Raw genomic sequence first — 72,089 nt, forward strand, 5'->3', positions numbered from 1 at the left:
ACGCCAGTATCCCGAATTCGTGTCCGGGGACGCGAGTTTGAAGTAGGTTTATCCGGATTTGCCACTAGAGCAATTAACTGGTACCTGATCCGTCAGATAAATCAGCCGCATTTACCAATACCCCTGTACAATAAATTTGACGAAAAAATATACCATCTCCTTGGACTCGAAGAATTTGAAAAAAAAAGCACGGAGATTTCATTCGAATAAATATAGCAAAGTTGTTTACCCAAAGCTTCGGGTCTATAAAGAAATATAGTCAAGTTATTCGTCGAGTAGTACAACTTGAGTCTATGCCCAGGTGCACGCACCTGCCCATAGGCTCGGGGGCTACTCTTATCGAGAGCATTGTTCACCCTCCCGATAAGATACAAGATAGAGGACAAATTGTGGAGTCGACTAAAAGCAAGTTGAGCCTACACCCAAGTGCAAACACTTGGTTGTAGCCTCGGGGGCTAATCCCATCGGGAGCGCTGGTCGCGCACCCGACAGAAAAATAACTTCGAAAATCGTCGATAGCATCTACAATATACATGATCTACGACATTGACCTGATATATTTCCGGATAAGTAAATCAAGGTTTATAGACTCAACTCGAGTCTACGACTCAAGTGGAGCCTACTCCCATCGGGAGCACATGGATTTCATCAAGTTATCCAACAGGAGTCGATAAAAAGAGGAGCTGCGCCCAGAAATAGTCAAGTTCTTCATCGAGTAGTAAAACTTGAGTCTATGTCCAAGTGCAAGCACTTGCCCATAGACTCGGGGGCTACTCCCATCGGGAGCGCTGCCGCGCACCCGATAGAAAAATAATTTCGAGAATCGTCGACATCATCTACGCTACACATGATTTACGATATGGACCTGATGTATTTTCCGGATCAATGGCCTCGCCTTGTAGTTCTTCGACTTTGGAGATGATTATGCTTGGAGTCTCTACGCAAGTCTTCGACTTCCGTAGACACTCGGGGGCTACTGACATGGGCATACCCTTCGGGTACCCATTATTAGTATACCTGGCTCGGCTCGGCCCAATATGGAGAAGGCCCAACAAGGCAACCCGAAGTAGTAGTCGACTAGGACTCTTGTAAAACCCTAGGCTGGTTGCATATATAAAGCTAGCCAGGGCACCCGATAGAAGGGGGACAACAGATAGACAACATAGCTCCGTATATGGCGGAACCCTGTAAACATACTTATGATCATATAGTAGATTGCTAGCAGCACGTAGGGATCCTCCACCGAGGGGACCCGAAGCTGGGTACGTCGTGTGCCTAATCTCGCTCCCGGAATCTCCGTCGTCGCTCTCTCCCGAAACCCAAGTCTACAATACGTATGCATTAACGAGGTGATCCCTTGTCAGAAGGAGAAAATCTGAAGGCTGATCAGGATAGTTCATGTAGGGCATGTTTTTACGAAAAGTGGGACCGTAGGTATTGTAAATGAAGAAATTGGGATTGCGGGTTGATTTCATAAAACTAAGGGAGGAAAATGCAAAACTTTGTTGCTTGCTGCTTCCTAATGTTGGATGGCGATCCGACAGTGCTGACAACAACCGATTTTTGAGGATCCACCTACACTTCTCATTCTGATCATGAATGTCTTGTACATGATCATTGCTCAGCTCATTTGAGGACGAGGACCGTTTTGCTTGAGTCCAACGGTTTTCTGAAGGTTTTGTACATGTCAGATAAAAAAAACGAGTTTGTACATGTGGCCTTCTCTACTTTCCAAGTCCGACTTCTCTAGCGGAAAACCCACACCTGGCAGGAATGTGACACATGGTGTCACATGTTATAATTCCAGCAATACGTTTGTAATTCCCAGTGCCTTCTATGCCTAGAGCCTTCAAACTCAAATCTCTAGCGCACATAAAAAATAATACAAAATAGGAATGGATGACTCTTTAGAAATAAATTATTGGCGAGTAAGTTTTCCATCTTTTGCTTCGTGAAGCATTCCTCTTTATAAGATACACAATAGTATGTAGTGATATCAACTCAACGGTCCTTGGGTAGGCCAACAACGTACAACTCCTTTGGGTACAAGCTTAATCCTCGAGCATGTCCGATGTTATGATAGTTTTGAACAAGATTTTCATTTAGTTTTTGAAAAGGCCAAACTTAATTGATCTCTCGAACTCTCCATCAAGATTGGGCAGAGTTTTGTACCAACAAAGATCATCCAAAAACCATATATACTATTCACAATTTTCATATATATGTCACCTACTCCCACTTCCGCCCATAAACTCGCTCTCATCATTTCCGAAGATGTACCCAAACATAGCATTCAAACATGCTAGCGGCTGATATCAAGGTCATCCATGCTCGTAAACACGATCTTCTGCTCCTCTCATGACTTCTTGCTCATCGCCCACTTCTCTCAGCTCAGTGATGCTCAACTTCTCCTCCACTATGGCAACCTTTGTTGCTCGATGGCCTTCGGCTCATTTCACATTTATTCCTTTTCTCTATTTTCCCCTTGGTGTACACTTGTTTCCTTGCTTGAGATCATTTCTAGCAATCTAGCACCATCTTCTTCTTTCTTCAACTTCCATGCATTATCTTGCTTCCTCCCTAGAGACATGTTCAGGGGCGGAGGTAGCATGTAGTGATTGGTGTGAAATGGATCCAACGGATTTTGACTATTCCTCTTTTCAAATGAAGCAGTGCTCTTAGAGACCGGTAGATTTCGATGAATGGCACCAATAATGATCTACCTTCTGTCTTTCCTCGTTGGAGCTGTCTGGTTTTGCATGGAGAGTGAATTTGTTCTAGTGTAAACATTACTATTGCCATGAACAAAAGAAAATGCGGATGATTTTCTTTGTTAGACTCGCCTTTTTCAGCGCAGTGGCAACCCATTTCACACTTGGTTCTATTTAGCATCTGATCTAATAAATAATAAATAATAAAATTTTCCTACAGTAGTAAAATTCACATCTAACCGAATGATCATCGTCCTGCTCATGCACCCAAAAATTCATCTGGATGGAAATAAATGAAACAAGTTTCTGCTGTCTATACGGTTTGGCCCAACCAAGTAGATTCCTGCGCGGGCTACATGGGTGAAGCCCAGCCCATCCCCACACCGTCGCGCCGCTGACTCCGCACTAGTCGCCGTCGCTCGCCTCTCCTTCCAACCTTCCAAAGGAAGGAACCCCACGCCGGCATAAACCCTCGTCGTCCCCTCCGCCGGCGCCATGGCTCGCAACAAGGTACGCCTCCCCCCACCCAATCTCCGCGCGCGGGGGCTCGAATCCTAGTCTACTAGTGGTGCCAGCGGCCATTTCGCTTGCGACGCTTCTGAGCATCGATTGGCCCCCTGCCCTTACCGTTCTAGGGTTTGGCTAGGGTTCGCCGTTCTCCTGGATGCCTCTAGGCCCTGGTGCCGCGCGATTGATGGAAACCACTTTTAGCTCTGCTTGAAGAAGAGAGGGGGAACCTCATTTTCGATTGCTCATGTGTAGATAGATAGACACAGTATTTTACAGATGCACGCGCCCAGCACATTCTTCTTTGCATATAGTGATGTCCTTTGTTTACTGACGATTCAGGAAGGGCTGGTTCTGCTGCTGGACGTGGGGCCGTCGATGCACCGGGCGCTTCAGGAGGTCGAGAACGTCTGCTCCACCCTCGTGCGCAAGAAGGTAAGTGACATGGGCATACCCTTCGGGTACCCATTATTAGTATACCTGGATTGGCTCGGCCCAATATGGAGAAGGCCCAACAAGGCAACCCGAAGGAGTAGTCGACTAGGACTCTTGTAAAACCCTAGGCTGGTTGCATATATAAAGCTAGGCAGGGCACCCGAAAAGGGAGAGGTAATACGCAAGATAGAACAAGTAGACAACATAGCCCCGCTTATGGCGGCACCCTGTAAACAGACTTATGATCATATAGTAGATTGCTAGCAGCACGTAGGGATCCTCCACCGAGGGGACCCGAAGCTGGGTACGTCGTGTGCCTAATCTCGCTCCCGGAATCTCCATCGTCGCTATCTCCCGAAACCCAAGTCTACAATATGTAGGCATTGCCGAGGTATTCTCTCGTCAATTGGCGCCGTCCGTGGGAAATCGCGGCGGCTGGATTTTGTTATTCGGGCGGGATCCTTCGTCATCTACGTCAACAGCCAGACCGAATCATCCAGAGCTCGACATCAACGCTGCCTACGCACGCGCCTTGAAGATCGATCGGGAAAAAGACTTGTGGCAGTGGCCGGTTTGCGATCCACGGACATGAATCGCACCACCGTTTCTCTCAAAGAAAAATTCTTTTCTCGTGCATACACATGCTCGGTTTCACGTGGGCAACCGTGGAGTACAGATTCCATCTAATCCGTGGAGTAAAGGCTGTGCAGGAGTAAAGGCTGTGCAGTTTCCGCGACAGATTCCATCTAGTCTCATCTATTCTTTTTCCCTTGGTGGTTATTGATTATTTTATTTGAATCTAACTTCCTACACGACATGTGTTTTTTGATATCATTGATACAAGATTGGATGGGAGGACAACTTCAGCGACCGGAGCCGATGAAACGCCATACGTAGCAGGGTCGTACAAGGAGGAAACCACCATATTAGCGCTTCTCGGCAACTTGTACCGATTCATGGAGTCGACAAGGCGTCCGTTCTACTCGATCGTCTTCAACGTGGTCAACTTCGTCGGCTACGTCAAGGTGGCAGCGTGGCCGCTAAACTCCATGACCAACTTCAGCGCGGCAATGTGCAGCTGCTCGTAAAAGAGAGTTATCGGGTACTATCTATCTTATTCTTTCGTCTTGTTTATTTACTCTTGAGACGATTACTTCTAGTGTGTGCTATTCTATGCCTGCGTAGATGCATCTACTTCAATAAGTACGTGAAGATCGGAAAAATAGGATTCAATCGATGAGTACGTGAAGGCTAGACGGGCGTCAGCTGCCATGAATACACAGATTGGTTTCCGTATCAGTTATATGTTCCGTGGTGATGGATGGATCAAGTCCAGATATCATGTTTTTCCCATTGACTATCTATGCAATTTATTAGATCTAACCCGTACATGTATATTACTTCCGCCCACGATTGCAAGATCATGTCAAGTTTCAGAAATAAGAAAAAGGCAACTAGCTGGCTGACGCAAGTACCAGGAAGAACGAACAGTTTTGGCATGAGTTGATCGCCACAACCGCGGATTCGAGTCTGAAGTACCATCAGAACCATCAGGTGCTATTTTTCCAATCGGAATAAAACTTCGACTACTCGGCTGTCGCGGACTCGCCGCTACGCAATCACCACGTTTGGGGCTCACCCATCGAGGATCCACCACGTCGACTGCGTCTTCTTCATCGACTACTCTGTCACATCGACTACTCACCCGACCGTGTCCGCCACACGACCTGCTTCCACATCGGCTCCAAAAAAAGCTAAGTGTTCCTCTTCCGAGAGTTAATTGTTATTTACTTTCGCCACACCAGAAATACCCGGGGGCTGTGCCATTACAATATTACAGCAAATACATCCGACACTCGGGGCTGCGCCATTACATCGTTACCGCAAATACACTTGGCTACTCGGTGAATTTATTTTCTCCGGATCAGTGGATTTATCTTCTTCGTTTCTGGATACATCTTCCTCGGCTCAGTGGATTTATTTTCTTCGGCTTAGTGGATTTATCTTCTTCGGCTTAATGGATTTATCTTCTTCGGCTTACTGGATTTGTATTCTTTGGATTCCTCTTATAAGGTTGTCATTGTTTTCCTTTAATACAATACTACCCGACGCATTTCCGGGTCAGTGGATTTATCATCTATGATTATTACTGGATTTATTTTCTTCGGGTCAATGGATTCATCCTCTATGATATCGGCGGATTCATCTTCAATATATGCTTCATATTTACTGGCATAATCTTCAATGTGGATTCATCTCAAATACTTCATCTCGGATTCATCTCCAAGTATTTCATCTCTAATGGCGTAAATTTTCGGTGGATTCATATTATATTATTGTCGACGGCTTCATCCTAAATGGCTTCACTTTATATGATGCCGCGACTCCGTCAACTTATTTTGACGTCACGGCTAACGCTCGGGGGCTCGACAACAACTTCGCCTCGGGTCACGACTACGACATAGCAATCATGACATCACCTCAGCGGCGCTCGGGGGCTTGGCTGTTTCTCCATCAACAATTTGGCGGCATCCACTTTTGCTATTTGGTGGTTTCTACTTCGGCTAGATTTCTTTTCTGCACTCGAAGACTTCATCGCGCATCAATTTCGTCGTGCCCAATAAGCTAAGTGTTTCTTTAATTTACACAAAGTTGGTTATCATTTACTTTCGCCGCACCCGACATTCGGGGGCTGCGTTGTACAAATTCACTCTGCATCTCAGGATGACAACAGAAGAACTGTGCCAAGGAAAAACTACATCAACGAAGAACTCGATAAAAAAATTCTGCGAGGAACCGGAAGAAATTTTTTCCAAAGAGAACCCGAAGAAAGTTTCTCCAAAAGGGACCCGACAAAATTGTTTTCAAGGAGGAACACGACGAAATATTTTTTCAGGGAGGAACCCGACGAAATCTTCTTCAGGGAGGAACCCGACGAAATCTTCTTCGGGAGGAACCCGACGAAATCTTTTTCAGGAAGGAACCCGACGAAATTGTCTTCAAGAGAGAACCCGACGAAATTGTCTTCAGGAGAGAACCCGACGAAATTGTCTTCAAGAGAGAACTCGACAAAATTTCTTCAAAAGAGAACCCGAAGAATTGTCCTCAAGAAGGACCCGAAGAATTGTCCTCAGGGAGGACCCGAAGAATTGTCCTCAAGAAGGACCCGAAGAATTGTCCTCAGGGAGGACCCGAAGAATTGTCCTCAAGAAGGACCCAAAGAAATTTTCTTCAAGGAGGAACTCGACGAAATTTTCATCAAGGAGGAACCAAAAAAAAAAAGAGGTGGACAAATCTCCGGGTCCATTGACTCGTCATTTGTTCCGATTAAGAGCATCGACGATGTGCCTGGCGACAATATAGAAGAATCCAATATATTCGACTATCCCATCACGCCGCGGAAAATATAGAAGAGCCCGAATAATGGGTCATTACATCAGCCGAACAAGGCACTAGACAAATATATTCTCGGAGCGCATCCGTCGCGAATTAATCTCTGAATGCCGCAAAACTTTGCGAAGGTAAGTCCCCATGATCTGTCCTGCGTGGCGTGGCACCGCCTCTGACGGCGCTTTGCTACTTTTTCCACATCAACAGATGTGAAGAAAAATCCCAACGGACGCGCTGTGGACCCGATACTTTTGCTGGGGTTCGGCATATGGTAAGACCTTAAGCGGCACATGTCGAACTTACACCAGTATCCCGAATTCGTGTCCAGGGACGCGAGTTTGAAATAGGTTTATACGGATTGCCACAAGTGCATTAACTGGTACCCGAGCTTTCGGATGAACCAGCCCTATTTGCTAATATCCCTGCACAATATAGATATGGATGTCAAATAAAAATAGCAACGGCCTGGAGTCGATAAAAAGAGGGGCTGCGCCCAGAAATATAGTCAAGTTCTTTATTGAGTAGTACAACTTGAGTCTATGCCCAAGTGCAGGCATTTGCCCATAGGCTCGGGGGCTACTCTTATCGAGAGTATTGTTCACCCTCCCGATAAGATACAAGAAAGAGGAAAAATTGTGGAGTCGATTAAAAGCAAGTTGAGCCTACACCCAAGTGCAAACACTTGGCTGTAGCCTCGGGGGCTACTCCCATCGGGAGCGCTGGTCGCGCACCCGATAGAAGAATAACTTCGATAGCATCTACGACAATTAAGGTTTATAGACTCAACTCGAGTCTGCGGCTCAAGTGGAGTCTACTCCCATCGGGAGCACTGGATTTTATCAAGTCCTCTAACAGGAGTCGATAAAAAGAGGGGCTGCGCCCAGAAATATAGCCAAGTTCTTCATCGAGTAGTACAACTTGAGTTTATTCCTAAGTGCAAGCACTTACCCATAGACTCGGGGGCTACTCCCATCGGGAGCGCTGCCGTGCACCCGATAGGAAAATAATTTCAAGAATCGTCGACATCATCTACGCTACACATGATCTACGACATGGACCTCGCCTTGTATTTTCTTCGACTTCAGAGATGGTTATGCTTGGAGTCTCTACGCAAGTCTTCGACTTCCCTAGACACTCGGGGGCTACTGACATGGGCATACCCTTCGGGTACCCATTATTAGTATACCTGGATCGGCTCGGCCCAATATGGAGAAGGCCCAACAAGGCAACCCGAAGGAGTAGTCGACTAGGACTCTTGTAACACCTTAGGCTGGTTGCATATATAAAGCTAGCCAGGGCACCCGAAAAGGGAGAGGTAATACGGAAGATAGAACAAGTAGACAACATAGCTCCGCTTATGGCGGCACCCTGTAAACAGACTTATGATCATATAGTAGATTGCTAGCAGCACGTAGGGATCCTCCACCGAGGGGACCCGAAGCTGGGTACGTCGTGTGCCTAATCTAGCTCCCGGAATCTCCATCGTCGCTATCTCCCGAAACCCAAGTCTACAATATGTAGGCATTGCCGAGGTATTCCCTCGTCAGTAAGTATATACAAACGCTATTCCCATTCAAAACTACCCAATTCAAATGCTATTGATTCTGCTGTGCACCATGGTTTGGGGGCTATTAGCATGTGGTGGTTAAGCATGATATCAAAGTTGTTGACGAACGAAACAAAAGATGCTCTTCAAAATCTTCCAAGAGGAACTGCCCCTGGTGAATGTAATGTACATGATCGTTGCTTGGCCTATTTGAGGATGAGGATTCGTGTGCTCGCGGGAAAAGGTTTTCTGAAGGGTTTGTTCATGTGGCCTTCCGTAGTTTGCAAAATCCTCCTTCTCTACTGGAAGACGGCCACTTAGCAGGAATGTGACTAATGGTGGCACATGTTACAATTCCAAGAATCCATTTGTAATTCCCGGTCTCTTGTATGCCTACGGCCTTAAAATCCAAATCTCTAGTAGGCATAACAAATGAGACAACATATGAATGGATGATCTTTAGAAATAAATAAATGGTGAGTAAGTTGTCCATGTTTTTCTTAGTGAAGCATTGCTCATTATAAAGAGACACGATGGTATGTGGCGATATCAACTCACCGATCCTTCCCTAGGCCAACAACCGAGAATCCCTTGGTTATGTAATGAGCTTGATCCTCGAGCAGGACAGACCTTATGATAGTTTTGAACAAGATTTTCACTTAATTTTGGACAGGGCAGATTTTTATTGATCTTTCACCCTCTCCATCAAGATTGCGAAGAGTATTGTACCAACACGTACAGATCATCCAAAAAACATATATAGTAGTATTCACATTTTTATGATATATGCCACCTACTCCCACTTCCGCCCATAAACCCACTCTCATCCTTGCTAAAGATGTGCCCAAACATAGCACTCAAACATTCTAGCGCTTGATATCTAGGTCATCCATGCTTGTAAACACGATCTTCTGATCCTCTTCTAAATTGTTAGCCATCGCCCTCTGCTCCCAATAGTACTTAATTTCTCCTCCACTATGGTAGCTTTCGTTGCTCGATGGCCTTCAGCTCGTTTCACATTGCTTTCCCTTTCTCTCTTTTCCCCTTAGTGTCCATTTGTTTCCTTGTTAGATCGTTTCTATAAAACTAGCACCATCAACTCCTTTCTTCAATTTACATTATCTTGCTTCCTCTCTAGAGACATGTTCTTCGTTGGTGCCGCCAAGCTTCGATAGTGATGGAGTCTGATCTCATAACTACTTAAGATTTCCTAGTAAATTTCACATCTGACCAAATGACGATCATCCCACTCACTAGTAGAGAAAAGCCTTGTAGTGGCATGATAAAACCACCCTTAGTAGCGTGGATTTGGCATGCCACTAATGTCGCATCAGTGGTATGTGATACATGTGGCGTGTTTCCGGCGTGCCACGGATATTTGACATACTTGTGGCATGCCGGAAACATGCAACATGTGCCAAATGGTCTAGTGGCGTGTGTGTTAGTAAGCCACGCGAATACTAGTTTTTTTAATTAGAACAAAATTCTTGCTTTTATTCAAGATGACAACAAAGAGAAATATAGGAAGCGTAGCCGAAATACATTATTAACACAGTTAACAAGCTTTCATATTGGTTAACCAAATCCATTACTAAATAACATACGAATTTGGTTCAAACAACAACAATAAGCAATTGTACTCTTGGTTCATGAACAAACAATGAAGCACCACAATTGGGCACACCGCCCAACTACACTAGATGCTATCAGTGACAAAGAGAATGTCCAAAATCGGGTGTGTGATGGTCTTAGTGGAGATGAGCATGACTTTTCCAACTTGTAGATCGTCTTCTCATATATGGAACGTCCTCCACGTTGATTTTCTAAATATTAGGCTGTCATGCTCATCGTTGGTGTACGAAATGGTGCTTATCAAACCTGTTGAAGAAGAGTGTTTTTGAACACACAATCCAACCAAGCCATCGTTGGGAATGGGATGCTTCAATACCACCTTCTTACGTAATTTATGGGATGCCAAAAGAGTAATAAGGAAAACGAGACCAATACAAGTACAATGTATGAAGATAAGAAACTAGGAAAGGGTAGAAGAAGTAACTTGAAATAACATACCATGTTGTGTTTGGCAAGATTTGATTTTTTCAAATGGATCACAAATGGTACCCAATGAAGAAATTGGGGGCCAGTAAGATCTCTAAGAGGCGGATATGCTCATAGTCGCTCGGGTTGCATCTTGAAGAAATAATGGCAACATCATATGGGTCTTCATCCCCTCTAGTGAGAAAGAAAATAGTAATGGTCGCAACTTATCCCCTCAAAGAAAAACATACCATTTCTCCTCCGATGAGATGATTCCGCTTGATGAATTGCTTCCAACCTTCGTCTCTCATGCGTGTCAATATCTCTTCTTTCTCCACGACAATGTCATATGTACCACCTAGGCACCTGAAAGTGCACTCTCTCCGGCTACTTTATCGAACAGTAACTTAACATTGCATGGAACAATCTATGCATTCGTAAACAAAAGAATAGTGAGAAAAGGGAATATACTTCAAATAATGGATATAAAGTAGTATGGAAAAGAATATTACCAGATAATCTTCAAAATCGTCACACATATAAAGCTAAATAATGAGCTTTATGACAAGCAAGAGATGCACTCACCTTTGCATGTTCGGCATGTCGCCATGTCTCCTAAAACAGCATAAATAATCATCGAAATCAACTAACAACAATACACATGAATGAATCATAGTAAGCTTAAACTACTTTGCACATGTTAATTAAACATAGAACATAGATAAACTACATAATGAAAAGTTACATATTAAAGATAGAGCATTCTAAAAACACATCCAAAGATAGAACATAAAGTCTAGCATGGTAACTTAAAGCTAATCCTAAAAATCCTAGTCAATCCGAGTACCACCTCGAGCACCTTCTAGTCAACGCCTCCATAGAAATAGGTGTCCTCAGAGTCGAAGTCGCTATCCTCAAAGTCGAACTTGTTGTCACTAAACAAGTCAGTATCTTGGCCCATGCTGGGGGGACCTTCCTCCTAGTCGTGCTGGCCCGCCTCAGAGCCCACAAAGAACTAGCGGTTGTACGTCATCACTGCAGGATCCTCGCGGTAATGCTGCACCAAGGGGTCCTCACGGCGCTCCAACGCTAACTGCCTCTCGTCCAGGTGGTGCTGCTTCTCTTTCTCCTTGGTAGCGAATCTAATATCCGTGGGCGCTAGGAGGTGCGCGATCTCTCGGTCACCAGGCCAATTGAGCTTCGCCTGTTCCCTTAAGTGATGAATCGTCACCTAGTCGTACGCATGTGCCGCCTTCTCTGGGTCTTTCCTCGTGCCAAGATACCGCTTCCTCTCACCTTGAAGAGTGATCGAGGCTCCCCGTGTGGGCACCTTGGTCTTCTTCTTGTGGATAACACGATAATGCCTCTGATCTCCCATATGTTACGATCGAGAGCTAACCAATAACAAATATAAATTAATTTTGTCTAGATTATGCAGTCCCCAAATAACATATGTTCTGATCTGCCATATGGAAATGACGTGACTAGGAGACGATCCAACCAGGTTACTCCCTCCGGTTCATATTAATGAACTCTATTTTGTCTAGATTCATATGAATCTAGTTAATTTTTAGACCAGATGCATGCGTATCTATACAAAGTTGAGTCATTTGCCCCGCAAAAAAAGTTAAGTCATTTAATATGAATCCGATGGGTACTTTTTTCAATGATATATAAACCAGGTTACCTAAAGAAGAAAAAAAACTGGAACCAGAGGCCGTTTGGCCCAACCAGTTAGATTCCTACGCGGTCATCATGGCCACATGGGTGAAGCCCATCACCTCGCCGTGTCCCCGTGTCGCGCCGCTGCCTAACTCTGCACTGGTCGCTCCCTCCAAATGAAGGAACCCCATGCCGCCATAAACCCTCGCCGTCCCCCTCCGCCCCACCATAGGCTCCTCCCTCCGCTCCTTTAATGGCAGAATTACATGCATCAGCTTCAACCTGGAGTGCATTGCTGATTTGCCGCTGCGTTCCCGTAAGCCCTGTGATGAACTCTCCAGTCTAAACTCATCATGGAGCCCCTACTTGTGTTGTCGGGCTCGGCAAAGAATGATTTGTTGAAACTCGTACCAACATAACCCTCCTTATGTTTTTTCTGGTTCTCCATCAGTGATTCCTGTTGTCTCCTATGCCTAGACCTATCAAACCGAAATTCATAGTGTGTTGAGGCATCGCAAACAATTGAGGACATTGGATTGGAAAATGAAAGGGTGAGTAAGCTGTCCATGTTTTGCTTAGAGAGCCGCTGCTCTTTATAAGAGGCTCGATTGTATGCACTGACATCAACTCATTGGTCCTCTAGTAGGTAAGTAGCCAATGTTAGGTTGATCTCCACCACGTACGAGCCCAACGGCTCGACGTGCCCTTTGACCGCGCCCTGATCGGGGGCGCCCAACCGTTCACTGGTTGGTGGGCCCCTGTCGCCTGTGCTATATATAGAGTGGTGGGGGCGGTGGCACTGGTTACGAGGTTGACTGGAGCTGCCACTCGCCCCACCTACAGACCCACCGATTAGGGTTAGCACAGTGCCGACGGGAAGCTCCGCCGCCACCACTCCCTCACCGATCCGTCGACGTCCTCCGGTACCTCTTCAAAGGGTGAAGGTAACCCTCGATCTCTCTCTCCCTCTCACAGTACATGAACATATCTTTTACAGAGATACTACCGACGTTGATCTACTTCTAGTTAATCTTAGAGATTCAACACTGGTATCAGAGCATAGTTGTAGATTTAAATCGGTAGAAAAGATTATAGAAACATTAGATCGTTTCGAGATCCCGACAGAAATTCAAACCCTAGATCGCTGCAAAATAATTTTTCACCGGCTGCTGCTGTTTTTGGCCGTGGCGCCAGCAAAGTAAACCGCGCCGCCACTGACCTGCCTCGGGCTGCTGCTACTCGAGGTCGTGGCGCCGGCAAAGTAAACCGCACCACCACTGACCCACCTCGGGCTGCTGCTGCTCGAGATCATGGCGCCGGCAAAGAAAAGGGCGCCGCCACTTGAGCCGCTTGCCAGCGGTGCGCCCACGCTCGGGTGCACGCACGCGCCAGCAAGAGGGCCAGGGGGGCGCCGCCAGTCTTCCTCCGGCCGGTGGCTGCTGCCGTCCGCCGCCAGTGAGCGCGCGCATCGTGCCGGCAAGGTGGTGTGGAGAGAAAGGTAAAGGAAAAGAGGCGGGCACGCCGTCGCCGGCGAGCTACCGGGCCGCGCGCGCGGGCGGGAGGAGAAGCCTCTCCGCCGCCGCCGCCGCCACAGAGAGCTACAGAAAGGGGGCCGGGGGAAATGAAGTTTAGGGTTAGGGTTTTTCGGCCAAGCAGCCTCTTATATGAGGCGATAAGGGCGCGTGACCGTCTGATCTAGATCGGACGGCCAACGCGGGCTGCCACTCGCGAGCCGGCTGTGGGCCGCCAAGCGACGCGCCCGAGCGGCGCACAGAGTTTCTTCGCCAGTGTGGGCTGTGGGCCGCGCGTCGAAGTTTTGGGGCTGCACAGTTTATAGTTTTTTTTGTACAGTTTTCTGTTTAATTATTTCCAGAGGCATTTTTGGCAGTTTTGGGCAGTTTTAGGCCTAATTTTGTCTAGATTTTTTCTGAATAAATAGGACCAACGAAATATTTGTTCAGGAATTGAAAAGTGAAAGATATGCCTCTGAAAAAGTTTAAGAGTTAACAGTTTAAAGTCAAAGTTTCCGTTGCAAATAGTAAAAGAAGCATTTTTGTCAAGTTTTTTTCCTGAGCAAATTGAACCAACGAGATATTTGTTTTAGGAAACTAAAAAGTAACAGAGATGCTTCTGAAAGTTTTAAAGTTTAATAAATTCAAAGTTTCCGCTTCAAATAGTTAAAGATGCATTTTAATTTTGAAAAAAATGCAAAAGTGATAATCAGAATTTTAAAGAAATGATTAAAGTGATTATTATGACAAATATGGTTATGTTATTTTTGGACCAACGTTATTAATGACATGATCATGTTTTGTTGCAATAAGGTGTGCATTTATCTCTATTTTCTGCCCAACGGTGATATAGTTTTAATTGCACAAACAGTTGTATGTTCTAATTTTGACCAACGTTGGATTATTGCATGCAATTGTTGTTATGATCTCATTTCATTGTGGTTTAAAGGAGGGTACTACTTGATGAGCTGCATTAAGGATGTTCCAACCCTTAGAGATGACAACTACACTGAATGTAGAAAGAAGGTCGATTTGTGCTGAGGTGAACTGGGTTCCCACAGCCGATCAGACCAAAAGATCCAGTCAGAAATGACAAGAAAGATGATGTTGCATGGCAGAATAAAAAGTGGCTAAGTGCCATTTATAAAGAATACAATTGAGAACGCTATTGTGGGCTCAATTGCAAAGTGTGCTTCTGTTTTGGGAGTACTTAAAAAGGATATATGATACCCAGCTGCTGAAGCAACTGGTGACAGAAAAGTACACATGGACAGGAAGAACATGGCAAGTGTGCCATATGATGCTTATGTGTGTGTTGCTTTTACTTCACAATGAGCTTCAATATTATCCTTCGTGAAAAAGTATTGTCTGTGTGAAATGTGAATGAGAAAGTATCCACGTTGGAAAAAGAATAAAATAATAGAAAAAGAACTGATTAATCATCGAAATTATGGCACTGTCGTTTAGGCCATATTTCGAGGGGGAGAATAGAAAGACTTGTTAAAAATGATATTCTTCCTCCATTAGAATTCTCAGACATAGAACAGTGCATCGATTGCATTAAAGGAAAATTTGTAAAGCAAATTAAAAAGGGTGCAAATCGAAGCACAGCAACGCTAGAAATAATTCACACCGATATATGTGGATCATTTTCTGTAAAAAGTGTGGATGGCTATGATTCGTTCATAACATTCACGGATGATTACTCCCGATATGGTTATATTTATCCAATCAAAGAAAGAACAAAAGCGTTGGATAAATTTAAAATATTCAAAGCTGAAGTTGAAAATCAGCATGATAAAAGAATAAAGATAGTCAGATCTAATCGTGGAGGGGAGTACTATGGTCGACATACTCCATATGGCCAAGTCCCTGGACCTTTTGCAAGGTTCTTACAGGAGACTGGAATAGTTACCCAGTACTCGATGCCGGGCGAACCTCAGCAGAATGGGGTAGCTGAAAGGCGCAACCGTATCCTTATGGATATGGTGCGCAATATGATGAGCTATTCCACCATACCATTGGGATTGTGGATTGAGGCGTTAAAAACCGCTATTCACATTCTAAACAGAGTACCAAGCAAATCGGTGCCCAAAACACCGTATGAGCTATGGACAGGGAGGGTGCCTTCTCTAAACCACCTGAAAGTGTGGGGGAGCCCTGCTGAGGCCAAAGTATTTAATCCAAATATCGCAAAGTTAGATACCAAAACAATCAGCTGCCATTTTATTGGCTATCCTGAAAAGTCAAAATGTTATCGTTTCTACTGTCCAGATAAATACACAAAGTTTGTGGAAACGAGACATGCTGTCTTCTTAGAGGACGAAGTGATGAGGGGGAGCATGGTAGCTCGGAAAATTGATCTTGAGGAGAAGATGGTGCATGCACCTAATCCGATGACTCAGGAGCCATTTTTTGCGCTACCATGTGCACCTGCACAGATAATCCATGCGATTGTGGTGCAAGCGCCTGTTGTGACTCCAACCATGACAACGATGAGTGAAAATTCAGAACCTGTCCGTCAGGAGCCGAATGAACCATTCGTTGAGCATGAAAGGGAGCAACAACAGCCATCTCAAGAAGCTGAGCCACAAGTTGAGGAACAGAATGCTCCAGAGAATGAGGCCCCTAGAAGGTCTACAAGAGCTAGAAAATCAGCCATTTCGACTGATTACAAATTTTACAACACAGAAACAGTTCATATGGAAGGTGATCCCACTTCATATGAAGAAGCCATGAGAAGCCCAGATTCATCAAAGTGGGTGGAGGCCATGGAAGACAAAATGAGATCGATGAGTGCCAATAATGTTTGGGACTTAGAGAATATTCCTAAAGGAGCCAAAACAGTGGGCTGCAAATGGGTCTACAAAATAAAATATGACTCCAATGAAAATATCGAAAAGTATAAAGCACGACTTGTGGCAAAAGGATTTACACAAAGAGAATGGATAGATTACAATGAGACATTTTCTCCAGTCTCATGTAAGGATTCCTTCAGAATCATCATGGCACTAGTTGCACATTTTGATTTAGAGTTGCTGATGACGCGTGAAGCACACGTCCGTTGGGAACCCCAAGAGGAAGGTGTGATGCGTACAGCAGCAAGTTTTCCCTCAGAAAGAAACCAAGGTTATCGAACCAGTAGGAGATGAAGGCCACGTGAAGGTTGTTGGTGAGGGAGTGTAGTGTGGCGCAACACCAGGGATTCCGGCGCCAACGTGGAACCTGCACAACACAATCAAAATACTTTGCCCTAACTTAACAGTGAGGTTGTCAATCTCACCGGCTTGCTGAAAACAAAGGATTAAACGTATGGTGTGGAGAATGATGTTTGTTTGCAAAGAACAGCGAGAGAACAATGATTGCGATAGATTGTATTTCAGATGTAAGAGAATGGACCGGGGTCCACAGTTCACTAGTGGTGTCTCTCCAATAAGATAAATAGCATGTTGGGTGAACAAATTACAGTTGGGCAATTGACAAATAGAGAGGGCATAACAATGCACATACATATCATGATGACTAATATGAGATTTACTTAGGGCATTACGACAAAGAACATAGACCGCCATCCAGCATGCATCTATGCCTAAAAAGTCCACCTTCGGGTTAGCATCCGCACCCCTTCCAGTATTAAGTTGCAAACAACAGACAATTGCATTAAGTACTGTGTGTAATGTAAATAATACAAATATCCTTAGACAAAGCATTGTTGTTTTATCCCTAGTGGCAACAGCACATCCATAACCTTAGAACTTTCTGTCACTGTCCCAGATTCAATGGAGGCATGAACCCACTATCGAGCATAAATACTCCCTCTTGGAGTTACAAGTATCAACTTGGCCGGAGCCTCTACTAGCAACGGAGAGCATGCAAGATCATAAACAACACATATATGATAGATCAATAATCAACTTGACATAGTATTCCATATTCATCGGATCCCACCAAACACAACATGTAGCATTACAAATAGATGATCTTGATCATGATAGGCAGCTCACAAGATCTAAACATGATAGCACAAGAGGAGAAGACAACCATCTAGCTACTGCTATGGACACATAGTCCAAGGATGAACTACTCACGCATCAGTCCGGAGGCGGGCATGGTGATGTAGAGCCCTCCGGTGATGATTCCCCTCTCCGGCAGGGTGCCGGAGGTGATCTCCTGAATCCCCTGAGATGGGATTGGCGGCGACGGTGTCTCCGTAACTTTTCTCGTATCGTGGCTCTCGGTACTAGGGTTTTCGCGACGGAGTGTTTAAGTAGGCGGAAGGGCAGAGTCGGAAGAGGCACGGGGGCCCCACACCATAGGGCGGCGCGGGCCCCCCCTTGGCCGCGCCTCCTTATGGTGTCGGCACCTCGTGGCCCCACTTCGTATCCTCTTCGGTCTTCTGGAAGCTCCGTGGAAAAATAAGACCCTGGGCTTTTGTTTCGTCCAATTCCGAGAATATTTCCTGTGTAGGATTTCTGAAACCAAAAACAGCAGAAAACAGGAACTGGTGCTTCGGCATCTTGTTAATAGGTTAGTGCCAGAAAATGCGTATAAATGATATAAAGTGTATATAAAACATGTGACTATTGTCATAAAACTAGCATGGAACATAAGAAATTATAGATACGTTTGAGACGTATCAAGCATCCCCAAGCTTAGTTCCTACTCGCCCTCGAGTAGGTAAACGATAACAAGGATAATTTCTAAAGTGACATGCTACTATCATAATCTTGATCAATACTATTGTAAAGCATATGAGATGAATGAAGTGATTCAAAGCAATGGTAAAGATAATGACTAAACAACTGAATCATATAGCAAAGACTTTTCATGAATAGTACTTTCAAGACAAGCATCAATAAGTCTTGTATAGGAGTTAACTCATAAAGCAATAAATTCTTAGTAGAAAGTTTTGAAGCAACACAAAGGAAGATATAAGTTTCAGCAGTTGCTTTCAACTTCAACATGTATATCTCATGGATGATTGTCAACACAAAGTAATATGATGAGTGCAAATAAGCAAGTATGTATGAATTAATGCACACAGTTGACACAAGTGTTTGCTTCTAAGATGGAAAGAAGTAGGTAAACTGACTTAACATAAAGTAAAAGAAAGGCCCTTCGCAGAGGGAAGCATGGATTACTATTTTTGTGCTAGAGCTTTTATTTTGAAAACATGGAAATTTTTTTGTCAACGGTAGTAATAATTCATATGTGTTATGCATAAGACATCCTATAAGTTGCAAGCCTCATGCATCGAATACCAATAGTGCTCGCACCTTGTCCTAATTAGCTTGGATTCTCATTGCATTACATATGTTTCAACCAAGTATCACAAAGGGGTACCTCTATGTCACCTGTACAAAGATCCAAGGAGATAGATCGCATTTGATTTCTCGTTTTTGATAGATCTCAACTTGAGGACATCCATACCGGGACAACATAGAAAACAGATAATGGACTCCTCTTTAATGCATAAGCATTCAACAACAGATAATATTCTCATAAGAGATTGAGGATTAATGTCCAAACTGAAACTTCCACCATGATACATGGCTTTGGTTAGCGGCCCAATGTTCTTCTCTAACAATATGCATACTCAAACCATACAACTCATGGCAAATCACCCTTACTTCAGACAAGACGAACATGCATAGCAACTCACATGATATTCAACAAAAGTTGATGGCGTCCCCAGAAACATGGTTACCGCTCAACAAGCAACTTATTAAGAGATAAGATACATAAGCGACATATTCTTTACCACAATAGTTTTTAAGCTACTTTCCCATGAGCTATATATTGCAAAGACAAGGAATGAAATTTTAAAGGTAGCACGCAAGCAATTTACTTTGGAATGGCAGAGAAATACCACATAGTAGGTAGTTATGGTGGACACAAATGGCATAAGTTTTGGCTCAAGGTTTTGGATGTACGAGAAGCATTCCCTCTCAGTACAAGGCTTTGGCTAGCAAGGTTGTTTGAAGCAAACACAAGTATGAACCGGTACAGCAAAACTTACATAAGAACATATTGCAAGCATTATAAGACTCTACACTGTCTTCCTTGTTGTTCAAACACCTTTACCAGAAAATATCTAGACTTTTAGAGAGACCAATCATGCAAACCAAATTTCAACAAGCTCTACAGTAATTCTCCACTAATAGGTTCAAACTACATGATGCAAGAGCTTAAACATGATCTATTTGAGAGCTCAAAACAATTGCCAAGTATCAAATTATTCAAGACCATATACCAATTACCACATGAAGCATTTTCTGTTTCCAACCAAATAGCAATAAACGAAGCGGTTTCAACCTTCGCCATGAACATTAAGAGTAAAGCTAAGAACACCAGTGTTCATATGAAACAGCGGAGCGTGTCTTTCTCCCACACAATGAATGCTAGGATCCGAATTTATTCAAACAAAAACAAAAATAAAAGCACACAGACGCTCCAAGTAAAGCACATAAGATGTGACGGAATAAAAATATAGTTTCACTAGAGGTGACCTGATAAGTTGTTGATGAAGAAGGGGATGCCTTGGGCATCCCCAACCTTAGATGCTTGAGTCTTCTTGAAATATGCAGGGATGAACCACGGGGGCATCCCCAAGCTTAGACTTTTCACTCTTCTTGATCGTATTATATCATCCTCCTCTCTTGACCCTTGAAACTTCCTCCACACCAAACTCAAAACAATCTCCTTAGAGGGTTAGTGCATAATCAAAAATTCACATGTTCATAGAGGACACAATCATTCCTAACACTTCTGGACATTACCAAAAGCTACTGAAAGTTAATGGAGCAAAGAAATCCATTCAACACAGTAAAAGAGGCAATGTGAAATAAAAGGCAGAATCTGTCAAAACAGAATAGTCCGTAAAGACGAATTTTTTCGAGGCACTTAACTGGCTCAGATGAAGAAGCTCAAATTGAATGAAAGTTGCGTACATATCTGAGGATTACTCACGAAATTTTTCAGAATTTTTAGATTCTCCTACAGAGAGAACAGCTCAGATTCGTGACAGCTAAAAATCTGTTTCTGTGCAGAAATCCAAATCTAGTATCAACCTTACTATCAAAGACTTTACTTGGCACAACAATGCAATAAAGTAAAGATAAGAAGAGGTTGCTACAGTAGTAACAACTTCCAAGACACAAATATAAAACAAAAATTACAGAAATAAAATAATGGGTTGTCTCCCATAAGCGCTTTTATTTAACGCCTTTCAGCTAGGCGCAGAAAGTGTAAATCAAGTAACATCAAGAGAAGAAGCATCAACATCATAATTTGTTCTAATAATAGAATCAAAAGGCAACTTCATTCTCTTTCTAGGGAAGTGTTTCATACCTTTCTTAAGAGGGAATTGATATTTAATATTTCCTTCTTTCATATCAATAATAGCACCAACAGTTCGAAGAAAGGGTCTTCCCAAAATAATAGGACAAGATGCATTGCATTCAATATCCAAAACAACAAAATCAATGGGGACAAGGTTATTGTTAACCGTAATGTGAACATTATCAATCCTCCCCAAAGGTTTCTTTATAGAATTATCAGCAAGATTAACATCCAAATAACAATTTTTCAATGGTGGCAAGTCAAGCATATCATAAAGTTTCTTAGGCATAACGAAATACTTGCACCAAGATCACATAAAGCATTACAATCAAAATCATTGACCTTCATCTTAATGATGGGCTCCCAACCATCTTCTAACTTCCTAGGAATAGAAGTTTCAAGTTTTAATTTCTCTTCTCTAGCTTTAATGAGAGCATTTGTAATATGTTTTGTAAAGGCCAAATTTATAGCACTAGCATTAGGACTTCTAGCAAGTTTTTGCAAGAACTTTATAACTTCAGAGATGTGGCAATCATCAAAATCTAAACCATTATGATCTAAAGCAATGGGATCATTGTCCCCAATATTCTGAAAAATTTCAGCAGTTTTATCACAAACAGTTTCAGCAGTTTTAGCAGTTTCAGGCAGTTTTGCACGCTTTGCATTAGAAGTAGAAACATTGCTAACACCAATTATTTTACCATTGATAGTAGGAGGTTTAGCAACATGTGAAGCATTAACATTACTAGTGGTGGTGATAGTCCAAACTTTAGCTACATTATTCTCTTTAGCTAGTTTTTCTTCTCTTTCCCACCTAGCATGCAATTCAGCCATCATTCTAATATTTTCATTAATTCGAACTTGGATAGCGTTTGCTGTAGTAACAATTTTGTTATCATTATCCTCAGGTTTAGCAGCCATTTTATTAATTAAAGAAGATTGTGACTCAGACATGTATGAGATTCGGTTTTCAGCATTTGAAAGCTTAGTTTGCAAACCAGAAATTTCCATATTCAAATTTTCAAGTTGATTCCCTATATTCTTCAACAAGGCAGATTGTTCATTCATAGTTTTAGTAAACAATTAATTTTGCTCATGCTGTGATTGCATAAAGCTCTTAGTAGCTCTTTCAATTTCTAGCATCTTTTCCTCATTAGGAAAAACAGATCTACCATAAGAATTATCATAACCATTACCATTATTAGAAGGATATGGCCTATAGTTGTTACCAAAATTATTCCTATAAGCATTGTTGTTGAAATTATTACTTTTAATGAAGTTCACATCAACATGCTCTTCTTGAGCAACCAATGAAGCTAAAGGAACATTATTAGGATCAACATTAGATCTACCATTAACAAGCATAGACAAAATAACATCAATCTTATCACTCAAGGAGGAGGTTTCTTCAACAGAATTTACCTTCTTACCTTGTGGAGTCCTTTCAGTGTGCCATTCAGAGTAGTTGATCATCATATCATCAAGAAGTTTTGTTGCGGCACCCAAAGTGATGGACATAAAAGTACCTCCAGCAGCTGAATCCAATAGGTTCCTTGAAGAAAAATTCAATCCTGCATAAAAGGTTTGGATGATCATCCAAGTAGTCAGTCCATGGGTAGGGCAATTCTTTACCAAAGATTTCATTATTTTCCATGCTTGGGCAACATGTTCATTATCCAATTGCTTAAAATTCATAATGCTACTTCTCAAAGATATAATTTTAGCAGGAGGATAATATCTACCAATGAAAGCATCTTTACATTTAGTCCATGAATCAATACTATTCTTAGGCAAAGATAGCAACCAATCTTTAGCTCTTCCTCTTAAGGAGAAAGGAAACAATTTCAGTTTTATAATATCCCCATCTACATCCTTATACTTTTGCATTTCACAAAGTTCAACAAAATTATTAAGATGGGCAGCAGCATCATCAGTACTAACACTAGAAAATTGCTCTCTCATAACAAGATTTAGTAAAGCAGGTTTAATTTCATAAAATTTTGCTGTAGTAGCAGGTGGAGCAATAGGAGTGCATATAAAATCATTATTATTGGTGCTAGTGAAATCACACAACTTAGTGTTCTCAGGAGTATTCATTTTAACAGTAATAAAAATAAGCAAACTGAATTAAATAAAGTAAATGCAAGTAACTAATTTTTTTGTGTTTTTGATATAAAGAACGCAAATAAGACAGTAAATGAAATAAAGCAAGTAACTAATTTTTTTGTGTTTTTGATATAAAGAAAGCAAACAAGACAGAAAATAAAATAAAGTAAAGCAAGACAATAAACAAAGTAAAGAGATTGGATGTGAGAGACTCCCCTTGCAGCGTGTCTTGATCTCCCCGGCAACGGCGCCAGAAAAAGAGCTGCTGGCGTGCAGTTGACGTGGGAGTTAGAAATCTCTGTGGTGTAATTTTCCTGTTTGATCCCTGGCAACGGCGCCAGAAAAAGAGCTTGATGACGCTTGAAGCACACGTCCGTTGGGAACCCCAAGAGGAAGGTGTGATGCGTACAGCAGCAAGTTTTCCCTCAGAAAGAAACCAAGGTTATCGAACCAGTAGGAGATGAAGGCCACGTGAAGGTTGTTGGTGAGGGAGTGTAGTGCGGCGCAACACCAGGGATTCCGACGCCAACGTGGAACCTGCACAACACAATCAAAATACTTTGCCCCAACTTAACAGTGAGGTTGTCAATCTCACCGGCTTGCTGAAAACAAAGGATTAAACGTATGGTGTGGAGAATGATGTTTGTTTGCAAAGAACAGCAGAGAACAATGATTGCAGTAGATTGTATTTCAGATGTAAGAGAATGGACTGGGGTCCACAGTTCACTAGTGGTGTCTCTCCAATAAGATAAATAGCATGTTGGGTGAACAAATTACAGTTGGGCAATTGACAAATAGAGAGGGCATAACAATGCACATACATATCATGATGACTAATATGAGATTTACTTAGGGCATTACGACAAAGAACATAGACCGTCATCCAGTATGCATCTATGCCTAAAAAGTCCACCTTCGGGTTAGCATCCGCACCCCTTCCAGTATTAAGTTGCAAACAACAGACAATTGCATTAAGTACTGTGCGTAATGTAAACAATACAAATATCCTTAGACAAAGCATTGTTGTTTTATCCCTAGTGGCAACAGCACATCCATAACCTTATAACTTTCTGTCACTGTCCCAGATTCAATGGAGGCATGAACCCACTATCGAGCATAAATACTCCTCTTGGAGTTACAAGTATCAACTTGGCCGGAGCCTCTACTAGCAACGGAGAGCATGCAAGATCATAAACAACACATATATGATAGATCAATAATCAACTTGACATAGTATTCCATATTCATCGGATCCCACCAAACACAACATGTAGCATTACAAATAGATGATCTTGATCATGATAGGCAGCTCACAAGATCTAAACATGATAGCACAAGAGGAGAAGACAACCATCTAGCTATTGCTATGGACCCATAGTCCAAGGATGAACTACTCACGCATCAGTCCGGAGGCGGGCATGGTGATGTAGAGCCCTCCGGTGATGATTCCCCTCTCCGGCAGGGTGCCGGAGGTGATCTCCTGAATCCCCCGAGATGGGATTGGCGGCGACGGCGTCTCCGTAACTTTTCTCGTATCGTGGCTCTCGGTACTAGGGTTTTCGCGACGGAGTGTTTAAGTAGGCGGAAGGGCAGAGTCGGAAGAGGCACGGGGGCCCCACACCATAGGGCGGCGTGGGCCCCCCCTTGGCCGCGCCGCCTTGTGGTGTCGGCACCTCGTGGCCCCACTTCGTATCATCTTCGGTCTTCTGGAAGCTCCGTGGAAAAATAAGACCCTGGGCTTTTGTTTCGTCCAATTCGGAGAATATTTCCTGTGTAGGATTTCTGAAACCAAAAACAGCAGAAAACAGGAACTGGCGCTTCGGCATCTTGTTAATAGGTTAGTGCCGGAAAATGCGTATAAATGATATAAAGTGTATATAAAACATGTGAGTATTGTCATAAAACTAGCATGGAACATAAGAAATTATAGATACGTTTGAGACGTATCAGTTGCATCAAATGGATGTAAAGACGGTATTTCTAAATGGGGATTTAGAAGAAAATGTCTACATGAAACAACCCAAGGGTTTTATCATGGAGGGCAAGGAAGAAATGGGATGCCGCCTAAAGAAATCCATTTATGGATTAAACCAAGCCTCTAGACAGTGGTTTCTAAAGTTTAATGAAACAATTAAGAGATTTGGATTTAAAAAAAATATTGAGAACAATTGTGTTTATGCAAAGTTTAAAAGTGGGAAATATATATATTTTCCTAATCTTGTATGTGGATGATATTCTGCTTGCCAGCAGTGATGTTAGTCTACTGCAAGAGACAAAGAAGTGCTTGTCCTCAAATTTTGACATGAAAGATCTTGGTGAAGCATCATATGTTTTGGGCATAGAAATTCACCGAGATAGGAAACACCTGCCCCTATAGTCAAGGGCGACAGTTTTGGAAAATTTCAAAATCCCCAAAATCAATACGAGCTCGATCAAATGAAAGCGGTTCCATATGCTTCGGCCATTAGAAGCCTACAGTATGCACAAGTGTGCACTCGGCCTAACTTAGCTTTTATCACCGGAGTACTCGGTAGATATTAAGAAAATCCAGGTTTTGAACACTGGAAAATGGTAAAGAAGGCATTGCATTATGTGAAAGGCACAAAAAACTACATGCTAACATACAGAAGATCTGATTCCCTAGAAATAAGAGGGTATTCAGATGTAGATTTTGCGGGAGAAAAAGATGATAGAAAATCCACATCTGGATATGTATTCACTCTCGCAAGGGGAGCTATTTCGTGGAGAAGCTCCAAACAGACAATAGTTGCATCATCCACGATGTATGCAGAATTTATAGCATGTTATGAAGCCATGGGGCCGGCATTATGGTTAAAGAAATTTATACCCGACTTGAAAGTGGTAGATTGTATTGACAAACCACTAAAGATGTACTGTGATAATCAGGCCGCAGTATTTTATGCTCACAATAACACGTCGAATACAGCTACGAAACCGATTGAGGTTAAGTATTACGTTGTGAAACACAAGGTCTAGGATCAAACTAAGTCTCGAGCATATAAGGACAAAAGATATGCTTGCGGATCCGCTAACGAAAGGCTTACCACCCAGCGTGTTCAAGGAACACGTAGCCGGCATGGGTTTAAGGGAAATTCTTACCTATCCTGGATCATAAGAGACCCAAAAGTTAAAGAATTTGTTTCAAAACAGATAAGTGTATTGTGGCTGTCTGATTCCATCGGCAATAGAGCTGTGACGATGAAACATGCCCTATGGACTGATCCAAAATAAAACGAATAAAATAAAAGTATAAAGTTAAAAGTAAAGTTGAGATCAAAGGGGAGATTGTTAGGTTGATCTCCACCACGTACGAGCCCAACGGCTCGACGTGCCCTGATCGGGGGCGCCCAACCGTTCACTGGTTGGTGGGCCCCTGTCGCCTGTGCTATATATAGAGTTGTGGGAGTGGTGGCACTGGTTACGAGGTTGACTGGAGCTGCCACTCGCCCCACCTACAGACCCACCGATTAGGGTTAGCACAGTGCCGACGGGAAGCTCCGCCGCCACCGCTCCCTCACCGATCCGCCGCCGTCACCACGTCAACATGTCGACGTCCTCCGATACCTCTTCTAAGGGTGAAGGTAACCCTCGATCTCTCTCTCCCTCTCACAGTACATGAACATATCTTTTACAGAGATACTACCGACATTTATCTACTTCTAGTTAATCTTAGAGATTCAACAGCCGAGAATCTCTTGGTTATGAGCTTGATCCCCGGGTTGGTCAGATATTGTGACAGCTTTAAACAAGTGATGCATTTACTTATTGAAAACGCAGGATATTACTGATCTTTCGACCTCTACGTCGAGGCCATGCACCTAGTTCATGGCAAATAAAGTCCAAAGCTAATGTGCTATCCTCATAGAGAAAAAGCGAGCTAAGTAATGTGTTGAGTAGTGGAAACAGTACAGAGTTTGGACACTTGGGAGTCAATTCTGCCTCGTAGCAGAGATATGCATCTACACTAATTAATCTTTATCGAAAAAAACACTAATTAATCTTAATCCTATTGAAGTACTATGTGATATACAAATAAGCCATCCATCATTTAATATGACCTCTAGCAATGCCCACTCAATGACCCTTCATTATGAGCATCACCTCATATATGTTTACAGGACTCCAAACAGTTTATTGACCTTCTTGCTTCGTATTTTACTTATCTGCATTACCATGTACTATTTCGTTGGAGCCATAAAAATTGCTAGAAATCTTAAATTAACCTTTAGGCAACCTTACACAACCATATTCTAGATGAATCGAGCTGCACAATGCAGATCTTCAATTCGAGTCGCATGGTTGCCTCGACTTCAATCTGAATCATGTTCATGTGTATGCTCTTTGCCTCATCCATAATAACTGATTGTTGACACATTCCGTCCGCTGTTTGTACCATGATTGGAGACATGTACATTGTTGGCAAGGATGAATATGATGAGCATGCTCGTGAGTATTTTTGAGTTTCTACCGTTTTGAACCTTTATTATTTCACCTCGCTTTCGCCTTACGCTTGGCATTGTCTGCGGTTTGTATTGTCCGAGACGATCTTTGTTGTTACATCGATAGTGAAGGATGTATGTGGAAAATGACCTACTGAGTGCCTATTCCTAGATAATGTACCGACGGATCTGCTTGTGCCTTGATGAGATCGTTTGGAAGTTAAAGCTTTAGAGTTAATTTTCTTTTCCTGTAGCATTTCCATGTGTCCCAACCGTAGACTTATTGGGTACTTAAACTTTTTTTGAGAGAGAATGTGGCACTTTATTGATCAAATAACATTATTACAAAGTTCTTCCCGAATGAGATCTGGGACAACACCAACTGAAATACTACAAATAAAAGGCTTGGCGCAGTGAGCCAACTTATGTGCTACCACATTCGTTTTACGACTAGAAAAGCTAAAAGAACATGACTCAAAGTACATCGCTATGATCCTGATATCGGAGATCACCGTTCCAAGGCCGATCCATCTTGAACTTAGGCGTTAGGCGCTGGATCAGAGATAAGCAATCTGACACCAGAGCCACCTTGGACACACCATGATCCTTTGCCACCATCAGCACACGTCAAACAGCGAAGGCCTCAGCAAGCTCTGGGGTTGGAAAGGTCTCCAAACACTCACGTGAACAAAGAACAAACCTGCCATCATGATCTCGCAGTACCGCACCCCAGCCCATGCGACGAGCAGTAGGGAATAAAGTTGCATTAACATTGAGACAAATGGTACCTGGAGGTGGCGGTTTCCAACGAGGCCTCGAGACCACCCGAGCATTCCTGGAAGCCATGGGGGGTACTTAAACTGGTTACCCTATTGTTGTCTCAATGTGATAATAGAAATACATGTTCTCGTGACTGGCTTTTGTGAATGCTTAGTGGCTTCATGGCTAGGAATTATGATGTTCTGACTAGCTTTTGTGAATTCTTAGTGGCTTCATGGCTGGGAATTACGATGTTCTAAGCCACTGTTTGGTGGTGTTGTACATATAGGGCCTGTTGGAGAACACGGAGGAGGACAAAATCTGGTGGTTGGTGAGGATAGTTCATGTAGGGCATGTTTTTACGAAAAGTGGGACCGTAGGTATTGTAAATGAAGAAGTTGGGACTGCAGGTTGATTTCATAAAAACTAAGGAGCAAAATGCAAAACTTTGTTGCTTGCTGCTTCCTAATGTTGGATGGCGATCCGGCGGTGCAGACAACAACCGATTTTTGAGGATCCACCTACACTTCTCATTCTGATCATGAATGTCTTGTACATTATCATTGCTCAGCTCATTTTAGGATGAGGATCGTTATGCTTGAGTGGAAAGGTTTTCTGAAGGTTTTGTACATATCAGAACAAAAAAAAACAAGTTTGTACATGTGGCCTTCTCTAGTTTCCAAGTCCGACTTCTCTAGCGCAAAAACCACCATTGGCAGGAATGTGACGCTTGGTGTCACATGTTATAATTCCAGCAATACGTTTGTAATTCCCAGTGCCTTCTATACCTAGACCCTTCAAACTCAAATCTCTAGCACACATAAAAAATAATACAAAATAGGAATGGATGATTCTTTAGAAATAAATAATACACGAGTAAGTTGTCCATGTTTTGCTTCATGAAGCATTGCTCTTTATAAGATACACGATAGTATGTAGTGATATCAACTCAACGGTCCTTCGGTAGGCCAACAACCGAGAACTCCTTTGGGTACGAGTTAATCCTCGAGCATGTCCGATGTTATGATAGTTTTGAACAAGATTTTCGTTTATTTTTTTAAAAGGCCGACCTTTATTGATCTTTCGAACTCTCCATCAAGATTGGGTAGAGTTTTGTACCAACAGAGATCATCAAAAAACCATATATAGTATTCATTTTTTAATACATATATGTCACCTACTCCCACTTCCGCCCATAAACTCACTATCCTTTCCGAAGATGTACCCAAACATAGCATTCAAACATGCTAGCGGTTGATATCAAGGTCATCCATGCTCGTAAACACGATCTTCTGCTCCTCTCCTAACTTTTTGCTCATCACCTCTTCTCTCAATGATACTCAACTTCTCCTCCACTATGGAAACCTTTGTTGCTCGATGGCCTTCAGCTCATTTCACATTGCTTCATTTTCTCTATTTTCTCCTTAGCGTGCATTTGTTTCCTTGCTTGAGATCATTTCTAACAATCTAGCACCATCTTCTTCTGTTTTCAACTTCCATGCATTATCTTGCTTCCTCACAGAATATTTTATATGATTTTAGAGAGGGAGTCTCTGATACGTCTCCGACGTATCGATAATTTCTTATGTTCCATGCCACATTATTGATGTTATCTACATGTTTTATGCACACTTTATGTCATATTCGTGCATTTTCTGGAACTAACCTATTAACAAGATGCCGAAGTGCCGATTCTGTCGTTTTCTGCTGTTTTTGGTTTCAGAAATCCTAGTAAGGAAATATTCTCGGAATTGGACGAAATCAAAGCCCGAGGGCCTATTTTTCCACGAAGCTTCCGGAAGTCCGAAGACGAAACGAAGTGGGGCCACGGGGTGCCCAAACCCTAGGGCGGCGCGGCCCCCCCGGCCGCGCCGGCCTATGGTGTGGGGCCCCTGTGCCCCTCCCGACTTGCCCTTCCGCCTACTTAAAGCCTCCGTGACGAAACCCCCAGTACCGAGAGCCACGATACGGAAAACCTTCCGGAGACGCCGCCAACGCCGATCCCATCTCGGGGATCCAGGAGATCGCCTCCGGCACCCTGCCGGAGAGGGGAATCATCTCCCGGAGGACTCTACGCCGCCATGGTCGCCTCCGGTGTGATGTGTGAGTAGTCTACCCCTGGACTATGGGTCCATAGCGGTAGCTAGATGGTTGTCTTCTCCTCATTGTGCTATCATTGTCGGATCTTGTGAGCTGCCTAACATGATCAAGATCATCTATCCGTAATTCTATATGTTGCGTTTGTTGGGATCCGATGAATAGAGAATACTTGTTATGTTGATTATCAAAGTTATATCTATGTGTTGTTTATGATCTTGCATGCTTTCCGTTACTAGTAGATGCTCTGGCCAAGTAGATGCTTGTAACTCCAAGAGGGAGTATTTATGCTCGATAGTGGGTTCATGCTCGCATTGACACCGGGACAATGATGAGAAAGTTCTAAGGTTGTGTTGTGCTGTTGCCACTAGGGATAAAACATTGATGCTATGTCTAAGGATGTAGTTGTTGATTACATTACGCACCATACTTAATGCAATTGTCCGTTGCTTTGCAACTTAATACCGGAGGGGGTTCGGATGATAACCTCGAAGGTGGACTTTTTAGGCATAGATGCGGTTGGATGGCGGTCTATGTACTTTGTCGTAATGCCCAATTAAATCTCACTATACTCATCATGATATGTATGTGCATGGTCATGCCCTCTTTATTTGTCAATTGCCCAACTGTAATTTGTTCACCCAACATGCTGTTTATCTTATGGGAGAGACACCTCTAGTGAACTGTGGACCCCGGTCCAATTCTCTTTACTGAAATACAATCTACTCGCAATACTTGTTCTACTGTTTTCTGCAAACAATCATCTTCCACACAATACGGTTAATCCTTTGTTAGAGCAAGCCGGTGAGATTGACAACCTCACTGTTTCGTTGGGGCAAAGTACTTTGGTTGTGTTGTGCAGGTTCCACGTTGGCGCCGGAATCCCTGGTGTTGCGCCGCACTACATCCCGCCGCCATCAACCTTCAACGTGCTTCTTGGCTCCTACTGGTTCGATAAACCTTGGTTTCTTACTGAGTGAAACTTGCTGCTGTACGCATCACACCTTCCACTTGGGGTTCCCAACGAGCGTGTGCTTTACGCGTCATCAAGCTAAATTTCTGGCGCCGTTGCCGGGAGATCAAGACACGCTGCAAGGGGAGTCTCCACTTCTCAATCTCTTTACTTTGTTTTTGTCTTGCTTAGTTTTATTTACTACTTTGTTTGCTGCACTAAATCAAAATACAAAAAAATTAGTTTCTAGTTTTACTTTATTTGCTATCTTGTTTGCTATATCAAAAACACAAAAAAATTAGTTTACTTGCATTTACTTTACTTGATTCATCATGTTTCCTTTTAATTTTACCACAAAAGACATACCGGTAGGACGCGGGTCTATAGTTGGGAGAAATAATATAGAAGAATTTTTCAATCATGTTAGTACTATTGAAAATTTTGAAGATAGACATTTGGTAGACCTTGCGCCTACTTATGAAATTGCTGCTGCGCATTTAGTTCGCCTGTTGGAAACTAAATTTGTTAATCTCAATCCTATAATCCAACACATGTTTCTCACACTTGGCGATATGGAAGAAGGGGAAAAGAAAGATTTTGTTTCAGAAACCCTTCTTAGAGAATTTGGCGGTCTAGCAAGAGAAGCTAGAAAGGTGTTTGCTAAATTTAATATGCTTGGTTCTCATACTAATTTTGTTAGTCTCCTTGAAAAGATGGACATGGATAGAATAAGATACACTAATAATATTGATGATGGTGGGGAGATCAAAGCACCAATACCATGTAAACTCTTAGCTATGAATGATGCACTAGAAAATAACTATGCTTGGCTTGTTCCTGAAAATTTGTTTGATGAGAGTAGCACACCTAAGACTAATGAAAAGGGAGATGCTAAAACTTATGTATCTAATATACTATGCCTGGTTGAGAAAACTCCACACCCCACTGACAATGCACCATCTCTCGATAATACTTGATGCACACTTTCTGCGCCTAGCTGAAAGGCGTTAAAGAAAAGCGCTTATGGGAGACAACCCATGTTTTTACCTACAGTACTTTGTTTTTATTTTGTGTCTTGGAAGTTGTTTACTACTGTAGCAACCTCTCCTTATCTTAGTTTTGTGTTTTGTTGTGCCAAGTTAAGCCATTGATAGAAAAGTAAGTACTAGATTTGGATTACTGCGCAGTTCCAGATTTCTTTGCTGTCACGAATCTGGGTCCACCTCCCTGTAGGTAACTCAGAAAATTAAGCCAATTTACGTGCATGATCCTCAGATATGTATGCAACTTTCATTCAATTTGAGCATTTTCATTTGAGCAAGTCTGGTGCCATTTTAAAATTCGTCAATACGAACTGTTCTGTTTTGACAGATTCTGCCTTTTATTTCGCATTGCCTCTTTTGCTATGATGGATGAATTTCTTTGATCCACTAATGTCCAGTAGCATTATGCAATGTCCAGAAGTGTTAAGAACGATTGTGTCACCTCTGAATATGTTAATTTTTATTGTGCACTAACCCTCCAATAAGTTGTTTCGAGTTTGGTGTGGAGGAAGTTTTCAAGGATCAAGAGAGGAGTATGATGCAACATGATCAAGGAGAGTGAAAGCTCTAAGCTTGGGGATGCCCCGGTGGTTCACCCCTGCATATTCTAAGAAGACTCAAGCGTCTAAGCTTGGGGATTCCCAAGGCATCCCCTTCTTCATCGACAACATTATCGGGTTCCTCCCCCGAAACTATATTTTTATTCCATCACATCTTATGTGCTTTGCTTGGAGCGTCGGTTTGTTTTTGTTTTTTGTTTTGTTTGAATAAAATGGATCCTAGCATTCACTTTATGGGAGAGAGACACGCTCCGCTGTAGCATATGGACAAGTATGTCCTTAGTTTCTACTCATAGTATTCATGGCGAAGTTTCTCCTTCGTTAAATTGTTATATGGTTGGAATTGGAAAATGATACATGTAGTAATTGCTATTAATGTCTTGGGTAATGTGATACTTGGCAATTGTTGTGCTCATGATTAAGCTCTTGCATCATATGCTTTGCACCTATTAATGAAGAAATACATAGAGCATGTTAAAATTTGGTTTGCATATTTGGTTTCTCTAAGGTCTAGATAATTTCTAGTATTGAGTTTGAACAACAAGGAAGACGGTGTAGAGTCTTATAATGTTTTCAATATGTCTTTTATGTGAGTTTTGCTGCACCGGTTCATCCTTGTGTTTGTTTCAAATAAGCCTTGCTAGCCTAAACCTTGTATCGAGAGGGAATACTTCTCATGCATCCAAAATACTTGAGCCAACCACTATGCCATTTGTGTCCACCATACCTACCTACTACATGGTATTTTCCGCCATTCCAAAGTAAATTGCTTGAGTGCTACCTTTAAAATTCCATCATTCACCTTTGCAATATATAGCTCATGGGACAAATAGCTTAAAAACTATTGTGGTATTGAATATGTAATTATGCACTTTATCTCTTAATAAGTTGCTTGTTGTGCGATAACCATGTTCACTGGGGACGCCATCAACTACTCTTTGTTGAATTTCATGTGAGTTGCTATGCATGTCCGTCTTGTCTGAAGTAAGAGAGATCTACCACCTTATGGTTAAGCATGCATATTGTTAGAGAAGAGCATTGGGCCGCTAACTAAAGCCATGATCCATGGTGGAAGTTTCAGTTTTGGACATATATCCTCAATCTCAAATGCGAAAATTATTAATTGTTGTTACATGCTTATGCATAAAAGAGGAGTCCATTATCTCGTTGTCTATGTTGTCCCGGTATGGATGTCTAAGTTGAAGAATAATCAATAGCGAGAAATCCAATGCGAGCTTTCTCCTTAGACCTTTGTACAGAGCGGCATAGAGGTACCCCTTTGTGACACTTGGTAAAAACATGTGCATTGTGATGATCCGGTAGTCCAAGCTAATTAGGACAAGGTGCGGGCACTATTAGTACACTATGCATGAGGCTTGCAACTTGTAAGATATAATTTACATGATACATATGCTTTATTACTACCGTTGACAAAATTGTTTCATGTTTTCAAAATCAAAGCTCTAGCACAAATATAGCAATCGATGCTTTTCCTCTATGGAGGACAATTCTTCTACTTTCAATGTTGAGTCAGTTCACCTATTTCTCTCCACCTCAAGAAGCAAACACTTGTGTGAACTGTGCATTGATTCCTACATACTTGCTTATTGCACTTGTTATATTACTCTATGTTGACAATATCCATGAGATATACATGTTACAAGTTGAAAGCAACTGCTGAAACTTAATCTTCTTTTATGTTGCTTCAATGCCTTTACTTTAAATTATTGCTTTATGAGTTAACTCTTATGCAAGACTTATTGATGCTTGTCTTGAAGTGCTATTCATGAAAAGTCTTTGCTATATGATTCACTTGTTTACTCATGTCATATACATTGTTTTGATCGCTGCATTCACTACATATGCTTTACAAATAGTATGATCAAGGTTATGATGGCATGTCACTCCGTAAATTATCCGTGTTATCGTTTTACCTGCTCGGGACGAGCGGAACTAAGCTTGGGGATGCTGATACGTCTCCGACGTATCGATAATTTCTTATGTTCCATGCCACATTATTGATGTTATCTACATGTTTTATGCACACTTTATGTCATATTCGTGCATTTTCCGGAACTAACCTATTAACAAGATGCCGAAGTGCCGATTGTCGTTTTCTGCTCTTTTTGGTTTCAGAAATCCTAGTAAGGAAATATTCTCAGAATTGGACGAAATCAACGCCCAGGGGCCTATTTTTCCACGAAGCTTCCAGAAGTCCGAAGACGAAACGAAGTGGGGCCACAGGGTGCCCAAACTCTAGGGCGGCGCGGCCCCCCCCCCCCCTGGCCGCGCCGGCCTATGGTGTGGGGCCCCTGTGCCCCCTCCTGACTTGCCCTTCCGCCTACTTAAAGCCTCCGTGACGAAACCCCCAGTACCGAGAGCCACGATACGGAAAACCTTCCAGAGACGCCGCCAACGCCGATCCCATCTCGGGGGATCCAGGAGATCGCCTCCGGCACCCTGCCGGAGAGGGGAATCATCTCCCGGAGGACTCTACGCCGCCATGGTCGCCTCCGGTGTGATGTGTGAGTAGTCTACCCCTGGACTATGGGTCCATAGCAGTAGCTAGATGGTTGTCTTCTCCTCATTGTGCTATCATTGTCGGATCTTGTGAGCTGCCTAACATGATCAAGATCATCTATCTGTAATTCTATATGTTGCGTTTGTTGGGATCCGATGAATAGAGAATACTTGTTATGTTGATTATCAAAGTTATATCTATGTGTTGTTTATGATCTTGCATGCTTTCCGTTACTAGTAGATGCTCCGGCCAAGTAGATGCTTGTAACTCCAAGAGGGAGTATTTATGCTCGATAGTGGGTTCATGCCCGCATTGACACCGGGACGAGTGACGAAAGTTCTAAGGTTGTGTTGTGCTGTTGCCACTAGGGATAAAACATTGATGCTATGTCTAAGGATGTAGTTGTTGATTACATTACGCACCATACTTAATGCAATTGTCCGTTGCTTTGCAACTTAATACTGGAGGGGGTTCGGATGATAACCTCGAAGGTGGACTTTTTAGGCATAGATGCAGTTGGATGGCGGTCTATGTACTTTGTCGTAATGCCCAATTAAATCTCACTATACTCATCATGATATGTATGTGCATGGTCATGTCCTCTTTATTTGTCAATTGCCCAACTGTAATTTGTTCACCCAACATGCCTGTTTATCTTATGGGAGAGACACCTCTAGTGAACTCGTGGACCCCGGTCCAATTCTCTTTACTCGAAATACAATCTACTCGCAATACTTGTTCTACTCGTTTTCTCGCAAACAATCATCTTCCACACAATACGGTTAATCCTTTGTTACAGCAAGCCGGTGAGATTGACAACCTCACCGTTTCGTTGGGGCAAAGTACTTTGGTTGTGTTGTGCAGGTTCCACGTTGGCGCCGGAATCCCCGGTGTTGCGCCGCACTACATCCCGCCGCCATCAACCTTCAACGTGCTTCTTGGCTCCTACTGGTTCGATAAACCTTGGTTTCTTACTGAGGGAAACTTGCTGTTGTACGCATCACACCTTCCACTTGGGGTTCCCAACGAGCGTGTGCTTTACGCGTCATCAGTCTCCCACCGTCAAGAAACGGTGAAGACGTCCAAACTCGAAAACGCAATAGAAGATGCATGCGGATTCCGTTTTCGATGAACTTGGGCTTGTTGTAAAGCTAGCAACAAGCTCAAGAACCTCACACAGAGAAACACCAAGAAGCAATAGGGATATGCAAAGTATGCAAAGTATTGAGCTCCCTAAGACAATGTGATCAAGCTACCCAACCGAAAGCCCCTCTTGATAGTGCGGCTATCTATCCTATAATCCGGTCTCCCAACAACCACCTTGAGACCGGTAAAAGGAAAACCTAGCAAGGGCATACCTTTGCCTTGCGCATCCCGCTTGATCTTGATGATAACTCTTCAAGCTCCACTCAAGCCGGAATGCCACACTTGATCATTGTTGCTTCGTGAAGACTCACAAATGCTCCCCCATACACCATGATGGGAAAGCTCCATTGATGCACATCTTCACACTTTGTATTGGTCAACCTTGTATCTTCTCATGCTCTATCATACTATCTTGAGGTGTATAAAGAATTCTTCATTTGGTTGCATGCTCTAAATCTTCGTCAACCATAGCTCAACTTATGAGACTATCATGACACCGACTTAGAGCCATAACTTGAATTCTTCACTTAGAATCAAGCACTCAAGATCTTGATCATTCATTGCTTATCACATAAGCTAGAGCATGGCTAATATTGAGTTCCTCATAGGAACTCCATCTTCATTTCTTCTTATTGATCATATCACATATATGTCTTCAAATCGATGATCTTGATGCCAATACTCAAGGTATATCTTTATCTTCATGGCATCCATACTTGAATCCAACACATGGACTACAAGTAGTACCTATGGAATATTCCTTCATATAAACTCAATGAAAACATTAGTCCATAGGGGTTGTCATTAATTACCAAAACCACACATAGGGGCAATATACCCTTACAGGTGGCCGAAATCGACGACGTCGCTGAGCTACGGTGGCTGCGGACTCCGACCAAATTCCGGCGAACTGGGGGCTAATTGAAGAGGGGAAGGGGTCGAGGAGAACTAGAGGTGAGTGGGGAGCAAGATGGTGTGCTTGGATAGCTCGGGGAGGCCCTCCTTTTATAGGAGCGCGAGGTGGCCGTGGGCTGCGGGCGAGGTCGACGGTGGCGATGGCGTTCGGGGTCGCGAAAGGGTAAGGTGAGGGGCGCGTGCGCTTCCTGGCATCATGGTGGTTCTCAACTTCTAGCTGGCGCAGAGAATCGGTGAGGGGACGGCTCGGATTGCTTCCATGTCCGTGCGTGTACTGTCGGAAGGACGGCGATCATGGCGACGTCGACGGGGCTTCCGCGAGCCAGTGAGGTTGTCTAGGGGCTAGCTGGTGCAGTGGTGATCACGCATGCGAAGGGGAAAGGCGAGAGGAGGAGGACAGCGATCGGGCGAGTGTGCGCTCTGTCGTGTCCAGAGACGTGCTCATGCGTGCTCTGGCATGGTCTGGGCGCGTACGGGCGCGTGGCGTTCTGGCCAGTGCCGTGCGTTTCTTCGGCCAGGGAGGGTACAGGCGTGTGTGATAGAGTGTGGTGCAGCGGGTTGACAAAGTGAAAGTGGCCAGAGAAGAGTGGAGAGGAGGAGTGGCATGGTGGTGTCCTTGAGCTCGGCATGGCTCAAGTTTGATCATTTCTTCACTTTTATCAGGGCTGTGGTGCTTGGTTGATGCAGAGGAGGTACCAGGGTGGTGATGATCACAAATAGAAAGGGGTTTAGACCAAAATCCGTTGGATCATAGCATGTATGCATAAAGCAAATTGATGCCTGCCAAGTGTTTGTGTTAATGGCCGCATGAAACTTTTATTTGAATTTTGAAAATCTTTTTGGTGGAATTGCTTTGAATAAGGATTGGAGTAGAATGGTGGTGGTGGTGGTCAAAATGGTGCTGGTTTGCAAAGTTTCAAAAATGAGGTGATCTTCTCTTTGATTCAATGTTGCCACTTGTCACCTCTATTCTGGTCAACCTAGGCAGAGTCAACCCTGATGGTCAACACCAAAGATGTTCACCTTGACATGGTCTTGGATGAGGTGGAAAGAGTTGGTCAAGTTTGGTTTAAGAATCTTCCAAACCAGGGGTGCAAAGTGGGTAACATTTTATAAAAGGGCAAAGTGACCATTATCACATGTAATTGAATTCTGATTTTTCCTTTGATTTTTATTTGTGTTTCTTGGATGCAAAAGTGTTTGTTTTCGATATATAAGTATTTCACAAGCAATGGCACAAGCAATTGGGGCCTTGTTTAAAGATTTGAAAAGTTGGCCAAAGTGTATGTGAGGGAAAATGGCATTTTCTCCTTATTTTATTTCTCTCTATTTGATTTGATTTTTCTTTACTCAAAAGTGAGTCTTATTAGTTTAGGAACATTTCCAAACCATTGAAACCATTCCAAAAGGTCTAGCTCAAAGATTTGCAAAAATGGCCATAAGCACATAAGAGGTGAAATTCCAATTTTTCTTAATCTTCTATTTTGTTCCCCTTGCTTTACTTGGGCATGGTTTAGGGTCCATTTAGTGTGAGATTAGGTTTAGAGATGGTTTCACACCATTTGGGCAAAGTAGAAGGGCATAGGTCAAAATTTGGTAATATGGCTATGTGCCACATATACCTCTATGCATATGTTGTATTTGATTTTTAATTTGATTTTTATTGACCCATTTGATGTGGTTGAGTGTTGAAATGGTATAGAGGAGTGATCCAACTATTCACAACAAGTCTCAGGGTCAAGATCCTCAATTTCACAAATTTGCTATTTACTCTCATATGCCTCTATGGCATTTTTAGTTTCTTTTTATTTTCTTTGGTTTCACCTTGGATTTGGTTTGATAAGTACTAGGTAAGGTTTATGAAGGTTTTCCAATCCTCTAAACCAAGTAGAAAGGCCTAGGGTAAAGTTTTACAAAAGTAGCCATAGGCACATAGGCCCTTTTCTTATTTAAATTCTTTTTATTTTATTTTAACTTGGATGGTGAAAAGGATAGGGTTTAGAATTTAAGATCATTTCAATATACTTCAACAAACAATTATGGCAATAGCACAAGAATTAAGCATGAGTACTATGCATCAAACTTAATTTAAGAAAAGTTTTTGTTGGTTCCAAAATTTGGAAAAAGGGAAATTCATTTTCTCTTTGTTTGAAAATTTGGGATGTTACATGTCACATGTTATAATTCCAGCACTACGTTTGTAATTCCCACTGCCTTCTATGCCTACAGCCTTCAAACTCAAATCTCTAGCACACATAAAAAATAATACTACAAAGGAACGGATGATTCTTTAGAAATAAATAATTGGCGAGTAAGTTGTCCATGTTTTGCTTGGTGAAGCATTGCTCTTTATAAGATACACAATAGTATGTAGTGATATCAACTCAACGTTCCTTCGGTAGGCCAACAACCGAGAACTCCTTTGGGTACGAGCTTAATCCTCGAGCATGTCCGATGTTATGATAGTTTTGAACAATATTGTCATTTATTTTTTGAAAATGCCAAACTTAATTGATCTTTCGAACTATCCATCAAGATTGGGCAGAGTTTTGTACCGACAAAGATTATCCAAAAACCATATATAGTATTCACATTTTTCATATATATGTCACCTACTCCCACTTCCCCTAGTAACTCACTCTCATCATTTGTGAAGATGTACCATTCAAACATGCTAGCGGATGATATCAAGGTCGATGATCCAACTCATGGTGCGCATAAAACCCGATACCCGCATCTCGAACCTGAAATACCTGTATAGCCCCATCCCGAAAAACCCGAACACATTTTCAAAAACCCAATCTTTATTCAGGAATTTCAGGTACGTACTAGTGTTGCCCGAACAACCCGAAACAAATATGAAAAAAATTCCGCAAAGGCCCAAACAGCCTAGCCTAGCCCAAATTTGCCCCACGCTTAACGAAACCTAATTCCCTAGCTTGGTGCTCCTTTCCTCTCTTTCCAACCACAACCGCACAGGGGAAAATATCTAGTGATACCACATCTCACATGATACCATGATACCACTTCACAGAATTTAAATTATAAGTGTTAGAAAGATTCGAAACAAATTTGTTGCCGTTGACAAGATGTGTGTTTACATCCTCTAAATTTTTCACAGCCAAATTTAAAATACACCGAGAGAAACAAAAAAAAAAGACAGATGATACGTGAATAGTGGCATTCTGTGTTTTTTGTCTTTATGTGACACTATTCATGCTCGATTTCTCATTTTTGTTTCTCTTAGGGTATTTTGAATTTGGTTATGAAAGTTACAGGGCATGCATGTAGACACGCATCTTGTGAACACCCGGAATTTTGGTTTTGATTTTTTTTTTACATTTAGAATTTGAACTTTTTAAGAGTGGTATCATGGTACCAAATAAGATGTGGTGTTACTAGATATGTTCTGCACCGCACATCCGCCATAGCACCACGTAACCGCTAACCAGCATAGCTGCGCCGGCAAGCTTCAATGCGAGGCCGGCCGCTATCACAGGCCCGCCCGCCGTAGCGTATCTCGCGCCGCACTACGTTGCCTAGAGCCAGATGCCGAACGCTGCCTGCAACCAGGCGCCGTTCGTCATGACCTAGGCCCACATGCACCTCCAGCGACGACATCTTCTTCAATTCGACGCCAAAGACCTAGAGCTCCAATTTCTCGAAACCTGAATTGTCGGGTATCTATTTTTTTTTTGGAAATTTCGGGTGTTGATATTGGAAACCCGAAATATTTTTTACCCGTCCCGGAATTTCGGGTACGCCCTGGATCCTGGCCCTGATCCAACCAGGTTACCAGAAGAAGAAGAAATGGAACCAGGCCGTTTGGCCCAACAAGGTAGATTCCTACGCGGTCAACATGGGTGAAGCCCAGCCCATCACATCTCTTACCCGGTCCACATTCTGAGTCAGTTCATGTCTGCTCCCACTAGTGTCCACTATAGTCATCTCCTTCGTGTCCTCCGCTATCTTCGTGGCACTATCTCCCGTCGTCTTTTCTTTCCTTGTTCCAGCTCCTTATAGCTCCAGGCCTACTCAGATGCCATCTAGGCTAGTGATCCCTCGGATCGCAATTCTCTTTCTGCCTATTGTGTCTTTCTTGGTGGTTCTCTCATTGCTTGGAAGACCAAGAAGCTGATTACAGTCTCTCGTTCGAGTGTCGAGGCTGAGTTGCGAGCAACGGTGACTTGGTTACGCTGGTTATTGGAGGACTTTGGTGTTTCTGCTGACGCACTGACTGCTCTCTTATGAATTTGCCCAAGGATCAACACACACATATACACATTGGAGAAGAACACACAGAGACTTTTTCTGGCACCGCACCTTCGTGCCTCTTTTCTCTTGTTCTAAACTCAACAAACTGTAGATGATTACAAGTCTTTAAATAGAGGAGACAACACACACGCGCTACTGGCCTGATCCGCTAATTGCTCTCCACTAGCCGGTAGCAAGGCCACGAATAACCACGTTGGCACGGCCACACGATTCAGCCGGCGCCCCACTTCTCTGCTGGTTACTCGGTCCACATTTGAAGCCCCTAACAGCTATATGCAAATCGGTCAGAAACAGCTCACGTACCTGCCTGCTCCTTATTCTATCAGCTAGCATCTACATAGACTTATTCTTACTTACACAAGACCATTAGCTTGTCTACACGCATGATCACAGCTTTGTGTGTGCAGACTAACGCAGCTTTCGACCTTGACTCGATTACACAAAATAAACATGATCAAACTCTAAACTTAGTACTAATAACAAGATTTGTTCCAACAATCACCTCCCAAATCTTGCTATTACTTATTTCTCCCTTGAAGCATGTGGTCGTCGATGTCGTCGGTGCACCTCGCAGATGGCCACCAATGCCATCTTGTACGCCGATTGCCGCCGTCGCCATTGGCCTCGCCGAGAGTCGCACCTCCTACGCCTTCACCGCGAGCGTGCCGCCATAACACACTCGATGCCGCATGTTCACCGCCGGTGCCGCACCTCGCTGGTGACTCCCTCCATGTTGCCGCCGATGACGCACCTTGTCGACGACTCGGACATGGACGATGAACTCTTCATGGCAATGGCCTCCACGCCATGGCCATCACCTCCTTGCCGCCGGTGACGCAACTTACCGGGCAGCACGCCGTTCTCCTTCGCTCGTGACGCAGCTCGACGACGATGGAGAGCGGACCTCGACAAACGAGGCTCTGATACCAAATGTAGGAGCTGCACCTTGCAGCTCCCTCTTCTTCTTCCTCCTGTCTCTCAATCTAACCAGTAAGAAGGTGCGGTGCCAAAAAAAAAATGACAGAATTTGCCCAAGGATCAACACACACATATACACATTGGAGAAGAACACACAGAGACTTTTTCTGGTACTGGTGCCATCAGCATTGCACGTGATCTGGTGAGGCACGAGCTCACCAAACACATTGGCGTTGATGCCTTCTTTATGCGTAATGCTATGCAGGATCAGGTTATGGCTCTACAGTATGTGCCTTCCGAGCTACAGCTTGCTGATTTCTGCACGAAGACCCAGACTAGAGCACAACATGGGTTCTTTTCTCTCCAAATTCAGTGTTATTGATCCACCATGAGTTTGAGGGGGGGGGGTTAGTGATGTATAGACACCTTTACTGTATATTCCCAGTGCATGAGAGGCTTCCCTGCATATTGTAACACATACATGTACTGCCCTTTGGCCCCCTGTGAATACTAGTTGCCCATTCACAACAGAACAATCGTTCGTGCAGCGCGCACGGTACTGTGTGGTGTTCGAATTTAGGACGGGCTGAGTTCGAATTTAGGACGGGCTGATCTTGTGACCCCGAACAGAATGCTTTCAGGAGGCCTGGCTTAATCATATTGAAGTACTATGTGATATACAAATAAGCCGTCCATCATTTAATATGATCTCTAGTAATGCCCACTCATTGACCCTTCATTATGAGCGTCACCTCATATATGCTTCCAGGATTCCAAACAGTTTATTGAACTTCTTGATTCGTATTTTACTTATGTGCATTGCCATGTACTATTTGGAGCCATACAAATTGCTAGAAATCTTGAAATTAACCTTTAGGCATCCCTACAGATAGCCATATTCTACATGAATCGAGCTGCAGAATACACATAATAACTGATTGTTGACACATTCCCTTCACCGTCTATACCATGATTGGAGACATGTACAATGTTGGCAAGGATGAATATGATGAGCATGCTCGTGAGTATTATTGAGTTTCTGCCGTTTTGAACCTTTATTATTTCACCTCGCTTGGCACTGTCTGCAGTTTGTAGTGTCCGAGGTGATCTTTGTTGTTACATCGATAGTGAAGTATGTATGTGGGAAATCACCTACTGAGTGCCTAACTGCCTATTCCTTGATAATGTACATGCGGCTCTGCTTGTGCCTTGATGAGATCGTTTGGAAGGTAAAGCTTCGGAGTTAACTTTCTTTTCCTCTAGCATTTCCATGTGTCTCAACCGTAGACTTATTGGGTACTTAAATTGGTTACCCTATTGCTGTCTCTCAAGGTGATTGACGAGGCGGTTCCTCGGCAATGCCCACCATGAGGGGCTTGGGTTTTAGAGAAAGGTGGCGATGGAAGTTCCGGGAGCGAGGCGGTACACGACGTACCCAGGTTCACGTCCCCGCGGTGGAGGATCGCTACGTCCTGCTAGCAATCCAGTATATGAATATATGTGTACAGGGGGCCGCCATAGGCGGAATTGTTGGATCTAGTCTAGTTCTAATCCGCGGGTTGCGGTGTCTAGGCGTGTCGCCTCCGTGATCTATGTTACTGATTGTGTTTCTGAATATCTCCGTCTAAGGGGTGCCCCTGCCTGGCTTTATATATCAGCCAAGCTAGGGTTTATAAGAGTCCTAGTAGGATTCGTATTAGAGTCTTTTTTCCTTGTAGTCCAAGTTGATATTTCTTGCGGGTCCAGCTCGTCGAGTCCTTGTGCTGGTCCATCTTCATAATTTGCATCGGGTATGCCAATGTCGAGTACCCAAAGGGTTATGCCCACGTCAGTAGCCCCCGAGTGTCTGGCCGAAGTGAAGCTTCGGGCAGGGACTAAAGTTGTCTTTGCCGAATGTCTTGATCATCTGTTGAATCTTGTGCTTAATGTAGAGTCGAAGTTGCTTTCTGTCGGGTGCGCGAAGCGCTCCCGATGGGAGTAGCCCCGAGTCTATGGGCGGGTGCTTGCAGCCACGCATAGACTCAATTTGTACTACTCGAAGATCTTGATTGTTGATGCCGACGTCTTCAAGTTTATTCTTCTTTGTTTGGCGAGGTTGACATCTTTTTCTCGGGTGCGCGACCCGCGCTCCCGAAGGGAGTAGCCCCCGAGCCTGTAAATAAATAAGAAATAGTTATGTACAGGGTGTAAAAAATGCTGAGTCGAATACCGTACATGTCTTCGAGTTCCAAGAACATGATGTCGATGACTCTGATGATATCATAGATAGAGGAATTGATGATTTGGAAGATGATATCCAGGAGGAACCGATGATTTGGGTGATATCCAGGAGGAGCCGATAATTCAGATGATATCCAGGAGGAGCCGATGATTTGGGTGATATCCTGGAGGAGTCGATAATTCAGATGGCATCCAGGAGGAGCCGATGATTCAGATGGCATCCAGGAGGAGCCGATGATTTGGGTGATATCCAGGAGGAGCCGATGATTTTATCGGGTGCGCATCCAGCGCTCCCGATGGAAGTAGCCCCCGAGTCTGGGCACTGATGCTTGCAACCGTGAGTAGACTCAAGTCAATCAACCCGATGTTTATAGTTTTCTTCAGGTGCCGTTGACACATTGTTTTTTATTTCAAGGGGCAATTCTTAATGCTCCTTGGGCATCGTTGATGCCATTGTTTGTAAGTTTATCGGCAGCAAATTATTTGAGTGATCAGCTCGTGTTGCAGGTTTTGCTAAACCTGTTGTATGTGCAACTTTGCTTTCAACCGATGCATGACTTGACAACAGCTCCCGAATAGATCGGTGGCACTAGATCTGCCAATGACTCTGTCGCTCTTTGATACTTCTGCAGTTTAAAGTATCGAGCGTGGGTCGTTTTCGTACGTGTTTCATGATCCTTGCTATCTACGGCACTCTTTGAGGCATCTATAGCAAAGGAAAAGAGCAAGGTCCTCGTTGTTTCATGATCCTTGCTATCTGCGGCACTCTTTGAGGCATCTATAGCAAAGGAAAAGAGCAAGGTCCTCGTTGTTTCATGATCCTTGCTATCCGCGGCACTCTTTGAGGCATCTATAGCAAAGGAAAAGAGCAAGGTCCCCGTTGTTTCATGATCCTTGCTATCTGCGGCACTCTTTGAGGCATCTATAGCAAAGGAAAAGAACAAGGTCCCCGTTGATTTTGCATCATAGCACTCGTAATTTCAGAGGCTTTTTTAGAGTGCAATCTATGGGCGTATTTTCCATCGAACCGATGTTCGTTGTAATATACGAACAAAGTTCCTGACGATGTAGTTCGGGTGTCCCGAATTACTGCAATTCTTCAAAGAAACAAAACTTGAGTCTTCATATCTTCTTGAATTCCGGCGCTCCCGTTGGGAGTAAGGAGCCTTCATATCTTCTTGAATTCCAGCGCACCCGATAGGAGTAAACGCAATAGTTTGAAGATACTCCAAGAGCCCCCGAGTAATTGTAGCGCTCCCGACAGGAGCGCATCGGGTCAATATTATATAATATGATATCCATTGAATATTCCAGGCGTTGAATCCATTGATCCGAGAGTGTATCGGGTCAATATTATATAGCCATAGGAGATAAATCCATTAATAACCATAGATGATGAAGCCATTGACCCGGGAGTTCACCGGATCATTTATATAAGATGATATCCATTGATAACCATAGGTGATGAAGAAAATAAATCCACCGAGTAGTCGAGAGTACTGGAGGTATGATGTAATGGCGCCTCCCCAATCATCGGGTGTGGCGAAAGGAAGAGGAACACTTAGTTCTGCAGGGGCAGTCGAAATAGTTGCGCCACCAAAGAAAGTCCATGCGGTGGGCGCAGCCGAAATAATTGCGCCATCAAAGATAATTCATGCGGCGGGCGCAGCCGAAATAATTGCGCCACCCAAGATAATCCATGCGGCGGGCGCAGCCGAAATAATTGCGCCATCCGAGATAATTCATGCGGCGGGCGCAGCCGAAATAATTACGTCATCCAAGATAATTCATGCGGCGGGCGCAGCCGAAATAATTGCGCCATCCAAGATAATTCATGCGGCGGGCGCAGCCGAAATAATTGCGCCATCCAAGATAATCCATGCGGCGGACGCAGCCGAAATAATTGCGCCACCAGAGAAAGTCCATGCCGGCACCAGGCAAACGCGGTCGATGAAGAGGACGCAGTCGATGTAGCGGACCCGCGACAGGTGAGCACCCGAATATATTCAGTCCGTAATGTCGGGTCTACGACATGCGAGCCCCCGAGTAAGACGAGTACGCAACGGCGGTCGCGGTCGACCGAATAGAGTAGTCGACGCTTTGGTTCAATCTGCAGTTATATTACGGCGCAAAACCTGCGCACAAATAATAGCACGAGCCAAAAAATATTTGGCGAAATAAATTTTGCAAAGCGCAATTAACTGGAAATATAGCACCTGATTATCGGCGAACTGAAGAGTCGGACGCTGCAATGGCGTGGATGGTGTCAATATGGCAATGCTCGCATTTGATGACGATGCCAGCTCCTCCAGAGCTGATGACGACGTAGGTTTCGTCGGACTCGATATCGATAAAAGTTGCCCGTAGCTGAAGCCTTTAACCGGCTAGTAGAAACGTCGGGAACTGCTGGCTTCTTGCATACCTTGATCGGTGCCTTTTTCTTCTTCTAATCTATTGGATGCAAAATCTCCTTTGGCTATCTCTTTGGTTACACCAATGGATGGTTACGTGAAGTTAACCTTCTTTTTTTCTAACTGAGTCCAAAGTTGTCTGCTCTTTGAAAGATGCATTCTGCTCCTTGACGGCTTCGCCTGCTCGTCTAGGCCAGGAACCATCAATATCCAGATTTTAGCGAAACAGTCCGTGCTTGACACGGTAGGTGGCAAATAGGAAACATTAAGTCCGGCCGTTGCCAAACTATGGCGCAGATCGATCCAGCTTCAACGGGAGGAATTGATGAAGAAGCCGATGTTGGTTGACGATGAGATTGATTGACTTGAAGAAAACGAATCCGCCAGATGTGATCTGGTTGTTGAAGATGAAGTCGACGGATCTCGCCCAGATGACAAAATCCAGTTGCCGCGTTTCCCACAGACGGCGCCAATTGACGAGGCGGTTCCTCGGTAATGCCCACCATGAGGGGCTTGGGTTTTAGAGAAAGGCGGCGATGGAAGTTCCCGGAGCGAGGCGGTACACGACGTACCCAGGTTCACGTCCCCGCGGTGGAGGATCGCTACGTCCCGCTAGCAATCCAGTATATGAATATATGTGTACAGGGGGCCGCCATAGGCGGAATTGTTGGATCTAGTCTAGTTCTAATCCACGGGTTACGGTGCCTAGGCGTGTCGCCTCCGTGATCTATGTTACTGATTGTGTTTCTGAATATGTCCGTCTAAGGGGTGTCCCTGCCTGGCTTTATATATCAGCCAAGCTAGGGTTTACAAGAGTCCTAGTAGGATTCGTATTGGAGTCTTCTTTCCTTGTAGTCCAAGTTGATATTCCTTGCGAGTCTAGCTCGTCGAGTCCTTGTGCTGGTCCATCTTCATAATTTGCATCGGGTATGCCAATGTCGAGTACCCAAAGGGTTATGCCCACGTCAGTGATAATAGAAATACATGTTCTCATTACTGGCTTTTGTGAATGCTTAGTGGCTGCATGGCTAGGAATTATGATGTTCTGACTGGCTTTTGTGAATGCTTAGTGGCTTCATGGCTAGGAATTATGCTTGTTTTTGAAATGGCTAGGAATTATGATGTTCTGGCTGGCTTCTCTGAATTCTTAGTGGCTTCATGGCTAGGAATTACGATGTTCTGAGCAGTTGTGTGGTGATGTTGTTCATGTAGGGCCTGTTGGAGAACACGGAGAATGACCAAATCTGGAGTCTGATCAGGATAGTTCATGTAGGGCATGTTTTTACGAAAAGTGGGACCGTAGGTATTGTAAATGAAGAAGTTGGGATTGCGGGTTGATTTCATAAAAATAAGGGAGCAAAATGCAAAACTTTGTTGCTTGCTGCTTCCTAACGTTGGATGGCGATCTGACGGTGCAGACAACAACCAATTTTTTAGTGTCCACCTACACTTCTCATTCTGATCATGAATGTCTTGTACATGATCATTGCTCAGCTCATTTGAGGATGAGGATCGTTTTGCTTGAGTCCAACGGTTTTCTGAAGGTTTTGTACATGTCAGATAAAAAAAACAAGTATGTACATGTGGCCTTCTCTAGTTTCCAAGTCGGACTTCTCTGGCGCAAAAAACACACCTGGCAGGACTATGACACATGGAGAAGGTATCTGATGAAACGGTCCAAGTCATGCACCAGCTGCACCCATATACTGTGATCCTTTGGATTGAAAAAGAAGGGACATGATCCAGCGAGCAGACGCGCTGCTGGCACATTTGCACAATGGACCTCGTAGTATTCTTCCCAGACACAGCTTCGTCTCTTACTCTCATGTCCTGTACTGTACATGCGCGAGGTAGGTTCGTTCAAGCATCTCTCTTTTCTTTTTCTTCTACTGATTCCAGATTAGGAATTTCCGATGGGATACAAGCTCGAGAAATTGTATTGGGATTGGGATCTCATCTTTCTCCCTCCATATCCTCTCTTCTCATCCCAAATGGCTCTGGATGTACATGGATCTGAGAATAGCAACACGACTGTGCTAGCACGCGAGACCACGGTGAGGCGGACCTGCCGTCCAGCTAGCCTCGCCATCAAGATGGGTGCCGCGTCGGAGCACGCAGGCCGTGATGCGAGCCTCGCCATCGTTCTGCCCAGCGATGCCACAGAGCTACATCGTCAGTCTCACCAGATGGAAGAGGCAAATGGAAGACGATGGGGATTGAATGGGAGTTTCTCTGCAGTTTGACAATACTGCAAGGTTTACTTTGTAAATTACACCAGCAGTCCATCTTGTTAAATCTGATACTCACGTCTTTCATCCAACGGCATAGAACCTATGGTGCAGCCGTTGCATATATTCCTCTGTTTCACTGGATACATTCTCATGACACATGGTGTCACATGTTATAATTCCAGCACTACGTTTGTAATTCCCACTGCCTTCTATGCCTAGAGCCTTCAGACTCAAATATCTAGCACACATAAAAAATAATACAAATAGGAATGGATGATTCTTTAGAAATAAATAATTGGTGAGTAAGTTGTCCATGTTTTGCTTCGTGAAGCATTGCTCTTTATAAGATACACAATCGTATGTAGTGATATCAACTCAACGGTCCTTGGGTAGGCCAACAACCGAGAACTCCTTTGGGTACGAGCTTAATCCTCGAGCATGTCCGATGTTATGATAGTTTTGAACAAGATTTTCATTTAGTTTTTGAAAAGGCCAAACTTAATTGATCTTTCGAACTCTCCATCAAGGTTGGGCAGAGTTTTGTACCAACAGAGATTATCCAAAAATCATATATAGTATTCACATTTTTCATATATATGTCACATACTCCCACTTTCCCCAATAACTCACTCTCATCCTTTGTGAAGATGTACCATTCAAACATGCTAGCGGATGATATCAAGGTCGACGATCCAACTCACGGTGAGCATAAAACCTGATACCCGCATCTCGAACCTGAAATACCTATATATCCCCATCCCGAAAAACCCGAACACATTTTCAAAAAAACCCAATCTTTATTCAGAAAATTCGGGTACGTACTAGTGTTGCCCGAACAACCCGAAACAAATATGAAAAAAATCCACAAAGGCCCAAACAGCCTAGCCTAGCCCAAATTTGCCCCACGCTTAACGAAACCTAATTGCCTAGCTTGGTGCTCCTTTCCTCTGTTCCCAACCAGAACCGCACGGGGGAAAATATCTACTGATACCACATCTCACATGATGCCATGCCTGGCCATGGGCAGCCCGGCCCGAAGCCCGGCCCGAAAAACTCGGGCCTGGGCCTGAAAATGTTGGCCCGATGGTCGGGCCAGGCCGGGCCTGGGTAGCCCGAAAAACAGATTTAACACTACGGCCCGGCCCGCGGCCCGGCCCGCGGCCCGACGGGCTTCATGGGCATTTGGTCGGGCCGGGCCGGGCTTGGGCCTGATTTTTGCCCGTCGGGCTTTTCTCGGCCCGGCCCGAGACATGGCCAGGTATACATGATGCCATGATACCACTTCACAAATTTTAAATGGTAAGTGTTCAAAAGATTCGAAACAAATTTGTTGCCGTTGACAAGATGTGCATTTACATCCTCTAGATTTTTTTGTTTTTTTGTCTTTAGGTGAATAACTGCACCGGCAAGCTTTAATTTAAGGTCGGCCACTGTCATAGGCCCGCCCGCCCTAGCGTATCTCGCGCCACCCCCAGCTTAACTCGTCAGTGCGTTGCCCGGAGCCAGATGCCGAACGTACGCTGCCTGCAACCAAGCGCCGGTCATCATGACCTAGGCCCACATGCACCTCCGGCGAGTGGCGACGGCATCTTCTTCTTCAATTCGACGCCGAAGCCAACCCGTCTCCTCCATGTCCTTCCACAGATCCATACAGAGCTCCTCCAATTTCTCGAAATCCGAGTTGTCGGGTATCTTTTTTTTTTTGGAAAATTTCGGGCGTTGAGTTTGGAAACCTGAAATATTATTTACCCGTCCCGGAGTTTCGGGTAAGCCCTGATCCTGGCCCTGGTCCAACCAGCTTACCTATAGAAGAAGAAGAAATGAAACCAGGCCGTTTGGCCCAACCAGGTAGATTCATACGCGGTCAACATGGGTGAAGACAATCTTGTAGCCCAGCCCAGCCCATCACCTCGCCGCTGACTCCGCACTGGTCGCCGTCGCTCCTTCTCCTTCCAAAGGAAGGAACCCCACGCCGACGCCGGCATAAACCCTCCGCCGCGCGCGCGCGCCACGGGCTCCTCCCTCCGCCGCCGCCATGGCTCGCAACAAGGTACGCCTCCCCTCACCCAATCCCCTCAGCACGGGGGCTCCAATCCCAGTCTACTCTACTCGTGGTGCCAGCGGCCATTTCGCCCGCGACGCTTCCGAGCGCGCGATTTAGGGTTCGGCATTCGCCTGGACGCCTCTCCATCAGCGGAAACCACCTTTCGTTCCTCTAGAGTAGATTTGGCGCTACTTCACTCGCATTACTAGCAGCGACTAGACTGTAGCGTAAAGTCAACGCACAATCATGCAAGTTTGACCCCTATAGTATACTGACGGCTTCGAAGTGCTGCTAGGGGAAGAGCGAGGGGGCAACCTCATTTTCGATTGCTCAGATAGATACAGCATTTTTACAGATGCGCGCACCCAGCACATTCTTCTTTTGCATACAGTACGTGACGCCCTTTGTTTATTTGCTGACGATTCAGGAAGGGCTGGTCCTGCTGCTGGACGTCGGCCCGTCGATGCACCGGGCGCTTCAGGAGGTCGAGAACGTCTGCTCCACCCTCGTGCGCAAGAAGGTAAGTAAATACAGACGCTATTATTCCCATTCGGGCAGCACCGGACCCAGTTCAGGTCCCGTGGGAACCGTTTCGTCCTGTCGCTCCCGCGAGCGCAGGGCGAAACCCTAGCCTTCCCCAACTCCAGCCCCTCCTCCCCCCGCCCCTCCCTCGCCGCCGCCAGAGGGCGTCGCCGGGCAAAGCCCCGGGGCGCCGGCGGCGGCGGGGCTTCTCTCTCCCCTGCGTGGCTGTGGTGGCGCGGGCCGGCGCGGTCGGCGGGGGTGCCGTGCTTCTCGTCTGGCGCGGCGGCGCGGTGGCCTGTCCACGGCGCGGTGAAGGCGCTTCTCCGGCGGGGTGGCGGCGCAGCTTCTGGCTTCTGGCCGGCTGGCGCGGCCCTGCGACGGCGCGCCGTGGCCATGGGTGGCGGCGGCGGGCCCAGATCTGGGCCAGCGGGCCTAGGTCTGGGCCTCATCAGGGCTGCCTCGGGTGGGTGGCCTCGATGCGTCAGGTCGGCGAGCAGCGAGGGCGCTGGTTCGTCTCCCCCGATGTCCTGCGGCGGGCATCGTGGTGGGTGCCTCGGTCCGGCGTCCTCGACTCCTCGGGATGTGAGGCGGCGGCGGGCGGCGTCTGCGGCGTGGAGCTACGGTTCACGTCGGTTCTGAGGTAGTAGCTGCTGTCCTGGGCTCCTGCTCATCCTCCCCCACCTCCCGGACGAAAGTCCAAAATCTTGTTGATTGGGCGGCGGCGACGCGCTGCTGCGCCGTGACCTTCTTGGAGGCGCCGCCTGGGGAGGTTTCGGTAGGTTGGCGGAGCTGAAGGTTGCAGCTTTGGGCAATGTCGGTCCTTGAGCAGCTGCGGTGATCTCTAGCCCGTATGCGTGCGTCGACGACAGTCCGCCCCGTCCTCTGCAGGTGCTCCCGGCGGATTTCTCGTCGTTGGTGGATGTCCAAGTGCTCGGCAGTGCGGCCGGTATGGTGTGATCCTTGTCAAGGTAGTCTCTCCAGGGTGGCGTCGGGTCCGGAGCCCAACACCTCTGCGGCTCTCGGGTGAGCCTCTCTCATGTCCGATGGTTCGACGCCTTCGAACCAGGCGAGAGGGCAGGGGCCCTCTTCGGCATGAGAACAGGTTGGTGCTTCTGGTGCTCGGAGTTCTGGCTGTTCTCCTCGGAATCAAGACTACAATTCTGCTCCGGGCAGTGCCTCGCCGTGCCTCCGGTCGGTGTCCTTGGTGTCGAACAGCGGCGGTCTGCACTCCTGCAAGCTTATCCTCGCTCGTAGTGCAGTGTTGTAATTCGTTCTGTATGTACCCGTGTATCTGTCCTGCCGTGGTGTGCGTGTGTGGTGTGGTGTCCTGTTGTAACTCCTGGCCGGTTGATGGCTTTGTTAATTCAAAGCTGGGCTTTCGAGCCTTCTGTTTAAAAAATTATTCCCATTCGAAACTCTGCAGTTTAACGCAGTTCATTCATCTCTGCAATTTTGCACTCTGCAGCTGGTTTATAACAGGAGCGATGAGGTTGGCATCGTTCTTTTCGGAACTAAAGGTACCGCTAACTCTCACTTGCAATAACAGGTTTCACTTAAATCTTGTGCGTCCATCGTTTGATTAGCTTCCTGTTTATCAGGTTTTTGAGCTGACCAAGTCATTACCTAGAAAACTGTTTCCTTGTTACTTTCTTCCTGCTGCATATATGCTTGAACTTGTGGTGCAATTATGAGCTGAAATAAACCTCTACTTCAAGTTCACACTGAGCAAACGTATGATTCGAAATGGGAAATAATCAAACAGATTATTGTTTTCCTTGGCTTGTATCTGTATTTTTGGGGTTATTTCTTCTGAAGTTTAGTTACTGGAATCATTGCTCGAGTCTTGAACACCATCCAAGGGCATTATCCGAGAATGGCTTGAGTTTTGTTAGCTTCTTATAATGTTAAATAACTGGCATACTCAACTTTATCTTATCTGTACAGAAACGTGCAATGACCTTGCAAAGGAACTTGGGGGCTATAAGCATGTGGTGGTTAAGCATGATATCAAAGTTGTTGACGAAGAAACAAAAGACGCACTTCAAAATCTTCCAAGAGGAACTGTCCCTGGCGATTGTATCCATAAATAGCAGTACTTGTTGGTGGTTTTTCAATCTGAAATGTTAAATAGCCCATATGTTACTATATTTACTGTATGCTTGTACCTACCACGATCAGCACACAACACCTGCCGTGGACTCTCCTTTTTAACACATATAAGCAGTTTTTTGTATTGTTGCCTACATTTATGTGTGCCAGTTCATAACTTTATAATGCACAGCGATGACTCAAAATAGTCCTTTTATCCATCATCTTAAACTGTTAATATTTTGAGGAGTTCCCTTTGTTGTTAGTTTGCCATCCATAAATTATAACTAACTTGGTTCTTTATGTAGCATTTCCATTTACATGCTTCGTTTACATCTAATGTAGTCCCCTCCGCACCCTTGTTTTAGATGAAATTATTTATTTCAGTTCATACCGTTGATATGGCATCATAATTCCTTGACCAAAGTCAGTTCTGGATGCTATTGTTGTTGGTTTGGATATGCTGATAAAGAGATTCGGAAATACCAAAGGAAAGCAACGTCTGTGTCTAATCACTGATGCACAACATCCATTAAGAGATCCGCCCCAAGGAACCAAAGTAGATCAGGTGGACACTATTGCAGACCAGATGAAAAAACATGATATTAAGATGGATTGCATTGTTTTCAGAGAATCTGGCGTTCATCACAATTCTGTAATGGATGAAAATGACCAGTTATTATATCACTTCAGAGATAGGTCAGTGGCAAAGGTAGTTCAGGTTGACACCCCAACATCACTCTTAGGTGCTCTCAAGACTAGAAATGTACTCCCAGTTACTATCTTCAGGGGAGACCTTGAAGTGAGCTCTAATTTCAAAATCAAGGTGGGATGTTTTAAAATCTATGTAATATTTCTGTCAGTTAAAACAAAGTCTGCAGTAGTCCAACATTAAAGATCCAGTTTGCAATCTAGTTTTTACTTTGCCATCTCATTAGGGTCCAATTGGTTTACATTGATGTTTCTGCTTGATGCCTTGTGAACAGGTGTGGGTCTATAAGAAAACATCTGAGGAGAAATTCCCCACTTTGAAGAAGTATTCTGATAAGGCTCCTCCAAGCGATAAATTTGCCTCACATGAAGTCAAAGTGGATTATGAGTACAAAAGCATTCTAGAACCAGACACAGTTGTTCCACCAGATCAAAGAATCAAGGGCTATCTTTATGGTCCTCAAGTTGTTCCTATATCATCGGCTGAATGGGAGGCAGTGAAGTTCAAACCAGAGAAAGGTGTGAAGCTTCTAGGTTTCGCACACAGATCCAGCATTCCACGGTACTGAATATCCTGCAACTTTGCATCTGCCATTAGATTTTTTTGACACTTGTAGATGTGAATGTGATTTTGGCATTGTTGTTAGCTTGAAACTAATGATACACCTAGTCCGTCTCATTGAGTTCTACTACTTTACCAGTTAAAACTCTGAAACTTTTTTTATGCCATTGTTTTGACACATAAATTACAACCATTTTCTAGAAGCTTGTAACGACATCTTTCTTACTGCGGTTACCTCAGTGATTCCATATTATAAGAATATTATGCTTAACTGCAATCGTGAGAACTAAATGGAAGAAACTTCTGCAATGCTTTGTAGTTTTTTATGATTTCAAGTTTGATGATATCACTTATTTTGAAGACCTTGCAAACCAATAAATCCATTGTTCTGATAGTGTTATCTGATAATTTTGAAACATGAAACATCTGATGAACCAAAAGTTTTGATGGTTGGGGCCTGGTTTTCTGATGGATTCAGCTGGTAGATTTATGTTCTATAGTTATTTCCATGGCTATCCTGTACTTATTCAACTGTGTGTGTGTGTGTGTAGGAATAGATTACAACATAAACCAGACTGTGTTTGGATCACAATCAAGTTTTTTTCCTTTTAGGAATGCCACTGGAATCAAGTTCTAAAATCTAGTATAATTGCCCCTTTCTGGAAGTATCTCAACTGAGTAGAGAAAGTTGCTCTTAATCCGTACTTGTGTACATCTCAGAAAAAAGTCTGACCTGTCAATGAGCGGCACAGACAAGATGTTGCAGTTCTAACTTCGAAGTCCACATACTGGTCATGTAACACAACCGTCTTTCTACTTGACAGGCACTATTTTATGAAAGACGTGAATTCCTTTGTACCTGAACCGGGAAACACAAAAGCAATTGTTGCAGCTTCTGCCATAGCTAGGGCAATGCAAGAAACAGACAAGGTTGCAATTCTGCGATGTGTTTGGAGGCAAGGTCAAGGGAGTGTTGCTTTTGGTGTATTGACACCCAACATCTCATCAGTGAAAAATGTTGTATGTACTTCATTCGTAACTTACAGTTGATGGGTTTTTGAAGCAATTGATGTGTGACTATGAACATACTCTACTGTTCCTTGCAGCCAGATTCCTTTTACTTCAATATACTTCCATTTGCTGAGGATGTCAGAGAGTTCCAGTTTCGCTCCTTCAGCAGACTGCCACCATCATTACAGCCTACGGAAGAACAGCAGGAAGCGACAGATAACCTGGTGAAGATGTTAGACCTTGCACCACCTGGGAGGGAAGAGATCCTCAGACCAGATTTCACTCCAAATCCCATGTTGGAGGTCGAATACTGCTTTCACCATTTTTTTTTTTTTTTTTTTTTTTGCATATTTTGTTATTTGTCTTTTTTAGTCTATGCTGTTTGCTGCCATCTTGTGTTTCTGTCTTCGGCTGGTTAATGCTCAATAAATGCTTAGTGATACAGACCATATTAGTTTCTGTGGATCACTATTTTCCAGCTCTGAAGTGGAAACTATTTTTCTGGACTGCTAGTAAGTATGATGGTAGTTGAATCATAGTTTGTTCCATATCATTAGTCTTCCAAATTTTAATCACATGAAAGTACTTGCAATATTAAAGGTGGCACAAGAGGGTGCAATTTGAAGATGAGAGGTTCTCTGATTAGTAGAAGACTTGCAATTCATTTTTTAAAATCAGATTATCACATTTCTGCAGTGCCATTTTGACCATTTGCACGAGACTGACCTGGCCATGGTGGTCCAAATTGGTGACCTATGCGCCAATGTCCTTTTATGTTTTGTGTTCTCGTTTGCTTCTAAGTTGTGAACTTGTGATATTAGATTCTGGATCACACATTTTGTTACCCCTATAGTTCTGCACCCTTTTTGTGTGTGTGTGTGTATCTTGTTTTCTTGACTATGGTTGTATTGTCCCCCCCTTCAGAGGTTCTACAATTACCTTGATCTGAAGTCAAAAGAACCAGATGCAAATCCCCCACCACTTGATACATGTCTGAAGAGGATAACTAGGCCAGATCCTGATGTCATTGATTATCAAGCACCATTAATCCAAAATTTAGGCAAATCATTTGAGCTGAAGGATAACCCCAAGGTAAAATATTGGCATTTCGTTTTAAACTTGATTCAGTAATCTTGGTAATCAACTTGAACATTAACTTGTTTGATTGACCGCAGAGAAAGAAAGCCCGGACACAGGAGAGATTGGCTTATGCTGGTCTGGACGATCAACCTAAGAAGCCAGAAGATCCTTCTGCAGAGAAGGCTAAGAGGATAGACAGTCAAGCTAAAAAGTCAGAAGACCCTGATGCAGCAAAGATGGCTAGGGCGCTAGAAGCTATGTTTCCTTCAACAGAGAAGGCTGGGAAGATCGGAGATCTAAACCCTGTTCAAGATTTCGAAGCTATGCTGGCAGAGAGATCTAGCTCGGCATGGGTTCTGAAGGCAATTGAAGAGATGAAGAAATACACAACGGATTTGATACAAAATTCCCCCAAAGGAGACTATTACCAGAAGGCGCTGGAGTGTTTCGTTGCTCTGCGGAAGGCCTGCATAATCGAACAGGTACTGTTCCCTACAGTTATGAACATCCATTTCAGTGGGATGTAGCAGAGGTCATGTGCTTGCTCAGTTGTATCTGACCTGTGTTTTGTCCTTAGGAGCCGAACGAATTCAACCAATTCGTGACAGAGCTCTACGAGAATCTGAAGACGGTGGATGATGTTGTCAAGTTCTTCCAGCTTCTTGCGTCGAAGAATGTTTTGCTTATAAGCAAAGCAGAAGCATCTGACAGGTACGGAAACTCCCTAGTACCTAGTGCAGAAGTACGGTAACAGCATGATGTTGTATTTCCTATGTCTATCATTGATTTTCTTTATCTACGTGTGCACAGCGATGTGACCGAAGAGATGGCGAGGAGCTTCTTTGTGAAAACAGAAGCATCCTCTCAGTAGCATCCACCATGCTAGTAGCAGCTGTCTGTGGTCTCTGCGACGGGTTTGGGTTAGGACATTTTGTGGTTTCAAATTCTCCCGCACTACCAGCATGAAGGGCGCCGGCGAGGGAATGTTGGTTTGGATCCAACAATTGTAAACTGTGGTGCTGATGATTTCTGATTAGGGGTAAAACGTATTCATATCTCCCACGAGTACTTGACATTCGTATCAGATTGCTGACAAGCATCCGAGAACTCGCACTAATTATTTAATTACAAACAATTCGAGACAACACAAGCCACTTTATATATTTATATACACACAATCCTTTTCACACAATGAGATGCCAAATCACCCATCAAATAAATTAATTACAAGTCACCTTTGTTCAAAATCATCCATCCCAAACAACATTAAGTATATGTATTTGAACCATCAATAGGTAATAGCATAGGTAATGACCAGATTATATCACAGGAAAGCAGATAATGGCATAGGTAGTTTTTACACCTAATCCTTGGATCATAAGGGCATCTCGAGCGGCCTGATGCAAACGGATACCAAAGTGATCATATGCGTTCGCGCATTCAAAATTTGCCAAAGTGATCATATGTGTTCGCGCATTCAAAATTTGGGTCCGCCCCAACCTAGTGGCTCGACACAAAGTGACTAGGTTGTCTGCTGAGATGCATTCTTGGCCCAAATTTAAGGTCGGAATGCGTCGCGCAGATGCGCCATGAGTCAATGTGCCTCATCCTCTTCCTCCTACATGGCTCGCCCGCCAATGGCACATAAGCCACTTCTACTTCTGTCACCCCAAATATCGTATTAGGGTGGTGGAAAAAACCCTACACAGCGATTCACTCCCTTGATGTCGTCGCCGCCATGGAAGCCGACGGAGCCAACACAATTAGCGCCCCAGTTGGCCCAAGAGACCGCACCTATGGTAGGCTCAAAGTGTGCTGCCTTCACCGACCATGATTCGAAGTTCAAGGTGCTGAAGAAGGTGCTGACTAAGCAGGACAACCTCGTCGAGGCCAAGAAGCAATAGGACTGGCGTGCCAATGCGCGGCGGGAAAGCCCAGCAAGCCACCGCAAGGGTGGCCTCCTCGATGGCCTTGGATATGCAAGCCAAAGCGAACGCCCATGTGAGGCTAGCGCCTGTCGTCGCGGAGGCCGTGATCCTCGTAAAGCAAAAGGGGATCATTGGTAGGATGACCCATCATACCACTGCATTTTATAGTATACAAGTCAAGGTTTAAAATAGAACGCTATTTCTCCGCTAATAGCGCGCTATAGCATATCTAGAGGGTTCACGCTAAGTTTTAGTAATTTTGCTCGTTGCGACGCTATTTACGAAATGGCATGCTATATCGCGCTAAAACTTCACAGCGTTAGCGCGCTATTTTTCAGGCAAGTTGCTTTCACTTTTTTCGTGGTGATGAATTGCAATTTGTTGGTTCCATTTCTAAATCACAACATAATATAGCTAATGCTAATAATTTTTAATAAATAATTTATACTATGTTGTTGGCTTGTGAAATGATGATGTTAGCCTTCTAAAATATTTGAGATCTATTTTTATATGTGGTTATGTATGTATGATTTAGTCTCTTTTGGACTATATATCCATTCTATCTAGTAAAATTATTTATTTTTAGGCTATATTTAGTATTATTTTGAACACACTATTTAAAATATACCACGCTATTAGCACAATATAGCGTCCATAACGTTTGAAGGAGGCTACCGCTATTTTATTTAGCACGCTATTTTAATCTTTGATACACTCGTTGATATGACACTTATGAAGGGGTTCTTCACAAATATCACATCCCTCGTACTGGTACCATAGAAACATTGCAGGTCTTAAACAACACACATTATTATTACAAACCACATGTTCACAAACATCTCAGTATTCTCACAGGTCCAATGAGAACACCACCAAGATTAAAACTTGGTTCAAAGTACTTTGACAACTCATAACTATTAGGGTAGACATCATGAGAGCTCAGTAACTTATTTAGGTAAGCCACTACGCTGCTCGTCTCAACTATGCATAATGCATAACACCAATCCTCTGCCTCCACTTCTTCGATGCCATAGACTATCCCATAGTCCACTCCTTCGACACCCCCGGACAAGTCATATTCGCCTTCAGGTGCTCCGGTGCAGGCCTCCTCTTCGGTCTCAAAGTCTAGCAAGAGTTTAGAAGTAAAGGTGAGTACAGGGGTACTCAACAAGTTCAAAAGAAAAAGGTGTTTGATGCACTAGCTACGACCATTAATCAGAAGATCTCAAGTCAATGCATGTTTCAAAAATATTTCTTCAAAAGGTTAATTTTATTCTAAAAACTATGCCCGCTAGTCTTTATAGGTTGACCAGAACTTCACAGATTTCCTTTCCTATCGCGTTCGTAGTTCCCTTACCGGAACAGGGAGTGATAAGCCATAATTTGATACACTCAGGTACGTTACTTTTCCCATAAGAGAACTTATCCTTGTTGCCAACCGGGCGTACCTTCCCGGCCACACTTACTTGGTGTGAGACCCAGTATAAGAACCAATCCAATCATTGTCTTCTACGCGAGCCTGCATACCCACCCTTTTGTTCACTCACATATCCACGGTAGACATCTCCCGTTCATACGGCTTTACCCCCGATATGATATGGACAATCCATCACAGACGGTAGAGCGCCCTTCATCCACACGGATGGGGAGATTAAGTCCATCCCAAACTAATGAGTGTTCACAAACACACAGCCATGCTCTATCAAGTACGTTGACATGCGGAAGGAAGAAGATACAACTGACTTCCCCAGAGACATTTAGATCTTATGGTTAACGCGATATGTACGGTGCTAGAATCACTAGACAACATTGGTGATTAGTCCTAGATGTATAGAACCCTTGAAATGGAACCTCCACCATCAACACATACCATGGTTCCATTTCCTACCACATAGTCATATTCATAATTGGAAAATTAACATTTTATTTTCAATGCAGGAGTGATAAGTATATTGCTTTGCAAGTAAAATGATAGAAAGTAATCAATGTGGCATGAGTAAGGGGTGAACTTTCCTGGAGACTGCGAGATAGTGCAGTTCGAGGGTTTGGATGGAACCTGGACCTCGGATTCTAAAAAGAAGCATCATTGTCCTATAAGGACAATGTTATAAAGATTCAAATGATGCATGCTTGGTGGATTTCTTTTGGTTTAATCCCTTTCCGCGGAGTATTAGTGTTACATCTGAGGTTTATTAAATATTTAAGTTTCATTTGATTATTATATCCTTTACTACTATTTTTGATGATTTAATAATCCAACAAGGAATTTATTTATAGATACAAAAAATAAATATTTGAGATAAAGGAATTAGTTTTTGAAAATATTTGAATTAACAATTATTTAAGGAAAGACTTAAAGTTTCCTTGATTTTATTTAAGACTTAAATTTTCCTTGATTTTATTTGTAATGTATTATTCTTATTTTTCTTGAATTTTTAGAGTGCATTTAGGGCATATTTGCAATTTTTGGAGTTTAAGGAATTTAAAGATGGATGTAAAAGGACATAAATGCCCCTGGCCTCACTGGTCAGGTCAACCAATGGTTGAACCAGACCATCCTGGCCAAAGTAACCGCATATGTCGCCACTCTCCTCTCTCTCTCTCTCTCTCTCTCTCTCTCTCTCTCTAGCCGAACCATAACCCTAATCTCTCTCGCGAATCCCCTGGCGATTCTTATCGCCACCGGCGGCTCGCCTCGGCTAGCTTTGGCTGTCTTAGGCTGCACCGCCGGTCGCAATCGGCGCATCTACTGCCGCCGCTCACTTCTATCTGCTTCGATCTGACGATTTCGTCCGTCTCCGTTCGTATTCAACGCTGGCGGGGATTAGGGTTTTGGTGCTATGCTCGATTTGCATCGAGTCGCCGTTCCTGGACACAGTGGTGGTGCTCAACGACGTGTTGGTGGTGCTAGGGTGCGGCTTGGCGCAGTTGGTACCGATGTGCCCCCTGTGCCGACATTCCCTTATGTGTCTGGTGGCTGCTACGGTGGTTGATCTCGCCAGAGTAACGCGGGCGCCTACCCTGGGCTTGCAACTGCCATGGCCGTGTGGGCACTGCCCCACTATGTTGTGGCCTCTGCTCCTAGGCGCATGTAAGCTTCCCATTCCTCCTCTCTCTACTTCCTCTCCTCTCTCTGCCTTTCTACTTGCTTGTCTAGCTTCCTGATGAACATTGGATCATGCAGGAATACCTTGTTCATATCCTGTTGCTAGCTCTCCTCTCTGGTTCAGTCCTATGCATGAATTTTTTGCAGTACCTAGCCATTTTGGTATTCTAGTTGGTTCAGAGAAGAACTTGAGTTCCTCAAGTACCCTATTCATGCTATGGCTTAATTCCGCTCCCTAGATCATCCATAAATGGTTCAGTATAGCTGTATAATTATCTGGCTTGTGCTAAGGCCCTGATCTCCCAATAGAACTTGGTTACTGGTATTGGATGATGCATTTATCACATGTGCCAGGTTGCAGTAGATGATATTGGTCCATGTAATACCTACTTTCTCAATTGGATTGCACATGGATTGAATACTTGAATGCATTGCTTGCAGATGCTTCTCATGTTAATTAATGCATGGGTAGCCATGGTTTTCTTTACTGAAGCTGTGTCTCTATTAGAGTTTTATGTGCAATCCTGCTTCATTATCAGCGACATGATGTTTGCTTGATTATTTGGTGATGTTCATGTCACTAACTGAATTGTGGATGCTTATTGGTATATGGATGGTTACTGGAACTATTAATTGATGAACTATGTACTGGTGGTGATTCAATTCAGTTAAATGGATTTAATTTGATTACCAACCTTTGTTGGACATAAATCCCGAGTCTGAACCTTTCAAGGTTATGATGACTTGTTCTTTTGATGTGGGCTTGCTTTTGGTTTGATGTGACCTCAGTAGCACTTGCTACTGCTACTAGTTGCTCTCACAGTTGGGTACAAAATTGTTGGTTTGTGTAAATAGAGCCATTCACAGCCTGCATATGAATGCCACTATGGACTGTTTATGAAGATAATACCAATTTCTGATGGTTTGAAATGGGCTAGTGATACTATATGATATTTGTAGGCTTCTAGTGGCTGAATACTTGTCTAGTTGTTTGCTAGTTGTGCATCTATGATTTCCTACTTGCACAGAACTAGCTTCTGGATAATATGAGTCTCTGGTTGTTTTCTTTTTGTTGCCAGCATCACTTGGTCTATACCAAGTGATACCAAGTGATGATCATCCCTTATGAGCTTCTGCTCAGTGATGTTGTTCGAGCATATAAAAATATGGATTGGATCCTCTAGATCCTCTCCAGGTATTCAGTATACCTTGCTCTAGCTAGTAGACAAAGTGTTAAGTTGATGTGGTGGTCTTTTGCTAGTTGATCTTGATTGGCTTGCCCTTCTCCTCCTAGCTCATGGTTGATTCTTGATTTTATGTGACCATGGTTGTTCACTGGTTGTTGGTTTATGGATGAACTGGTGGTTTATTTATAATCTACAAATGGTGCTCTTGAATCTCTTGGTGATGTGAATGACTAGCTGGTGCACTGTCCTGGAGGCTCGCTATGTCGGCAACACCTCCCTCTGCAATGCCTATGTGTCTCCATTTCACTAGTCACCTGGTGAATGTGTTGCTTAGTTATATGGGTTGAGTCATTGGATTGGCTTGTCCATCTTGATGGTTATCTTCCCCTGGTTACTTATTTTTGCTAACCAAGTGGCATTGCCACTTGTTCATTTCCAAATTTGGTGTTTTTGTTTGATGCTTGCAAGGATCAAGAATTTATAAGATACAAGAGCAAGAAGACTCAAGAAACTTAGCTTAGGATTTAATTTTTAGTTTATCACTTGTAATCTTCTTTTATTTATTTTATTAGATTCCTTATAATTCTTGTATCATGAATATTGTAAAGACAATGTATGTGTGTGATGTGATCAATAAAGCTCAAGGTTTTACACGAGCTTTGTATAAATGTGACTTTCCATTTTGGATCTGTTGTATAAATCTTATTTGAATTTGACTTACGAATTCTTATTTCATTTTATATGATTAATTCTTATATGCATCCATTGTTTAGAATTCAAATTGGAATTATAAATTCAAATTCAAATCCCATCAAGACCCTAATTTCAAAAGAGATCATGTTGAAATTTATCGCACTCTCGTTGCACTAAACCCTAGCTACATCGAGAGCGAAACTTTGATCCCCCTTAGGTTTTATACATTTAAGCACGAAATTTTCTCCCGTGTTGCGATGCAATGCACAACCCTTTTCTAAATCTACCCCACATTTGTCCTAAGTCCTGGGGTGTTACAATCGGCAATGCTCCCCAAGAGGTGGTCGGGACGGCGGCAGGTTATGGGGTTAGCTGTAGCGGTCTCGAGGCACAACAAGATCGCAGTGAAGCCCCGCTGGGCACACCTCCTTGTTTGGCCGCTAGGAGGTGCGAGGTGGTCGGGACGGCGGTAGGTTTATGGGGTTAGCTATGGCGGTCTCGAGGCACGGCGATATCGTGGTGAAGCCCCGTTGGGCGCTCCTCCTTGTTTTGCCGCCAGGAGGTGCGACGTGGTCGGGACGGTGGCCTCGGGCTTAATGTTGAGGTGATGGTCGGGTCTGCTCATTGTGTGAGTCTTCTCTCCCCCGGCCAGAGGTGATGTGTCCTTCATGGCATGAAGTGCCACGACGGACGTTCGTGCGGTGGTGCTAGGATAATGGTGAGAGAGGGCTTTGATGGAGCGTTCGGTGCTCCTACGGTAAGAGTGTCCTTGGTGCCTCAGATTCATCGAGGATGAAGAGAAGTTGCAGCTTGCAGGCGAAAGGTTTGCATTGACATTGGCCGGTGCCGATAACGGTGGCGCAACATCATCGTTTACCATCTTGGAGGCATCGCCTTGGAGGGTCCTCAAGTGGATGTTTGTTTGTGTCTCTCTTGTCAACGGTGTGGCGGATGTTGCGGCGGTGGTCCCAAGAGGTTGTGTTTATGCGGCCTTGGGACTTGGGAATCATCGCGAGTGGTGGCCTCATGACGTAGGGCCGCAACTCGTCATAGCTTTGGGTGAAAGTGTTGTTCCGCTTGTGCGGCGGTAGTCAACGCGTCCTAAAGGGGCGGTCGAATTTGATGCAGGGCCGGAAGCCCGAAATGAGCTGGGTGTGATGGATTGACCTTTTGTGTGGAATTGTAGCTCGAGAGCGACCGGTGGTATGTCGAGGCGTCGACTCCGAAGGTGGTGGTCTTGGTTGGGGCGCGTGGAGCAGTGGAAAGTCGGTGCGGTGGTTTCGAATGTTCGACAACTTGAGAGTGCTTGACCTTGTGTCAAGTGGGCGATGTGGTGGCTCTTGGCGTTGGTCGTTGGCTTATCAATCGCCAATTCAGGCACGTGGTCATGTGGATGTAGTATTCTTCACCTTTGTGGGGGGCATCTCGGGTCTTCTCCTCCCACAGTCTTTCCTCGGCAGTGGTGGTGAGGGATTGTCTAGTTTGGTGGAGCGGGTCACTGCTGAGACCTGTATAATCAACTGAGACAAAATAAGTGAGATAAAAATAGGTACAAAAGGAATTGAAATCACAAAAAGGTTTCGATTTCATCTACATCTACATGCATGTGCAAGTTTATATCAATTTTTCGCCTAGAAAAAGTTTGCCGACAGAACAAGGTCAATATGTTCACCACTTAGGATCCAGGCCGGTGTGGCGTTGTATTCTGCTTGCTTATCAACAACATGCTGCGTGCAGTGTCTGTTAGTGCTAATTCAGGTTTTGCAATTGCTAGCCTTATTTTCAGTTTTCACTAAGAAATTCAGCAATTGGCATTCAGGTTGTTGGGAGGTCTAACGTGCACTCCTCCTCCTCAAATACCCTAAAAACTGTGCCAGTACTCCTCCTCAACTGATATATAGGCTATTTTTTTTCCTCGTGTGCGTACTCGGTTTACTTATCCATATGCAATGCACCGTATGTTTTGCTGCTATTCTAATTCAGGTTTTGCCGTATTTATTTGCAGTGAATTGTTTTCATATGAAGCTGAGGATAACACTGTACTGAGTACTGACAGCCACTTGGGATCCAACGTCATTCTTCCAAAAGAATAGGCCATGTTGGTAGTGGATTCCTTCGGCAACTTCCAGATTGCTCCGGGAACAGCCATGTGCCCCGCGACAGAAGTGGGTGCCTGCCTCGACACAGCATACTACGGGTTGCTGGTTCGGTTTATTCTAGTAGAGGCGTGTGGCGACCTGGTAAATGTCCCCAATGAATGGAATCCTTTGTTCTCCGCAAATAATGCCTTGTTGAAACTCGTATCAACATACCCCTCCTTTGGTTTTTTCTGGTTCTCCATCAGTGATTCCTGTTGTCTTCTATGCCTAGACCTATCAAAATGAAATTCCTAGTGTGTTGAGACACCCAAACAATTGAGAACATTGGATTGAAATATTCTAAGATGGAAAAGAAAGGGTGAGTAAGTTGTCCATGTTTTGCTTAGAGAACCGCTGCTCTTTATAAGAGGCTTGATGGTATGCAGTGATATCAATTCATTGGTCCTCTAGTAGGTCAGTATCTGAGAATCTCTTGGTTATGAGCTTTATCCCGGGTTGGTCATACTGTGATAGCTTTAAACAAGTTCATGGCATATAAAGTCCAAAGCTACTGTGCTATCCTCATAGAGAAAAGGCGAGCTAAGTAATGTGTTCAGTAGTGGAAACATTATAGAGTTTGGACACTTGGGAGTCAATTATGCCTCGTAGCAGAGATATGCGTCTACACTAATTTTAATCCTACTGAAGTACTATGTGATATAAAAATAAGCCGTTCATCATTTAATATGACCTCTAGCAATGCCCACTCAATGACCCTTCATCATGAGCATCACCTCATATATGTTTCCAGGACTCCAAACAGTTTATTGACCTTCTCGATTCGTATTTTACTTATCTGCATTACCGTACTATTTGGTTGCAGCCATAAAAATTGCTAGAAATCTTAAAATTAACCTTTAGGCATCCTTACACAACCATATTCTTGATGAATCGAGCTGCACAATACAGATCTTCAATTCGAGTCGCATGGTTGCCTCGACTTCAATTTGAATCATGTTCATGCGTATGCTCTTTAACTCCTCATCCATAATAACTGATTGTTGACACATTCCGTCCGTTGTTTGTACCATGATTGGAGACATGTAGATTGTTGGCAAGGAAGAATATGATGAGCATGCTCGTGAGTATTATTGAGTTTCTACCGTTTTGAACCTTTATTATTTCACCTCACTTTCGCCTTACACTTGGCATTGTCTGCGGTTTGTATTGTTCGAGGCGATCTTTGTTGTTACATCGATAGTGAAAGATTTATGTGGAAAATCACCTACTGATTGCCTATCCTTGATAATGTACCGACGGATCTGCTTGTGCCTTGATAAGATCGTTTGGAACAGTTAATTTTCTTTTCATGTAGCATTTCCATGTGTCCCAACCGTAGACTTATTGGGTACTTAAACTTTTTTTGAGAGAGAATGTGGCACTTTATTGATCAAATAACGTCATTACAACACCAACTGAAATACTACAAATAAAATGCTCAGCACTAAAAGAACAGGACTCAAAGTCCGTCGCTATGATCCTGATATTGGAGATCACCGTTCCAAGGCCGATCAATCTTGAACCTGGGATGTTAGGCGCCGGAACAGAGATAAGCAATCTGACATCAGAGCCACCTTGGACACACCATGAACCTTTGCCACCATCAGCACACGTCAAACAGCTAGGGCCTCAGCAAGCTCCGGGGTTGGAATGGTCTCCAAACAGTCACGTGCACAAAGAACAAACCTGCCATCATGATCCTGCAGTACCGCAACCCAGCCCGTGAGACGAGCTGCAGGGAATAAAGCTGCATCATCATTGACACAAATGGTACCTAGAGGTGGGGGCACATAAACTGGTTACCCTATTGCTGTCTCTCAAGGTGATAATAGAAATACATGTTCGCGTGACTGGCTTTTGTGAATGCTTAGTGGCTTCATGGCTAGGAATTATGATGTTATGACCGGCTTTTGTGAATTCTTAGTGGCTTCATGGCTAGGAATTACGATGTTCTGAGCAGCTGTGTGGTGGTGTTTTTCATGTAGGACCTGTTGGAGAACACGGAGAAGGACAAAATCCGGAGGCTGATCACGATAGTTCATACAGGGCATGTTTTTACGAAAAATGGGACCGTAGGTATTGTAAATGAAGAAGTTGGGACTGCGCGTTGATTTCATAAAAACTAAGGGGGAAAATGCAACACTTTGTTGCTTAATGCTTCCTAATGTTGGATGGCGATCCGAACGTGCAGACAATAACCGATTTTTGAGGATCCACCTACACTTCTCAGTCTGATCATGAATGTCTTGTACATGATCAATGCTCAGCTCATTTGAGGATGAGGATCGTTTTGCTTGACTGGAACGGTTTTCTGAAGGTTCTGTACATGTCAGATAAAAAAAAACAAGTTTGTACATGTGGCCTTCTCTAGTTTCCATGTCTGACTTCTCTAGCGGAAAACACACACTTGGCAGGAATGTGACATGTTAGAATTCCAACAATACGAGATTTGTAATTTCCAGTGTCTTCATTCCTGGAGGCCATGGGGTTACATTTTTTTCGATAAAAGGAATATATTAATATCAAGAAGATACCAATTACACCCAGCCTCTGCAATAACGCACCACCCTAATGGCACTACGGATGCACACAGCCAAAAACAAGAAAAGAAAACTAAGAAACAAAAGTCCCGCTACAGTATCTCGGGCCTAACAACAGCAATACATCCACCGCGAAGACAACACCTGAATTACAGACTCTCCAAAAAACGACGCCTCCAAGAAGGGAACAGTGCTCAAACACCGTCGTCGCCCGATCAAAGATCTTAGGTTTTCACCCCGAAGATAGTCCCCGCTCTCAAAACAATGCCTCCACCAAGGTCACCGCCGGGCACAACCGGTTAAGGCCGGACCTTGGGTTTTCACCCTGAAAGGTAGGACTCGCGCTTCACCTGTGTTGTCGCCCCCACTTTCATACCGCTGCTGTGAAGCCGAGACACCAAGCAAGCCCCTCAACAGCGCGGAGACTTGAACCTCCCTTAGCTAGTCCTCCCCTCCGGCCTTCATGAAATTCTCTTCTTCCGACTTTCATCATGGATCCATAGTCACCTTATGTCAACACAGAAAAAGAGCTTCGCGCCGCTCCCTCCAGAACCAAACGGTCGGAATAAACGCATGGGTGCGCACGACCTAATACCTCTGATCCAGCAAACTCCAGGCAAAGCACTGTTACATTCGCCGGCGGAGCCTTCCGGAACTCAACCCTCCGGCCAGATCACGAGTCCAGGCCTCCGGTAGGTCCTCCTCTTCACGCAAGAGAGGCCCTAGGACCGCCGCATTTATTCAGGTCGGACCCCCACGTCGGCGACCATCCTGGGCTGGCCACTCCAACCCTCCACCGGTGACACCATCGCCGGCTTCCAAGCTCCTCCATCTCGCCGCCGGAACGAGTAGGTTAGCGATAGTTGCTTGACGATGCCTTCAACAAGATAACGGCGCAGACGCCGCCATCGCCCGCCATGACCGGAGTCGGCTCGGTTTTCACCGGCTACTATGCCTCCCTGTCTCGCTGCCGGCGCTGAAAGTGGGATCAAAAATCCAACACAGCCAGCCTGGCCGACTGCCTTCGGTGGATGAAGTCAGCCACCACCACCATGCCCGGGCCGAAGACCCGGACGTCCTCAAGCCGCGAAGAAGACCCAGCGAAGCCTCCTCGTGCCATTGACGAGACGCAGCCGTGATGGATCGCGATCCAAACCTCGGGCCCAGATCCAACCACACCGTAGCCAACATCCGCCGCCAGCCGCCGGAGATCCGCCGACCACCGCCATCCCGCTGCGTTCAGTCGACGGAGGAGGAGGGTGTAGGCCGCAGCCCCCACACGCTCCCGCAGGCCACGCTGCGCTCTGCCGACGGAGGACCGAGCCGCCACCGCCGCCTCACCACAGGGGCTTTGCCCCGCGGCGTCCTCGGCGACGGCGGCGGAGGAGGGTGGCCTGTAGGGGAGGGGAGGAGGGCGGTGTGGAGGGGAACTCCCCGGGGACGGCGGGCGGCGCCACCGCCTCGGGGGAGAGAGTCTAGATTTCGGGGACAACGAGCATAGCCTTCAAACGAGCATAGCCATGGGGTTACATAAACTGGTTACCCTATTGTTATCTCTCAAGGTGATAATAGAAATACATGTTCGCGTGACTAGCTTTTGTGAATGCTTAGTGGCTTCATGGCTACAAATTATGATGTTCTGACTGGCTTTTGTGAATTCTTAGTGGCTTCATGGCTAGGAATTACGATGTTCTGAGCAGCCGTGTGGTAGTGTTGCTCATGCAAGGCATGTTTTTTACGAAAAGTGGGACAGTAGGTATTGTAAATGAAGAAGTTGGGACTAAAGGTTGATTTCAAGGGGGCAAAATGCAAAACTTTGTTGCTTGCCTCTTTCTAATGTTGGATGGCGATCCGACAGTGCAGACAACAACCGATTTTTGAGGATCCACTTACACTTCTCATTATGATCAGGAATGTCTCGTACATGATCATTGCTCAGCTCATTTGAGGATGAGGATCGTTTTGGTTGAGTGCAACGAATTTCTGAAGGTTTTGTACATGTGAGATCAAAAAACAAGTTTGTACATGTGGCCTTCTCTAGTTTCCAAGTCCGACTTCTCTAGTGAAAAAAACAAACTTTGCAGGAATGTGACACATGGTGTGACATGTTATAATTCCAGCAATACATTTGTAATTCCCAGTGCCTTCTATGCCTAGAGCCTTCAAACTCAAATCTCTAGCACACATAAAAAATAATACAAATAGGAATGGATGATTCATTAGAAATAAATAATAGGCGAGTAAGTTGTCCATGTTTTGCTTCGTGAAGCATTGCTCTTTATAAGATACACAATAGTATGTAGTGATATCAACTCAACGGTCCTTCGGTAGGCCAACAACCGAGAACTCCTTTGGGTACGAGCTTAATCCTCGAGCATGTCCGATGTCATGATAGTTTTGAACAAGATTTCATTTAGTATTTGAAAAGGACAAACTTAATTGATCTTTCGAACTCTCCATCAAGATTGGGAAGAGTTTTGTACCAACTGAGATTATCCAAAAAACCATATATATAGTATTCACATTTTTCATATATATGTCACCTACTCCCACTTCCGTCCATAAACTCGCTCTCATCCTTTCCGAAGATGTACCCAAACATAGCATTCAAATGTGCTAGCGGTTGATATCAAGGTTGTCCATACTTGTAAACACGATCTTCTGCTCTCTCTCCTGACTTCACGCTCATCACCCTCTTCTCTCAATGTTGCTCGACTTCTCCTTC

General features: G+C 44.1%; 1 protein-coding gene across 2 annotated transcripts; it reads left to right on the forward strand.

Annotated features, from left to right (window-relative positions):
• Positions 1-8,682: 8,682 nt before the first annotated feature.
• Positions 8,683-58,849, forward strand: LOC124682368 (ATP-dependent DNA helicase 2 subunit KU80). Of its 2 annotated transcripts, XM_047217059.1 has the most exons (12): positions 51,772-51,804; positions 52,226-52,318; positions 53,786-53,837; positions 54,265-54,396; positions 54,840-55,234; positions 55,395-55,681; positions 56,506-56,701; positions 56,788-56,994; positions 57,617-57,784; positions 57,868-58,254; positions 58,350-58,483; positions 58,583-58,849. In XM_047217059.1, the coding sequence occupies exons 1-12, from the start codon at positions 51,790-51,792 to the stop codon at positions 58,641-58,643; spliced, it is 2,127 nt and encodes a 708-aa protein (XP_047073015.1). In that variant the 5' UTR covers positions 51,772-51,789; the 3' UTR covers positions 58,644-58,849. The 2 variants fall into 2 exon arrangements, with proteins under 2 accessions (XP_047073016.1, XP_047073015.1); XM_047217060.1 differs by lacking the exons at positions 51,772-51,804; positions 52,226-52,318; positions 53,786-53,837; positions 54,265-54,396 and adding an exon at positions 8,683-8,770.
• The last annotated feature ends 13,240 nt before the right edge of the window (positions 58,850-72,089 follow it).

This window comes from Lolium rigidum, unplaced genomic scaffold (assembly GCF_022539505.1).
Source record: "Lolium rigidum isolate FL_2022 unplaced genomic scaffold, APGP_CSIRO_Lrig_0.1 contig_9424_1, whole genome shotgun sequence".
Taxonomy (NCBI): domain Eukaryota; kingdom Viridiplantae; phylum Streptophyta; class Magnoliopsida; order Poales; family Poaceae; genus Lolium; species Lolium rigidum.

What these genes read in the sequence shown, in the direction of transcription:
- LOC124682368 (XM_047217059.1), top strand. An exon ending in CCACCCTCGTGCGCAAGAAG is followed by an intron (nt 52,319 to 53,785) that starts GTAAGTAAATAC and finishes TGCACTCTGCAG; the next exon opens with CTGGTTTATAACAGGAGCGA. An exon ending in TCTCATCAGTGAAAAATGTT is followed by an intron (nt 56,702 to 56,787) that starts GTATGTACTTCA and finishes TGTTCCTTGCAG; the next exon opens with CCAGATTCCTTTTACTTCAA.